The sequence below is a fragment of the Apium graveolens genome, chromosome 8, assembly GCF_009905375.1.
Source record: "Apium graveolens cultivar Ventura chromosome 8, ASM990537v1, whole genome shotgun sequence".
Lineage (NCBI taxonomy): Eukaryota > Viridiplantae > Streptophyta > Magnoliopsida > Apiales > Apiaceae > Apium > Apium graveolens.
This window is the reverse complement of record NC_133654.1, coordinates 247683703-247755311: the sequence shown is the minus strand read 5'-3', so window position 1 is coordinate 247755311 and position 71609 is coordinate 247683703. Positions and strand designations below refer to the sequence as shown.

Sequence of the window (71609 nt, the reverse complement as noted above, 5' to 3'; positions counted from 1 at the left end):
CAGATACACATTCCACATATTCACTTCTTATTGTATGCAGCAGAAGACTGGTCTCAAGTTCCTCCAAAAAAGATTTATTAAGCCCCAAAGTAACTGTTTCCATTACCGACTCTTTCCCCCACTAATGCCCACTCTTCTTACTTATATCACATATTTCACCCTTCGTACTTCCCCCATGATTGACAACATCCGTGCTAATTTTAGTAATACAGGATTTATGTCTTGAATTTGCTTCCTTCTTCTAAGAGGATGCCCTTAAATTCATGTACTTTATGTTTCTGGATTGCGCTAAAGATAATAATAACCTGCTTTCCATGAAGGTTTTCCCATTGATCTTACTTATTAGATCCAGTGCTTGTAGAGAGTTTTGTATAACAACAAATCCAGACCTTCTGTTATTTTTATCCCTTTTAACCGGCAGAATAATATCTTTAATAAAAAATATACCACTCCTTTTGAAGAAAGACCAAACCTCTTTTAATTGGACTTTAAACGAGAATCCTGCACAGAAAACAGATATGAAGCCTTTATTAGAGCCCCTACCAGCAGCATATCACTCCTCCTATGCGATCCAATCAAAGGTTTAGAGTGTAGCAGATTTTTATCCCCCCCAGCCTCCAAGGGTAGAGTTCAAATCCTCTTTATAGTTCCTACAGTGAGGATCGTGATCAACTTTTCCTGGCAGGGAGTTGATGTGGAGTTGTCTCAAGGCTTTAGCGTCATCCCTTTCTTTCAAAGCCTCTTGCAAAATGTTATCCTTCACCAACCCACTGTGTGAATTAATAAAATCCAATACGATTGAAACCCGATCCCCTTATTTATTCTGTGTGTCAAGAAGCCGTCGATCTAGAGGCTTGGAGAGAATTATAATGAATCTGGTTGAAGGCCATATTGATATCTCCATTGTCCCTTTTACTGAGATCTTTCAAAATATTTGGATGTACCCAACCACTATTATCTCGAATGAACTCTAATAACAAATCCTCTTGCAAACGAAGGCCCGAATCTTCCATCCCAAAACTTAGACCATAGTCTTTAATTTTGATCTTATTAGCTTTCTCCCACCAACCATTATTCATCAAATAAGTTTGAATCCTAAATAAACTCTCTTCATCCCCTTTAAGTCCCTCCAGAAGTAAGCCCGACTCAATTGCTTTTTCAAGAAAGCGTATTCTCGTAGAAGCCACCACTTTGAAGTCTTCGTTTCCATTTAGAATCGCCTTGAGCATTTTTTTTTCTAACAGGAACCAATAAGCTTTGTAATTCGACTCATACTTCAGTTCTTCTTGATCTTTTACCCCACCAAGAACCTTAGATCTATTACTGACTGGATCTCCTCTTCTATACCTCTTTCCAGACTTGGTATACCAAATCCCTTGTCCAAAGTCAATATACGACTGAACATCCTTACTCTTAATCAGATTTTCATGATTTTTTGCTCTAGACGGACGCCCTTCCCTACTCACAAAACCCCCCTTCCCGATTCAGATACCTTTGACTACCCTTCACTATCCACCTTTCACTGCACTCCCCCACTCTCAGAGTCTCAGATCTCAGACGTGCCCCTGTCGCTGCTTTATTCGCCTCCTGAATCGCCTCTTGAATCACCGCCGCCATATTCCACCCAATAGTGTTCAAAACTTTTTTATTTTATACGTGTGTGCAGTATCAAATACTTGTTTACAAAATACACAATATAATTATCACATCTTGTTTTACGGGAAATTCCTATATATACAATATAAAGAACATACCATGTAGTATTAAATATTTAGTGACAATTTGACAATAATATAATTGCATTTACAGCATGCACGTATCTCAAACGAAATCCATATCAACAAAGTACAATTAATTAATACGACACAAATAACATGTTGTGTAGTATTAATTTTTTCCGGGTAAATCGATAATAATATAATCACGCTGAATATAACAAAAAAATAAGTTTGTAATGTCGCAACATCTATCACCGACTTGAATTTCAAATATCTCAAATAAAAATTGAAATTTATTAAAGAATTATGTAATATTATAGAGGATGCTCGTGCCTACTTATAGAGCTAGTTATTTTTATTGAAAGTAACAACTTATTAACCTATTTAGGCCCCGTTTGGTATTGTCGTTGCAGACAGTTACATCAGCTTTTTGCTGAAAAACTGTCAGAAAGGTGTTTGGTAAATTCTAAACGTTTTTGGTCTAAAAACTGCTGTTAGCAAAAACATGTCTCTCCATGCTTGCTTTTGGAAAAAATTGTTTTCAGCTTTTGTAAGAAATAACTATTAGTTTATTCATCAAACCTTCTCAAAAACATTATTTTGATATATTATATCTCAAAATATGCATAAATTAAAAAAAAATACCAAACAGTTATCTAATTTTCCTGACAGCATTTTTTCCCACCCACACTTTTTATCACATCATATCAGTTTTCAACACAACTCCCAAACAGAACCTTACCCTTACCCGATTAAAACCTAATTTAATTATGAGGCAGCAACAACACTTGGACACCAAGGAAAATTTTACGACTTACAACCTAGATTTTAATTTCAACCTAAAAACTAAATAATGGCATACTATTATTGCAAAAGAGCCGAGGAATGTTCTAATACTAATACTAGACATCGATTATGAAATTATTCCGATGATCATGCTGGTTGTGGGTTTTTTCAGCGGGTGGATGCTCATCTCCATAATTGTGTTAAAATTTTTGATTCGTGGTTTTGTTTGAGGAGGTTAAAAAAAATGGAAGCCGAGTGCTTGATTGAATTAAGAAAATAGAAGAAAAACAATGGATGATTTGAGTTTTTTTTTTGTGCATCTGATTGGTTAGCGATATCATATGCTTTTTATAGGAATGAAGGTGTGGTGCGAGTAGTGATTCGACGAGAGCCATTCTTTTAAAAGACGGAAAGTGATGTTAGCAACTTATGAAAGTTTGTTCACTATTTTGTAAATACGTATAAAGTACAACAATCACTCATGTATTTTACTTTTAAATATATTAGTTAACAACGAAAATTTGACGGGATTTGATGGCAGCCGTTACTTTGAGAATCTGAAAAATTAGCCTATATCTTGAAAATCGGTGTAAAGTTCAGCTACCCTTTGTTATTTAATTACTCTAATTATTATAGAATAGCTTACTACAATAATCCGGCTAAGCTAGGTTTAAATATTTTATATAATTTTTAATTCTAGCTATTGGACACAATAAAGACTCTTGTATTCTGACTTGACAATGTAACTTTTAATCTTGTAAATAAATTTGCAGATCAAGTCAGCTAAGACGTTTAAGATTACAATTTTGCGATGTTTACACAGATGATTGTGTAGAACCAAAACCACCGGCTTTCCATATTACTAATAAAGGGTTGATCGAAATGTTAAGACATTTTCCATTGTTGGAAGAATTGCAGTTTCCCCACACCTCGATTCCTGTTGAATGTATTGAAGTTGCTGGTCGTCATTGCCCCAACCTGAAATCATTTACATTGAATGAGATATATGACTATCAGTTCTGGCGTCAAACAAATAATGCGCATGCTCTTGCTATTGTAAGAAATATGCCCAGATTACGCCATTTGCAACTTTTTGGGAATAGGATGACAGTTAGAGGTTTAAAGGCTATTCTTAATCATTGTCGTTGTCTTGAATATCTTGACCTTCGAGAATGTTATTTCCTTTATGCTGTACTTGATGTAGATAGTCTTTTAGGAAAACGTTGTCCGCAGAGAAGACAAGCAATGGAAAATCTTGCAAGAAAACTTCGTCAGCGGATAAAACATGTTAGGTTTCCCTTGGACTCCACTGAAGACTATGAATGTAAAGCTGAAATTCGTCATTTTAAGTATGGCTACTATTATTAATTTGATGCTAGAATATGTGAGTCTGATGAATATGTCTTTGAATCGGCAGATTACTGTGAATCTGATGGTACACGAGCATTGTAATCTCAATTTGTACATGTGACACAATATTCAATTACTCATATCCAACTTTTTTATTTTTTACAGCAAGAAATGTTCACTTATACCTTAAACATTCTTTTAATATTTTTACACATAATTTAGGCATAATCTATATACTTTTTTAGCATTAAATTTATGTGATGAAATGGAAATTTTCCTTAATATCAATTACAATTAATATGCGTTCAGGAAATTGGCAAGTTTGAGACCAAACTCGGGGCAGGAGGGGGCAGTGGTTCCGATGCCCCCATCAATTTATTTTGATTCAGTACTAATTATGTATTCAATAATGTATAAAGTCATTCACCAGGACTTCTTACATGGTTTTTCATGAAGGCATGAACATCATGTCTTGGCAGGGGACGTTCCGAAAACATTGACTAACCAAAATCAAGCTGTTAGTTTTGTGTATTTGTCAGATGTCAGTGGATCTAGGTCTCAGCTTCTTATGTTTGTGTCACGGTAAAGTATGCTGTTTGGATCAGCTGTTGTAGGCTTGGTTTGTACTTGAAGTTTCTTGCTGCATCTTCTCCTTGTCTCATGCTCCTCTGTTGGATGATGCTTTATTAACAAATGGTCAAATTTAAAAAAGTTAACAATGTTTTTTTTATTACAACTAAAGCAGCTTCAGAACCGTAGAATTTGAAACCAAGACCTTCATTTCATGTGTATCTCGAAAACCATATGCAGGACTGCATTTTCTGTAATAGAACTGGCAAGACAAATTATATCATATGAATGTGCAAGCAAGGCCGAATCAGTTAGGGGCGGAGAATATTTGAAGCTTTTCTTCTCTTTTTCTGGACCCTTTTGCTGCTATTTTTTTATACCAGGCAAAATGTAATGAGCAGATAAATTTTCTTCATGTTTAAAATCTGTTGTGCCTTCGACTGCTTCATTTTCAAGATTCATGTATTTATTTTAGCTTCACACCATATTTCCATGTTTTTTTTTTAAATTCATCTTTTTGTTATCTGCTTAATCACTGGTAGCTGCTCTACTAGCATTTGTTTTCTTGCTTATTTATTCTCTTTGCTGGCTCCACCTTTCCTTACTCTACGTGTCCTGTTGCGTTCTTCCTTTTTTTTCGAGGGACCTTCCAAATTCCGATTATTGGTTAGACTTTCTGAACTCTATGACTGCTTGTTATGTCATACTAGCTGCTTAGTTGATTTATTTGTACTGAGATTGATTTTGCAACTTTGTTTACTGCTACATCGGATCACTTGTGGTTTTTTCAGTACAATTTGCTAGTATGCCCAATTGTTCTCTAGTATATGCTGCTAATTTCAATTGGTATGGTATGCCTCTGCATCGGAAATTTTCAGGCCACATGTCACTCACTGCATCTGCACTTTCTTCCTTCATTGTGTTCCGCTTTCATTTTTCCTGTTTGTCGACCTCTGTGGTCTTTTAGATATCAACACACTTTTAATTTGGCCAACAAAAGTTAGGATACTGGATTTCCAGCAGCTCTCTTTTTATTTAACTGTTAATACGTGCAACACCCTTCTCATTTTTCCTCAATTTGCTCTCTGTTGTTTCTGTAAATACTTTGCATATTGATTCAATTTCTAGTAAATCGACCAGTGATGGCCATCATGATGGCTTGATTTGCACTTTCAATATCTTTAATAATTCCGAATAGCTTAGTAGGAGAATTTTGATGCCTCATTGGATTTTTACAATTGCTTTTTATTAGAACTCTTTGTTTGAGTTCATAGGTGTGCAGATTATAATTTCCAGAAAATTAGTCATCACGCCTATTGTCTTCTTTTTTCGCGTAATTATGGAAACAGTAACAGCCATGTGGTTTCTTTTTTTTTTTTTTTGCAAATCCCTTAATTTACTTTTGTAATTGTTCATTCAGGTGTGTTTCGTTTTCCTAACTTAAAAATCATTCTGATCCACTAATATTTCAGGGAGCAGTTCAGATTTCAGAGCAATCTGTTTTAGATTACATAGAGCACTTTAGAGCAGGGCTGTATAGTTGTGCAATGTGTCAAACAAGGAGCATTCTTCCATTGAAGAAGCGCCCTTGACGCAATGTCAGGCCTGATAGTCTGCTTGTTTCGGTAGTTCTGTGCAACTGGTGATGAGATTTGATATTGGGACCTTGTTCCAAGTGGCTGTTAATTTCAGCACTATACACAAATTTTGACAAACGCTGAGCTGCGCCTACATTCTTCTGTCCTCATTAATTTATTAATTATGCATTTGCATAGCATTGACACTTCATCTGAATATGTAGATGCTACTTTTTGTTGAATTTAGAGTCCTCGCTGGTTTCTGCTGCTGCTTCTTTTGATTTTTTTACTACATTTTTCTTTCGTATATCTCCTTTCGAAATAGGAGCTGGCAGCTTCTTTTTTTAGCTTCCTTGTCTTCTGGTTATTGAATTATTAAGTATAGAAGCAGAGTGCTTGTTTTTTGAAATCAATGATCGTGAAAATTGAATTAATACGAAGATTGTGTGGAGATAGGTGAACTAGGGTTACCCAGTAAAGTTGTTATCTTGTGTTCTTTTCAATATGTATGCATAAATCTAAATCTAAATTTAAAATAATCAAACATAACGCAATTCCTTGGGTTCACTTTGTGAAGATTAAATATGATCATACATATCCATACTATTATATTAAAGATGAAATATTGGTTACTTAATTGAGAACCGTTAAATCAAATTAATGAGAACCGTTAGATATAATTTTAAAAATTATTATACAAGAAATATAAGATTCGAATCCTACCAACAATATATTAAAATTATAATTTACAATATATAATGATAAAAATAACCGTGATGTATTATAAAATTATATAAGATTCCAATCCCAATGACAAGATATTAAAATTATATTTTAAATTTTATAATATGTAATGATAAAAAAAATCAGACTTATATACTAGAATTCTTTAGGAGCAAGTCATACTTTTCAGTTTTCCCATTGTCAGGTTTCTATTCCTACCATGTTGAGAATTTAGGACCAAAATCGGGCGTATTTAATATGAGCCCAGGATCGGATCTATATCTTGTATCAACAAAACCTAGCTCGTAAGCTGTTTAATTTTGAGGCAACAACAAAACTTGCAATCCAAGGAAACTGTTGCATAATCATCACAGGTTGTAGCCATGGATTTCAAAGGTGCACTGCTGAGAGGCATGAAAGAAATCACACAGTCCCGACCTAAAATTGAAACTCAGCAATTGTCTTCTATGTCCTCTTCCTCAAATTTACGAGACTCACGGACAGAATTAAATCCTAAACAAACCGGACCTGAAGTTGAAATTCAACCGTTATCGTCTTCTTCAATTTTTTACATTCATTTTATGTCTTTACGAAAATAATTATGCTAATAGCTAGTTACTACAGTTGTCCGGCTAAGCTAGCTAGGTTCACATATTTTATGTAGTTTGTCATTCTAATTTCTAGCTATATGTAAAATTTCAAGGCTCTAATATTCTGACTTGACAATCTAATTTTTAATCTTGTAAATTATTTGCAGATCAAGTCAGCTAAGACGTTTACAATTACAATTTTGCGATGTTTACACTGGTGATTGCGTAGGATTAGAACCACCTGATTTCCATATTACTGATAAAGGGTTGATCGAAATGTTAAGACATCTTCCATTGTTGGAAGAATTGCACTTTCCCCACACCTCAATATCTGTTAAATGTATTAAAGTTGCGGGTCGTTGTTGCCCTCACCTGAAATCATTTACATTCAGTGAGAAATTTTGCCACACCTACAAGCTTGGAAGGAGTGATGCAGATGCTTTTGCTATTGTAAGAAATATGCCCAGATTACGCCATTTGCAACTTTTTGGGAATAGGATGACGGAAACAGGTTTGAGGGCTATTCTTAATCAGTGTCATTTTCTTGAATATCTTGATCTTCGATACTTTTATTTCCTTGAAGAAGTACTTGAAGTAGCTAGACTTTCATATGAACTTCCTCGGCATATAAAACTTGCAAGAAAACTTCGTAAGCGGATAAAACATGTTAGGTTTCCCCGGGACTCGATTAAAGACTATGAATTTATAGATGATTTTTGTGATTTATATGATGACTGCCACTGCTAATGAATTTTTGATGCTAAGAATATGGGAGTCTGATGAATATTTCTTTGAATCGGCAGATTACAGTGAATCTGATGGTACACGAGCATTGTCATCTCAGTTTATATACCTGTAATACAATATTCAGTTACTCGGATATATCTTTTTTTTGTTTTTACAGCAAGATATGTTCATTTAGACCTGAAACAATCTTTTTAATAATTGTTGCATATAATGTAGGCATAATCTATATACTTTTTATATCATAAAATTTATGTGAAAAAGTGGAAATTTCCCTTATTGTGTTCATAATTACAATTAATATGTAGTAAAATATGTTACCTTCAGGAAATTGACAAGCTTGAGACCAAGCTTAGGGCAGCAGTGGGCAGTCGTTCCCATGCTCTTGCCCCCATCAATCTATTTTAACTCAGAAATTATCTATTTAATAATTTAGAAAAACATTTATGAAGACTTCTTGCATTGTTTTTCATGAAGGCATGAACGTTCCAAAAATATTGACCAACCCAAATCAAGCTGTTAGGTTTGTGTGTGTCAGTGGATCTAGGCCTCAGCTTCTTATGTTGTTTGGATCAGCTGTTGTAGGCTGTTAGGTTTGTACCTTAAGTTTCTTTACTGCATCTTCTCCTGCTCCTCTGTTAGATAATGCTTTATTAACGGACTTGGTTTAATTTTAAAAAAATTAACTATGATTTTTTTATTCCTACTAAAGCAGTTGCAGAACCATAGACTTTGAGACCAACACCGTCATTTCATGTGCATCTCAAGAAACATTTGCAGTACTGCATTTGTTGTAATAGAACTGGCGAGACAAATTATATCATATGAGTGTGCAAGCAAGGCTGAATCAGTTAGGCGCAGAGAATATTTGAAGCTTTTCTTCTCTTCTTCTGGACCCTTTGCTGCTATTTATTTATCTTCTTGCTTCCATATATCCAGGCAAAATGTAATGAGCAGATCAATTTTCTTCATATATAAAATCTGTTGTGCCTTTGACTGCTTCACTTTCAAGATGCGTGTATTTATTTTAGCTTCAGACCACCTTTCCCGTTTCTTTTTTTAAAATTCAACCTTCTGTTCACTACCAAGTCACTGGTAGCTGCTCTACTAGCATTTGTTTTCTTGCTCTTTTATTGTCTCTGCTGGCTCCACATTTCCTTACTCTAGGCATCCTGTTGTGTTCTTCCTTTTTTTTTCTAGGCACCTTCAAAATTCCGATTATTGCTTTAGTCTCTCTAAACTTTTTAATGCTTGTTATGTCATACTAGCTGCTTAGTTGATTTATTTGTACTGAAGTTGACGTTGCAACTTTGTTTACTGCTGCATCGGGCCACTTGTAGTTTTTCGGGTAACAAATTTTCTTGTTTGCCCAATTGTCGTCTAGACTGTCTAGTATATGCTGCTAATTTTCCTCAGTTTCTATGGTATACCTCTGCATCGGCAATTTTCAGGCCACATGTCACTCACCGCATCTGCACTTTCTTTCTTCATTTGTGTTCTGCCTTCATCTTTGCTGTTACTTTGTCGACTTCTGTGCTCTTTTAGATATCAAAATACTTGTAATTTGGTCAACAAAAGTTAGGATAATGGATTTTCAGCAGCTCTCTTATTTCATTAAATTTTACTAAGTGCAACACCCTTCTTATTTTTCCTCAATTTGCTCTCTGTTGTTTGTGTAAATACTTCGCTATCTTTAACAATTCTGAATAGCTTGGTATGAGATTTTTGTTGCCTCGTTGGATTTTTACAATTTCTTTTAATTAGAACTCTTTGTTTGTTCATCAGTGTGCAGATTAAAATTTGCTGAAAATTAGTCATCATGCATGTTGTCTTCTTTTTTCACGTAATCATGGCAACAGTAACAACCGAGCAGTTTTTTTTTCTTGAAAATCCCTTAATTTACTTTTGTTAGATCTCTTCTCAGTCCACCATCATTCATTCAACTGTCATTTTTCCCAACTTGAAAAACATTCTGATCCCCTGGTATTTTACAGAGCAACTCAGATTTCAGAGCAGTTTGTTTCAGATTACATAGAGCACTTTAGAGCAGGGCAGTATAGTTGTGCAATATGACATTAAGGAGCATTCTTCCACTGATTTATTACGGAAATCTATTGAAGAAGCTCCCTTCACGCAATGTCAGCCCTGACAGTCTGCTTGATTTCCGTAGTTCTCTGCAACTGGTGATGAGATTTTTTTTTTTGAAATGTTGTGATTAGATTTGATATGAGAGATAATATCCTCTCTTTCTCTACATACACCAATTATCTTCCTTGTCTGGCTGTGTTTTTTCAAGATTTGGCCACTTTTCATAACAAGCAGCTATTTGGTTTTGTATTCTCTAGCTATTTTTCCCCAAACAAATCTGTTGCCTTCTTCTTTTCTTAGCAAGAATCTTATTGGGACCTTGCTCCAAGTAGCTGTTAATTTCAGAACTATACACAATATAGTATAGTGTATAGGGATTAAGCCAAGTTAACCTGCATTGATCACACCTGACAACACAACCATGTACTGTCAGAAACTATGATTCTGATTCATAATCTCTACGAATCGATATAGAGGGAGTTCCATATCGTGTCCAGCATTGACAGTTCATCTGAATGTGTAGATACTACTTTTTGGTGAAAGGTACTGTTGCGCCTTTTGTTTACTTCATGTGCCTTCGTTTTTAGACCTCTGTAGCTAAATTTTTTAAAATCATTGCTGGTTTTTGCCCGTAATGATGTTCAAACAGTATGCACCTCTATCAGAAAGATTAAGTAGACGCTGATAATTGGTGCTTCTAGATCCACTACTCCGACGAAAAAGATCCGCTACGATGAGAGACGCTGATAATTGCATAAATATCACAGGCGTCCACACCTGACACTGACAGCCATGGATTTCAAAGGTGCCCTGCTAAAAGGCATGGAAGGCAAGAAAGAAATCTTGTCCTCTTCACTCAAATTAGATCCTACACAAGCCTGAACTTAAAATTGAAATTCCACCGTTATCGTATTTCTCAATTTTACGAGATTCGAATAAAATCCTAGGCAATCCACACCTGAAATTAAAGTTCATAACATATCATCTCAACTTGTACCTAAAATAAATATTCAACCGTTATCGTTTGTATACATCTCAAATTATATTCAACACAAATGAGTATATGTTTTAAAAAATCTATATAATTGTGGATGCATAAACTAAATTCTGAAGCGTATATATAGTCATATTATATTATTAGAGATGCATACAAACGATTAATTTACGTTTTCTAGGATATATTTAATCCTACATGCATTATTTAATTTTCTTGTTAACAATTTTTCAGGTCAAGTCAGTTGAGACGTTTACGACTAGAATATTGTCGTATTTATCCTCATGATTACAAGGAACCGCATGATTTCAGACTTTCAGTATATCTGAAGAAGGATTGACTCAATTGTTGAGAAACCTTCTATTGTTGGAGGATTTACAATTTTTATACACGTCCACGATCCCGATCAAATGTATTAAAGTTGCTGGTCGTTGTTGCCCTCGCCTCAAATCATTCACATTGAATGCCAGAACTTACGATTACCCTCGGTATCTTTCTCGAGAGAGTGATGCACATGCTCTTGCTATTGTAAGACATGTCCAGAATACGCCATTTGCAACTGTTGGGAAATAGGATGACACTCAGAGGTTTAGTAGCTACTCTCAATCATTTTCATTGTCTTGAATATATTGACCTTCGACAATGTAATAACGTCTCGAAAGCACTTGAAGAAGAAGGTACCCTTGAAAGAAGACTTGGTCGACAAATAAAACATGTGCGGTTTCCAGGGGACTCGACTGAGGACTGTGAGTTTGATGCTACCATTTATGAATCTTATGAATCTGATGAGACATTATGGGAGTGAATTATAAGTTGACTTGCCTCAACTATTATATTTTTGGCGTTCGCTAGATAGCTACATTTCAATATTTTGTAGTTTCAGAGTCAAGAATCAAGACACAAAACTCAATTGCAATAACGCAGATAATCAAACTGAAATTTTATCAATCCATTGTTTTGAATTTTCCACCTTTTACTTTCTCATTAATTTTTGAAGTCGGGGATCTTAAAGTAAACAGCTCCAATTTTTACATTTTTCTCTTCATCAATTTCAATCTTTGTTTCTGCAACTTGGAAAATCTAGTGTGATGGTATCCTCGAAGATTTATTGAACCATGCCCTCCACCTTCCATATCCCTTCCCAGAAAACTGCACAGCTGTGATTGGTTTCTCATTTTCAATTGGCTTCTCCATCTCAGGCTTTTTGCACAGAACAAAATTTCGAACCCCATTCGATCCAATTGTCTCCCATGGACTCATAGCTACAGTCAACCGAACCAATTCAATTAGCACCCCTTTAAGATTTTATTAAGAAACTGCGTTTATGTTGGATTAAATTGCACAGTGGTTATTGTTTGATTTATCAATTTGGTAATTGCAATTTGAGCGCTAAACATCACTTTCGTCTTCTAAACAAGTAAAACACCAATATACTGTGAGACATTACTTCCGACTTTTAAAAAAAGGGGTCCTAGTCTCTCACAACCGCGTATCTGACATCGTTTATGTAACCCACCTACAATACTTGAAGTACAGATTCAATGGTTATGGAGCAACGTGTTTGATAACCAAAACCCTTAAAAAAGTGGCATTACTACTTTGTGATTTACACTAAACACATTTTTATTACCTTCAGCTCCGGAAGCAGGGCAAAAGAGATGAAAACTATTGAGATTGGTGCCTAAAATCGGAAAGCGGCCAATGCGAGCATAAGACTTGAGAACTGCATCAATAACAGCAGCCACAAGCTCCTCCTGATTCACAACCAGACGGATTGGACCGGGACTTCCAGTTCCAATTACCGTGACGCTTATCCGCTCCGAGATAACGCTAATCCAAATCGGTTTGCTCGCCAACTTTTCGATGCGGAGATAGCTCGAGGCCTTGGATCCATCCTCCGATCCTAGCCAAAGGTTGCAATAGAATAACCTTATCGGTGGCGAGATCGTGCATATCATGAGCTCCTTGATTGAAGATATCGTTCAAAAGACGGAAGCTCGTGTTGCGGAGGTATAATTTTTGACCTTCTTATTTATTTATTTGTTTCATTCACATGTAAATTTTGTTTCTTCTTTTTAACTAATTTAATTAAACTTGTGTATCTAGGAAAATAATCGGCGTGCTATGAAAGTTGATAAGGATTACACGTCCAAGGATGAGACCTCCGATGACGAGGACTTTGATGATGGCGGCGGTGATGGCGGTGGATCGTCCGATGTAGATTTGTCAGATTAGTTTACATTGATCGGTTTTAAGACTTAATTTGATGGTTATGGGATGGTTTTTAAGACTTAATTTGTCGGATGTAATATAATAGGTTGTGATGGTTTGATACTTTGTCGGTTATTTAGGATTGATTATAATGATGTAATGATACGGTTTAATACTCCGGTTATCGGAGTTTGTGAATGTTTGCGTTGGATTTAATTACTATGGTTTAATTGTGAAATTTACTAGTTTTTGCGAATGATTGTGAGTAGTATAGTTTAATGATTGTCATTGTTGTTTGGTTGTGATTGGATTGGATTTGTGATTGGTTTGTGTATTGATTTGGTTTGGTATACAAGGACCGTAGAAAAACCTGCAATTTTTTTTAAAATCAGACCTTAAAACCGACCGAAAACAGGCATAACCGACCACTTTTGACAAGTACAAAACCCAGAAAACCGACTATCAAGGGACATAACCGACCACCTTTTTCATAAAACCGACCGTCTCCTTTAGAAAATGGTCGGTTTTAGGACGGTCGGTTATGACATTTAAGTTAGCTTTTGAAATAAAACCGACCGATGTGCACACTTTGACCACGTTCGGTTATGAGTTCCAGTCAACTTTTTAAAATAGACATAACTGACCACCTACCGACCACCTACGATCGGTTATGACCCCTTTTACCCATTACAGATCCCAGAAAACCGACCGTCAAGGGACATAACCGACCACCTTCTTCATGAAACCGACCGTCTCCTTTAGAGGGTGGTCGGTTTTAGTACGGTCGGTTATGACATTTGAATTAGCTTCTGAAATAAAATCGACCGATGTGCATACTTTGACCACGGTCGGTTATGAGTTCCAGTCAACTTTTTAAAAATAGACATAACAACCACCTTCGGTTGGTTATGACTCAGTGACGTGGCAACACGTATGCACACGTGTTGCCACGTGTACACAGTGACCCCACATCTGAATAAAATGTCCAGACACTTAACCGACCACTATGTTGGTCGGTTATGAGGGTTAAACCTGATCAAAAATCATAACCGACCAGGTTAAAACCGACCATGTCCCGTGGTCGATTATGACTATTTTAACCGACCGTTTTGTCTCATAAATGCTTCAATTTATGAATCTAATGAATCTCGAGCCGACATTGTGCATATTTGGGTACGCTTCATTTGAACTTATATAGGGTCCAATGGTCATTCTCCTTTAGATGGATGGTTTGGCAAAATAAGTAGAATTAGTTTTTAAATCAATTTTAGTTCACAAGTTAGAATGTCAGGTGTTGTTAACATTCGTCATTCCATGTTTTCATTTCTCCCCTTGTGCACTGCTGTTTTTGTCCTCTTTTGTTCTGAAGCATTTTTTTTCAATTTATTTTCATATATCAAAATTATTTTATATTATATAAAATATTATGCCTTACTTTTTAAAGCGAAAAATAATCTTTATTTCTTCCGGCTACTCATGTAATATTGTTATTAAATGATATTTTAGTGGTGTATATAAAAAACCATAACCTTTTCTTGATAAGAGTTTTGCTTATATTCAATGTATAAATTGGTAATCGGAAGAATTCGATCAAGATACCGACTTAGAATTAATCATATTTTATTTTATTTAAATATCATTATTTTATTTGTATTTTATAAGTAGTATAAATTTATCATATTATATAATTTTTAGTTATTTAAATTTAATTGAAATTCTATTTAAATATAATTTTATTTATGTCAAGATGAATAGTGTATATTATATAATATTATCTCGAGATCTGTATCCTTATTTTTAAATTATCACTTTTATATTTCATATTCATCTATTAAAATTATTAATTCATGTTATTTGCAATTTCAATTTTGTTTTAAAAGAATTATAACTTATAAATTATTATTTAACAAATACAATATCAGCTTATAAGTAACTTATAAGTAAAATTATCCAAGCACCTAAATGTTAAGATATTCATATCACTTATGTGATATTTTTTAACTTTAAGTTATAAGTTACTCCCTCCGTCACGTTGATTTCCATACATTTACTATTTACACGCATTTCGAGGCTTCTATAAAATATAGTTTCGTAATATTTTTTTTTGAATAAAAGTTTAAACATAAAATTTTTATACTAAATTTTTAAAAAAATATATATAAAGGAGTTATACTTTAAAAAATATCAAAAAGCATGTCAAAAAAGTGATATAAAAAATTTGATGAGTGTACATTTTTTAAGATAGTCCAAACGAAAATACAGTGAATTATAATTTGATCGGCCTAAACTATAATACTTTAGTTGTTTCGTGCTATAGCTGCATTTCAAAGTTGTGATTTATTATTGCTTTATTCTTCACAGCATTAGCACGGTTGATCTTAACGTAAACAGCTCTAATATTTCCGTTATTACATTTTCCTCTTCATCAATTTCGATAATTGTTTCTGCAACTTGGAAAATCTAGTGCGAAGGTATCTTCGAAGATTTATTGAACCATGTCCTCCACCTGCCATTTCCCTTCCCAGAAAACTGCACAGCTGTGATTGGTTTCTCATTTTCAATTGGCTTCTCCATCTCAGCCTTCTTGCACAGAACAAAATTTCGAACCCCATTCGATCCGATTGTCTCCCATGGACTCAAAGCTACAGTGAACAGAACCAATACAATTAGCACCCCTTTAAAATTTTATTAAGAAACTGTGTTTATATTGGATTAAATTGCACAGTGGTTATTGTTTGATTTATCAATTTGGTAATTGTAATTTGATGCCTAAACATCAATTTCGTCTTCTAAACTGCTAAAACACCAATATACTGTGAGACATTACTTTTGCCTTTAAAAAAAAGGGTCATGATCCCTGACAAGCGCCTGTCAGACACCGTTTATTTAACACACTGGTCTATAATCCTTAAAATATATATATCCAATGGTTCTGGAGCAACGTGTTAGATAAGAACTCCCTGACACCTGCATGTTAGGTACCAAAACTCATAAAAAAGTGGCATTACAACTTTGTAATTTACGCTAAACGTATTATTATTACCTTGAGCTCCGGAAGCAGGGCAATATAGATGGAAACTATTGAGATTGGTGCCTAAAATCGGAAACCGACCAATGCGAGCATAAGACTTGAGAACTGCATCAATAACAGCAGCCACAAGCTCCTCCTGATTCACAACCAAACGGATTGGACCGGGACTTCCAATCACCGTGACGCTTATCAATATGCGAGTTTCCTTGCTCGAGGCAGCCTGTTTCTTCGTCTTCTTAGTGAGCAACATCCTTATAGAATCAGTTTCTTTGTAATCTAGCAAACTGAAAGTGATAAGAAATGGAACAGGGGATAAACATCAGGGTTTGTAGTACCAGAGTGCAGAGCAGAGACGTTCTGACAATAAACTCTTTCACTCTGTTATGCAGTGCAGTTGTAACAGAGCGTTGATCATGCTCATGCATTTTGCATTATGCACAGCAGATTTATTTATACTGCACTTTCATCAACTTGGGCAGCCGTGCTGGATGAGTGTGTGTAATTTTTTTTGTTTTTTTGACAATATCTATCATGTGCGGAAAATTTTAAATTGAGTAAAAGAATTATAATATTAAATATTAATTTAGGTTGTAATTATAAATTCAAGTTTAAATAAACTAATATTATTATTAGTATTATATTTTTGACAAAATAGTTCAACAAACAAAAATCTAACATCTAAAGATTTTCGAGAAAATATCAAATAATGGTAACTAACAAACGAAATGCGTGTTAAAAAAAGAGAGAACAAACAAAATGAAAACTAGGCCACACCACATTTATTTTACATGCAGCGTCATGAACCATCCCACATTGATTTTTTAAGATCAAATATACTCCCTCCGTCCCGGCCAATTCTTTACGTTTGATTTGAGCATGTACATTAAAAAATATGTATAATATAGTGAAAAAGAAAAAGAAGAAAGGGTGAAGTGGTGGCTCACATTGATTTTTAATATATAAAAGAGAGATAGTAGAGTAACAATAGTGTGAAAAGAGAGAAAAAGTGGGAAAATTGTGGGACCCATTTACTAATTTTGATAAATTTTGAAATATAAAGAATTAGATTCGACATCCCTAAAAAGAAAGTGTAAAGAAATATTGGGACGGGGAATATTAAAACAGGGGTGTAATGAGCACCGATATATAAATAAAAAAAACTAGTCTTATTCAAATTGATTTTTTCTGCTATTAAGCCCAATTTTGGTCGGTTGGTTATGGTTGGCTACTAGCTACTAGCTCTATGATGTAAATTTGTGATAAAAAAAAATTGAAACAATTTTCTACGTGAAATATGAAATTTATTTTGAAGTTGAATTTGGAGCCTAACATCTCCTTGTTTTTTTTAATAAATATGACTTATAATTTTATAAATGAATTATATTACATTACACGAAAATCCTTAGATTCCAACTATTTTTTTACATTTTCTTTTTTGGACGTCCCATCCAATTGTTTATATTTCAAAATTTACCAAAAATAGTTAATGGTCCAATCACTTTCCCACTTTTTTTTCCTTTTCACACTACTTTTACTCCACTATCTCCCTTTTATACATTAAAAATTAACGGGTTCCACCACTTCACCCACTTTTCTTTTTCTTTTTTACTATTTTATATATATATATTTTTTAACCGTCGTGCCCAAATCAAACGTAAAAAATTAGCCGGGACGGAGGAACTAAACTCTTAACAATTTGAGTTATAACATCTTCTTATTTTAAAAAAACAAGCAGTAGTGATCACAAATCAACAAAGATCACTCCTAAACTCTTCCAATATCAAATCTGGATTTCGAAATTTGTTTTAAAAATTAAGCACTGGTACGACGGTGGAAGGGAGATTGACAAAGATCACTCCTACTCTTGTCTTGGCATAATGTTCGAGAAGAAAGGAAGGTTGTAGAATCTCTTATTGAAAGCTCAGTCAAGTTCAAGTTTGAGGATTTAGGAGGAGAATATTCGGAATACATGCTAATTGGATTCCTTTATTAATTCTCTACAATTGTATTGCCTGTTTTACCAAGATATAAAAACTCATTAACCAATAGTAGCTTGGCACCTATTTGTCATTCCATTTATGTAAATTGAGGGTTTCTATTTTCATGCAAGCATTTTGAATTGACAAGTAATCACAAGTTTTTTTTATGTACAATCAGGATATTTTATACTTTTTTAATTACAATAATTTTTTTGATAGTTAAACTCATGTTGAACTTGGAAAAAAAATGGACAGCTAACACGGTATATTATTTAATCAGGGATTAATTAAAGTGGATGCTATTTTATTATTCTTGATATTTCGTATTACTACATGGTAGAGGTGTACGCGATTCGGATCAGATCAGTTTTGGAGTAAAAGTCGAATCAAACCTCGAAGAGCGGGTTTAGAAAATTGTCATCCGCAAGCGCTTGAAATTGTCATCCGCAACCGCACAAGCGCTTGCGGTTAACCGCGTCAATTGCGGTTGCGAATTTTAAAATAATTAATAATTTACAAAAAAATAAATTCAGAATATTAATAAATTCAAGTTTAAGTTACGTGATAAATTTACATTCAAAAATTAAATACAAACTAATGCTCCATGTGGAGTAAGGATATTTAAAATATACAAAAATATGGAGGCGAGAGAAAATAAAAAAGAAAGTATAAAAAAATTACATGTTGATTACATTTTACATTTGTTTGGTTATATATCTTATAATGGTTCCTAACATTAACCTAAGATTAGTTAATAAATGTGTATACTTATTAATTTATTTGATATCGACTACAGTTTTGGAAATATATTTTATTATAAATATATGTTGCGAGTTGCGGTTGCGATTTTACAATTTTGCGATTTTCGATTTTGAAGAATTTAAAACCGCATCCAAACTGCGAATGAGCGGTTTTTAAAATTTAAATCCACAACCAACCCGCGTTTCACGATTATCCGCAAAATACGGTTCGATTGCGAGCGGTTGAGTAGTTGGATGCGGTTGAGCGGTTCGTCTATACACCCCTACTACCAGAGCCGTGCCTAGGATTTTAAGTGCCATGTTCAAAATCTAAAAAAATGTCCTACTAATTTTTTTTTTTTAAAATTACATGAAATAATAAAATCTGAAGTTTATAAACAAAATATAATAATTAAAATACAAAAAGTAATTTTATTATATAATCAAAATTAAATAAAAAACAGTTATACAAAATTTTAATATGTTATACTATATTTTAGAGATTAAATATTTATGTTTAATAGATAAGTTATACATATGATTTATGATATATTATTTTATAAAAAAGTAAGATATAATATTAATAAACAAAAAATATTCAAATAAAAATTAATTTATACATAAACTTATAATTTAGATCTTTTCAACCCATTATTTAATTTTTTTTATATTAAATTGACTTGTTTCATAAAATATATACATTAAAGTTGGATATTTTAAGATGAATAATATATCTAAAATTTGAATCATTATTTGAATGTATAATAATATATATATTGATACCAATAAAAAATAACTATATATAAATATATTAGTTAACTATAAACTTTTTTCATTAAAAGTAGTATCTTTTCTAGTCAAACTAGAGCATTAATAATGATTTATAATGCGACTTTCGTTTTAAAAAAAATTTTATATAAGTATTTTTAGAATTAATATGACTGATCAAAGATAATAATTTAATATTATTTAAATGTATAATATTTTTTTAATTATTTTTTATTTACAAATTTTTAACATTAAAAAAATTATATTTTTTCACTAAATATTCTTTTTCCTATTTTAGTAAACATATATATACATATGTATATAGAAAAAATGTGTCCCTCGTAACACTTGCACACCTTCAGGCACGCCTCCGCCTACTACATGAAATTTTGTGTATGGTTATGTAAAAATGTAAATTGCACTTTTCTTAACTTAACATATCTTCACAGTCCATGGAGGCATGGATATATATGTATCTTTTTTCAATTTAAAACAAAGAAGTTTGACGACCTAAACACCTACAAATACAAAGTGAGCAAAACATTAACCTGATAATAATGCGTAATCTTTTTTCTTAATGGCTGTGCCACCAAGAAAAAAAATGTGTTACGATAAGATAGTTTTTTGGTTCTTTGATTCTAGGATCACTTTTAGGATTTCAGAGGAGTGCACTTTTTCAATTGAATCACCTACATTTTGGACATACCTTTAGCTGGCAGCCAAGCCACAACAATTAACAAAGGCGAAAATTCACGAAAAGCGGAGCAATCACATTGTCTCCACAACTTGGATAATCTAGTGTGAAGTTATCTCCGGAGATTTAGATCTACTGAACCATGTGTTAATTTACACGTTTCTGATGATGAAACATTTTGACAACAATCCGAGATAATGTAGGTTTTTAAAGATCATGTGTTAATCTTATTTAAGAGGCTGTTTAATGATACTTATCATTCTGATTTTTTCATTTTCAGACAAGCCTGCATAACTAATTCTATGTGTTTAAGTTTGAAAATCCTCCGACCGTTAATCAAGTGTTGAATACACTTTTCAAATTTTTAGATTGAAAGTAATGCTTATATAACTTTCTATCTTATATCTGAAAAGCATTTTCTTTCCATGTCCTCCAATTTTCATGTCCCTGCTTCATGGATATGCTGTGCACCTTCCCAAGCAAGTAAGGGCATAACACCGGTGACTGATTTTTCATTGCCAATGAATTTCTCCACCACCTGATTTTCTCACAACAAAAAATTTCAAACCCGGTGTGAACTAACTGTCTCCGATGGACACAAAGCTGTGATCAGTAATCCAACAAATTAGCAACCAGGTCGTCGGGGAATGTTATTTTCAGAGCAAAAACTTTTTCCCGTACGGACATGAAGCAGACAATTTTAATGCATATTTCTTTGAATATTACATTTCCCATCTGTCACAAAAATAATATATGCGCGCACACACATGTCATCTACAAATTTATGCAAAAAAGTTGTTTACATATTTGAAATTGAGAATCAGATTACCAAACTTTCCACAATTTTTTTGAAGTTGTGTACTGTGCTTCACTGTGTGCCACAAGCTCCTCTGTATTCACAACCAAATGTATCGGACCAGCACTTCCGATAACTTTTGCTTAGAAAGCAACATTTTTCAAGTTACTTTAAAATCAAGAAAATCGAAAAAGAAACAAAAAATAGTGCCATTTCAATGTATTGGGGAGATTTGATGCCACGGATTGATGCCAATGCAGCGGAAATACCAGTCCTTTTCGGTTCCAAATTCGAAAAAGGAAGACATAAAATTCTCTGGGAACGAATACTGAATAATTGCTTAGTGTTTCTACCATTCGCAAATTATTATTTATATTGTTTGAAGAATGGAAAAGAAGCTAGGACAATGCAAGTCGGTTTTAATATTGACGACAATGTTCTTGATAGTTATTATTCTCTCCCTCTGTAATCATTTGGAAATAAGAATTGGTATTAGGTTGCATATACGGAAAATCTGTATGATATTAATGGCATCTCTAATCTCTAACTAACAATCTGATGTTAAGAGTTCGAAACTTGTCAAAACAAGCCGGATTTGTGAGGGTGGTTTATATAGCACCTAAAAATAATAATTTATATTTATATTTTTAGCGAGGGAGTGGTGAGAATAAGGTGGTCATTTTACACCAATAAAGAAAGGGGACACATTAATATATTTTCATTCATAAGATAAGAAGGTACTCAATTTTTGTGTTTACAGCTTGTACATTGTGGATATTTATAGTCATAAACTGGCATCTTTATAAAGGCCCAAATGAACTGAAGTTGGAGGGTGGACAATTATTTTCTCCTGAATTATCTCCAGTCCTTGAGAAGTCTTTCATTTTTCTATATCTTTCATTTACATGCACAATGTGTGTGTGTGTGTGTTTGACATGATCTATACAAATACAAGCATTACAAATCCTTGAAATCTCCGATTTGATAATCTTTTTAATTAAAAACGTAGAGAAAAAGTGTGATCAACCTTGGTGGTTTCAGAAAAATGGATGATTTGTTGGGTCTGCTCAAAGTAAAAGTGCGTAGAGGAATAAATTTAGCTGTTCGTGATGCAGTCACCAGCGATCCTTATGTTGTCGTCAGTATGGGCCGTCAGGTCTCTCTCTTTTCATAACTTGTACAACGATAGATGAGAACAATTTTTATCGTGAGAACTTAACTTTTAAAAAGGCGCATATCAATGTAATAATTATTATGCGCTTCTCTAAAAGTGCAGAAGAATAATATTGATCACCATTCTAATGATATAAGACCGATTCTGCGTGGAGTCCTTGGAATCTTTCAATGATCCTAGCAGTGTATATATGTTTTATTTTCCTTGCATTCCTCGTATTGTAAAGACTTAAGCACAAAACTTGACATTTCTATTCCTGACTGTGTCTATGATGAATTGTTGATAGTAACATGGAGAGAATAAATCTAGTTTATGGAATTCGTAAAATTCTATTTTGCTAAAATGCTAAATTTATTCATGGAAGGCTTTTGTTTTTTGATTTCTTATTGCACTTCTGATGGTTGTAGTTTTACAATTAAAAAGAGAGTTTGAGCATATAAACCTTACTTTATGTTGCTACTAACAGTTCATATCTGCACTTGTAGAAACTTAAAACTCATGTGGTCAATGACAACTGCAATCCTGAGTGGAACGATGAAATCACTCTCTCCGTTAAGGATTTGAGCCTTCCGGTTAAACTTGTAAGTAATATTTTCATATTCGGTTGAATTCACTCTATCTTCAGAATACAAATTAAGAATACAAATGATTGGTTTTGAACTCTCAGTATATATCCGTTTGCATTGTGATTTTGTTCCAAACATATGTACATGACATGGTAGCTTGGTGCTAAATTTTCCAATTAGTACCGTGCTGATGAGATTTTTATTTGTATTTAGACCGTCTACGATAAGGACATGTTCAGCATAGACGACAAAATGGGAGAGGCTGTGGTTGACATCAAAGATTATGTACAATGTTTAAGAATGGGATTAGAAAACCTTCCAGATGGTACCGTTGTTCATAAAAGTCATCCAGATAGACAAAATTGCTTATCTGAGGAAAGCGCTATTGTCTGGAACAAAGGAAAGATCACTCAAGATATGTTCCTTCGCCTGAGAAATGTCGAATGTGGGGAACTCGAGATTGGGATTGAATGGGTTGAAGTTCCAGGCTGCAAAGGCTTAATGTAATTACTCAATACATTGCCACGTATGTTGTCTCTTGCGTAGCGTAATTTGCTTTTAAAAACTTCTATTCAGTAGAACGTCAAGTTCATCAAGTTACAGAGAAGTCTAGATATGTTGTTTTCATCAGAGTGTTGAGTCTTATTTGAGACTGTTGTTCCATAGGTTTTTACATGTATTGTAGTAACTAATTTAATTTTGTATGAAATGTCCTGTAATAAGAACAGCATGCCTTCCTGTAAAGATTTTGGTCCCTTGGTAATTGATTTTATAATTGTGTATTCTTGAATCAATTTTGAACCTGCAATTTACCATACATTTATATTGATCCCTTGCCAAAGTACACGTCTGTCTGATGCCTTGCTGTCCCCTCTTCAAAATTTTCCATTTCACAGAGTATTTTTTTTGACAGAATTTCACAGAGAGTATTTAGCAAGCCAGCATCATTCAAAAATTTAGTAACTATATGTTTTTTGACGATCATTCTTTAAAAAATAAAAAAGACTCTGTAGGATAATATTAAACTTAAAAAAGTCAAGTTTAAATATAATAATCTTTTACCAATATACATTTAACATTAATAACTAATAATTAAAAAAAGTTTACATTTAATATTTAACTAACGAATTTTCTAATGTGGTGTTTATGGGCAAGTGCAATGAATTTTATGGCGTGTGTCCAAAGAGCATCTCCAACTCATTAGACTATTTTAGTGTAATTTTTACATCAAATGGTATAAAAACACCATTATTTTTAAATTCAACTCAAACCCACCAACACTAAAAGTACAAAAATAAAGTTAAAAGGTAATAAAGTAGTGGGATACAAATGAAACAAATTTGTTTTATATGAGTACAAGAGCAACATAAGAATATACAAAAACTCTAAAAATTTAGTGTGACACCAAATTTGGTGTAACTTTTGGTATGATACCAAAATAGTGTAACTTTAGAGTTGAGTTGTAGAGGAGTTTTATACCAAAATATTATAAAAACTAGATTAGTTCACGGACCGATATCCGGTTATATTATAGTTATTTTTTAAAAAGTTATTTTGAAATAGTTTAATTTGAATAATATATATTAATACAATATTTTTATTACATATTAATGAGAATAGAATAAAATATAAACATAAAAACTTAAAAAATGACATTTCCCAAGGTACAAATATTGATTATCAACTTTTTATTAAATACAAAAAGATATAATAATTAATATTTGTGTAACTAAAATTAATTTTGAGTAAGATAAAATTAGTCAAGAAAATGAAACTATTAAAAGTTAATAATTTAAAAATATAAAAATGAGAAAAAAAAGAATGAGAAATGGGTAAGAAAGATTTGAGAAATGGATAAGAGAGATAATAAATGAAGATAATAAATGAAAGAGAGGGAGATTGAAGGTAAATTAAATGAGTGAATTGTTAGTGGAAGATGATATAGCAAATTAATAAGAGTTTAACACATAAGATTGATGATATCTATACTATATATATACTATAATACCGGAATAGAGATAATTTGGTTCAAGAGTTTGGTTCAACAATAATAACTAATTTTGATTATTACAAAAATAGATAAATAATATTATATATATAATAAATTACTAAATTATTAAACTACTACTAAATATAATATACTTATCCTACTAAACTACGAATACAACTAAATAATAGTGTTATATATCTGCCAAACTACTAAATTGTTAAACTACTAGAAATAATCTATTTATTCTACTAAATTACGACCACATGTTATTTTATTATTTTTATTATAAATTTATAATCATTATATATTTATATAAATATTTTAAAAATATAATATAACTGAATAAATAAAAATTTAAAATATTAATGGGACCCGTGCATCGCACGAGATTGATGCACGGATTTATGCTACTAAACCTTAAAGGAGAGTTTGAAATATGAGTTCAATTGAGATGTCAGCCCAAAAGAAACTGTTTATTTTTATTGTTTGAAACTAAGCCCAAAGGCCCGAACCAGCCCATTTATAGAAGCTACAAGAACTGCAAATGTATATGTTATCTGTAGCGTAACCCTAAATAGACTCTTATTTATTCTACCAGCCGCACAGAAACACACAGTAGCCCCACCAATGTTTTCTTTAATCACTATTCCTTATCGTTCTCAATTATTATGTTGCTCATCATCAATTTGTATTCTTGATATTCATCCTTCATATACTGATACTCATATACAATTACACCAATTAGTACCACAGAAATTTAAATCTGGTTTCGATAATTTTGATGGTGCTATTTGCGTGTTCCGTGAATTGCATCATTAAAGGCCTTTGCAAGGCAGGTCACACTTCTAATAATCTCGTGGTTGTTCAGATCTATGGAACAGCCTGACTGAGGACCTGGTGCGAAGAATATGTGCAAGCCACGATTAGTCGATAATGCTTTAAACCTCCATTCTGAAATGATAGAGAAAGGCATTAATCTACGGTCAAGGATTGCATTCTGATCTTTCAGGTCCTTTGCAACTTCAGTCGACAGGAAGAGTTTCAGGTTTGCTTAAACAGATGATCGATGAAATTGTTTCCCGTAAAGTGGACAATTGAGATAATGAATGGTGTAGGTGAATATGCTTGATATAGTCACCTACAATACTCTCAAGCGGGCATATTGTTTAAAAGTGTAAATGGACAAAGAATTGGCTGTGCTCAATACCATTAAAAGAAGAAGTTGTCCGATCTTCACACATATAACATTCTGTTGGATGTATGTTACAAGCGGTCCGTGTCTGGGTAAATCGGAAGCACTGACTCCTATAAGATTCAAGATCAAGACCCATAAACCGGGTTGCTTGACTTGTTAGTCAATGTTAGATGGTCTTTGTAAGAACCAATATGTTGACAAAACACCGTATTCATCATGTATACTAAAAAATCATTGTAATAGTATTAATTTACACTATTATAGTGTAAAATTTAAACCAAATGAATAGCATTACACCAAATTTGGGGTCAAATATTCGTTTGGTATAACTTTTAGACTGGATAGTGTTACCTCTTTATTACAGCAGCTTCTGTTAACTGAAGTATGACATCCTACTCTCCTGCAAGGCATCAGTAGTTCTTGTATTCAGGTATGCGAAATATTTCTTTTTATATCGTTAACCCCAAATGGAATAATGTTTCATGTTGTTTCTTATTTACCTGAATTATACGTTCTAAAATTATTTCGTGGATCTCATCCGTTCTCAGGATACAAAGTTACAAACTTTAGCTATGATGGCTTTTGTTTGGCGGCAATGGTAGTTACTCACCGTCTTTTGAATCCATGTTTTGGCACCAAAGTTTTGACCTGATGAGACATTCTTTAGATTTACCTTTTCTTGTAAGGGTTCTAATTTTTGAAGACTTGTTCTCATTTACTTTACATAACTTTGCTAATTCTTAGTTTTAGTTTGATTGTCCTTTATGTTTCAAGTTAACAACAAAGATAACTGATGCACTTTTGCCCTGTCCAAGTCATGGTCAAGAACTCAAGTATTTTAGGAGTGTGTTTGCGCTTCTTGTTATTTAATATGTTGTGTTTTCTGCACTCAAAATGGTTGTCCTGTAATCACGAGGAAACTTATTGTTTAAACATTCAACATTGGTTGTTCAGCTCAGAACTTTGTTGAATCAGAATCTTTTGGTGCTTATGTAAGTTTTAGTAGTTATCTACACCCTGTACCCAAGATCAGTTGATTTGATCAGATGGTCATTAGGTTTATGTGTTAATAGAATATAGATATAAAAAAATAAGAATTGCCCTCATTAAAGTTTAACCATTCAAAGAATTAAAGTTTAAAAATATAGCACTTCCTAGATATCCCTAAACATGTTGATAAAGCCTTGCCAGTTTATGTTTCCAGGTTTCACATCCCTGTATTTTTAGGCCAGAAGAGGATCACCTCAATGAAAGTTGAGGAGGCCATGCTTGCAATGCTCAGAGTGTCTTTCGCTGATATTGTTGGAGATGTTAATGCCACTAATATTGATTGAGAAAGAGGTGTTTAACATCTAAAATGATTTGACACCCACATACTAAAGTGTTTGCAACTTCATTTTTTCAAAAAAAAAGAAGGAATCTACATTGTAATGTTGTATTATGAACCTTGGTTAATTGTATCTTTCATCAGTAAAGTTATTTTTAATGGTCAGCACATAATTTCCACTCGTCAATGATGCTGGATTTGGTAGATTGGAAGCTCCAAAAAGTTAAAACATTATGAATTTTAATGGAATAATTTTTGAGCTTAGGTTGGGTTGCTGAAACTTTGTACAGGATATGACCAGTATGAAACAGATGTCTAATTATACCAATTGCTTCTTCTGTGGAATGCTATTAATCCTCCAACATCCAATACAGATGTTCAAAACCTAGTGATATTCGATAGACATGATTGAAATTGATAGCAGAAACTTGGTCCTGCTTACTATGATAGAATCTTATGCATTGATAAATATATATGGCGGAGACTTGATCCAATTTTTAGTCTTGTGGAGAATTAAGTACCTCAAACAAAGATATAGTTTGATACTACCAGAGCATGTCTTGATAAGGTTTCACTAAGCAATCAAGCAAGAAGATTGCCATGAGCCTTCAACCACCATTAGATACCTTCAGCAAGGCTAGTGATGTTCAAGTATACTTTATAGTTACCTTTATTATATTAATAATAATTCACTATTTTTTAAATTAATCATGAAAACAAATTAAAAATCTTTAAACAAAAATTGTTTTGTTGAGACTACAGTAAATAATATAGGCCACAAGAATAATAGGTGGAGGGTGGACAATTAATATCTCCTAAATTATCTCAAGTCCTGCGGAAGTTTTTCATTTTTCTATATCCTTAATTATATGCACAAGTTTGTGTCTTTGTTTGTGTGACATGGTATATACAAATGCAAACATTACAACTCTATGAAATCTTTGAATTTAACAATCTTTAGAGTTGAAAACGATCGAGAAAAAGTATTATCAACCTTGGTGTTTCCAGAACGATGAATGCTTTGCTGGGCCTTCTGAAAATAAAAATACGTAGAGGAAGGAATTTAGCCGTCCGTGATGCAGTCTCCAGTGATCCTTATGTTGTCGTCCTTATGGGTCGCCAGGTCTTTAATATTCCCTCAGAAACTTTATCTTCTTGAAAAACATTCAATATTGATATGTTTTTCTTAAAAAACATTTGATTTTAATATGTTTGTTTTGAAATGTAGTATGTTGACAAAATGAAGTTAAATAGATGTCATCCATGTTTCATAAATTTGGGCTCTACTCTTTCTTTAATTTGTTTCTGCACTCATGATCCTTGTATTGTATTGACAATGTGCTATACTTGTGTTTTGTTAGTGGTGTAACAAAGTCCTCTGACAGCTTGTTCATGCATTGACAGAAACTTAAAACTCAAGTGATCCATGACAACTGCAATCCTGTGTGGAATGAGGAACTCACTCTATCCATTAAGGATTTAAGCCTTCCGATTAAACTAGTAAGTCATGTTTTCATTATCGGGTTTAGCTTGAAATTGCAATTATATATGAAATTTTAAACTAAAATGCAGATATGCACTTTAGAATGCAGAGCATATAGAAAGTGATAAGTACCTCCTTTTGCAATGTGATGTATACAAATGTATCTGATGACTTCATGTCATTGCATCTTTTGCATATGTTGAGTCAGAATAATGATAGTCTTGGTGCTAGTTAGTAACCCTACTGATGAAGTTTAATTTTATGTTAAGACTGTATACGACAAGGACACATTCAGCGGGGATGACAGAATGGGAGAAGCTGTGATCGACATCAATGATTATATAGAAAGTTTAAAGATGGGGTTAGAAAACCTTCCAGATGGTACCAAAGTTAACAGAGTTCAGCCCAATAGAAATAACTGCCTAGCTGATGAAAGCGCAATTGTTTGGAACAAAGGAAAGATTACTCAGGACATGATCCTTAGATTGAAAAACGTTGAAAGTGGTTTACTCGAAATTGGACTTGAATGGGTTGAAGTTCCAGGCTGCAAAGGTTTAATGTAATTATTCAAACATTGTTGATGCCTGTTATTGTCTATTGCATGATTAAGAATGGTTCCAAAATTTCTATTCCACTGCACTTTTTTTTTTGAGAAACTGTTCCTTGGAACGTTGTTCATCAAGTTACAGAGAACTTAAAATATGTTGTTTCTCATATGAGACTCTTGTTCCTTGCATTATTAGTTGTAGTATCTACTTCACGTTTATTTTTGGTTTTCTGCAATAAGAACAGCAGTCTGGGCAGTAAAGATCTTGCTTCACTGCTTATTAATTTTTACACTAACGCTTAAATTGTTAGAACTGTCTGGGTCTTTACTTCAGGGACAGCTGCTACCCAGTGTATTCTTAGGACTATTCAGGCTATACGAGTTTCTGCGTAGTACATACTCATGATCTATGACATTGTAGAGAGGCTTTGCGCTGTTCTGGGAGAAAAATTTCTATAAAAATTGACTAGCCAACAGTCTGATTTAATTTGATAGTTGTCTCTTCGAGAAAATATTGTGGCATTTCTACTGGTTTTTAAGGATTTTAATTGCGAAAAAAGGCTTTGCAACTTGCAAGCCCCTGCTGTGATGATACAAATTTCTTTTCCCTCTAATTTTTCCACAACATAGGCATGTGCCAATTCTCGAAAGAATATGCCAAAATCGATCTCTCTCGGACAGTGAAGCCGACGACAGTGAAGCTATCAGCTCCACTTCTTGTAGTTCACACGTAACTGTAGATCTAGAGACACATTCTGCACCTCAAGTTTAAACTCTGGAAAAAATCTGGACATTTGGAAGCTAGTTCATTTGCTTGTTCAAAGATAATATTTGCATGGTTATAACAATTCACATTGTGAGGTTACCCTTCACTGAACTTAATATTATCTTAACTTATTTATTTTTGTCCAATTTTTTTCCCTTATTAAGCTATATCTCCTTGTGTTTTTTTGAATTAGAATACAAAATGGCTTCTACTTCAACTCCTTCATCGTATTATTTACAAAAATCTAAACCATTTTTCCACGATAAAACGCCTTTACATTTATCATTTGTATTGCCTGCTTCAAGTAAGTCACTCGTATTCCTACGTACGAACTCCTCAAATGCTACAAAATACAATGAAGTTGTGGTGGACGATGAAATGGACAGAGTCCGGAGGCTGCAAAACGGGTCAGATGTCCGAGGAGTGGCAGTGGAAGGAGAAAAAGGCCGGACAGTGGACTTAACAACGCCTGTTGCAGAAGCAATAGCCGAGAGTTTCGGAGAATGGGTGATCAGAAAGTTGGAGGAAGAAAAAGGAAGACCGGTGGAGGATGTTAAAATTTCTTTAGGAAGGGATCCTAGAATTTCAGGGGCTTCTTTAAGCGTAGGGATTTTTGCAGGGCTGGCTCGAGCTGGTTGCATGGTGTTTGATATGGGGCTTGCAACTACACCAGCTTGTTTTATGAGTACATTGTTGCCTCCTTTTTACTATGATGCTTCCATAATGGTATATATTCATAATCCATGTTCATAGATTATAATTATAAATTAACATTAACAATAATTATAAATCAAGTCAGATGGACACTCATATTGATACTGCGGTAATGCAGATGACAGCTTCTCATTTACCTTACACTCGAAATGGATTGAAATTTTTCACAAAGAAAGGAGGGTTGACATCACCAGAAGTAGAGGAAATTTGTGACATAGCTGCTCGTAAATATGCAAACAGACAGGTGAAGGTGTCAACGCTCCTCTCTCCTCCCACAAAAGTTAATTTCATGAGTGCTTACTCCAATCATCTCCGTAACATCATCAAGGAAAGAGTCAATCACCCTGTCCATTATGATACTCCTCTTCTTGGGTTTCAGGTTCTAAATTTCTCCTCTACATTCCATCTGTTTCTTTATTCTTCTTGATTCTGTAATGTAATGTATGTACTTGTGGTAAACGCTATTATGTATTCTCAACAATCCTCAGCATCTGTGGCTCTGTGAAACTATTTCAGGAGAAGTAATTTAGATTTTAGGGTCTGTAGAATTCTACTTTTGATAGTACATTGACACTGTTGGAGTGCTTGGACAACATTTTGTAGTCCTGTTAGCCCCTCAAGTCCTCTACCGGCCTGAGCTCTGATATCATGTCGAGTAACCAATCACTCTATACCCGAATGAATCTTTTATATGTATTCTCACATTATGTTATCTAAAATTTAGAAATTGGTGTAGTAATTAGTTTTTTAAATGAATAAATGTACAGATCATAGTGAATGCTGGAAATGGATCAGGAGGCTTTTTCACTTGGGATGTGTTGGACAAATTAGGAGCAGACACTTTTGGTTCTATAAACCTGCAGCCAGATGGAATGTTTCCGAACCACATTCCAAACCCTGAGGACAAAGTTGCCATGGCTTTAACAAGAGCCGCTGTATTAGAAAATTCGGCAGATCTCGGCATTGTGTTTGACACTGATGTAGATCGTAGTGGCGTGGTGGATAAAGAAGGAAATCCAATCAATGGTGATAAGTTAATAGCCCTCATGTCTGCCATTGTTCTAAGGGAACACCCCGACTCAACCATTGTGACTGATGCTCGGACAAGTATGGCTCTTACAAAGTTCATCACTGAAAGAGGGGGTCATCATTGCTTGTATCGAGTTGGATATCGAAATGTAATTGATAAAGGAGTTGAGCTTAATAAGGATGGAATTGATGCTCATCTTATGATGGAAACCTCTGGACATGGTGCTCTGAAAGAAAATTATTTTCTTGATGATGGTTAGCTTTTTTCTAATGCGTCTGTGATTGTGTTGGTACAATTATCGTAATCCATAGACAGTAGTTTGGAATTTGGATGTCATTACCTGTGTCAGATGATATTAGCAAGAAATCTTCTCATATATTCGTGTAATTAATTTTTTAGGTGCGTACATGGTGGTAAGAATCATAATTGAAATGGTACGGATGAAGCTGGAGGGGTCAGATGAAGGAATTGGAAGTCTTATAAAAGATTTGGAAGAGCCACTAGAATCTGCAGTACTTAGAATGGACGTCCTGTCGGAGCCTAGAGATGCAAAGGCAAAAGCTGTTGAAGTTATTGAAACTTTCAAGAACTACGTCGTGGTAATTAGTCTATCATAACGCAAATATATGGTAAAATATGCTTGGAACTGAATTTTGAACTTTGATTACATTATTTGATCTCTGAACAAATTCTATCTTGAAATTGCTAGGAAGGAAAGCTAGGAGGGTGGGAATTAGACTCTTGTGGAGACTGCTGGGTAAGCGACGGTTGCCTTGTGGATGCTACCGATGCTCCAACTGTCATTGATGCACATATGTACAGGTAAACTGAAAACACATCCATGATATTAATATGAAAATGATTACTCACTAGCAAAAAAATGATTGGTACTGAAAACACATTTCATATGAATGCAGGGCTAAAGTTTCAGATGAAAGACACGGAGAATATGGCTGGGTACACATAAGGCAAAGTATTCACAACCCAAACATAGCTGTTAATATACAATCAACCGTCTCTGGAGGATGTCAATCGATGACAAGAGTTCTTAGAGATAAGTAAGTACTCTTATAGGGAACTCTCATCGACTCCTATTTACATAATCAGAATTAGCCACTTCTTATTTTAATTATTTCAAATACCGATCTGCAGGTTTCTTCTTGCAAGTGGAATGGATACTGTACTTGACATTACTGAGATTGACAAGTATGCCAGTGTTTGATGGTTAATATGAAGCTCAGCTCAGTATTTCGTGGACTTGTTAATTCGGAATAGACACATGCCCCTGTAGTTCTTAAGAGGAATTTGCAAGTAGGCATAGCCAACAAAATTTGGAAAACAGGCTGACTTGGCAGAACGAGTAGCTGCAATTTGCAGCTAGTCGCCTGGGTATTATATTTGTTGGCTATTGGTAGGAGCAGGGCACTGGTTATACATTGACGATGTACATAATCCAAGCTTGTCATACATATACAATGTTATTACAGTGGAAAATAAATAATGTATGGTTAGTCTGCTCACACACTCACATCTACCGAGTATATAAGTTTACTGCAACATAAATTGTTGCCTGAAGTTGTAACTTCATTGCCAAATCTATTGCAACAAATTGGCATGGTAATTGTCTCAATATGTATACTTTGCATCAGGTTCTGCAACAAGTATGTTCTTTACTGGATAGCAATTAAAGTCACTTGGCTTTGTTGCCCTAGTTCTGTTAATGCAACAAGTATCGAGTCCAGATCCTATATCTCTTATCAGTGTCCCCTAATACGTCTTCTCTATTTATATATTAATCACTATTTTGATCACGGGGAGTGTAAAAAACTGACCAATTGAAAAAGAGGGACAAATTAGGGGACACGGGAGGGGACAGAGAATCCGGACTCACAAGTACTGCCGCCTAAGTTGCAACAAGTATTCACATTTCTCAATATTGTGAGTTGATTTTTTTTAGTAATAAATAATTTGAGGTGAAATTTGGACAAATCATGTAATTTATACCTAAATAGCTCATGAAATAAATTTGCAGAGGACTTAATTTTCATTTGAGTGACTAACTTATCACCATTTTTACAATAAATGTATTTGATAAATAAAATTAAGATGCTGAGATAAAGTTGTTAGGATTTTTTCAACTCAAGTGATAAAGAGTTTGTCTATTGTCATTCTAATGTTGTTTTCTAACGAAATGGAAGGTACAAAAGTTTTCATTTAGAAAAGTGTTCTATTTTCATTTGAACACATAATTTACACCTCAAAACAAACTAACATGCGTCAAACTTGCACATCTTATTTCACAAATTGAGATTTTAGTTCAAACTACACAAATCAAGCCTTAAATACTTACATATATATCACAAACACACAGCATGCACGCTCACACCGAGGGCAGTTGTACTTAATTCCATAATTAAACATATAAATCGAAAATTATTTTTATTTTTTAACTTATAAATTACTTATTCGACAAAACAAATAATTCCCAACACACACATTCAATTACGGATCTACTTTGGGATCGAGATGGTAAGACTCGATATGTTTTGTGATACCTACAATAACGTCCATCAAGGTATGCGGATCCTCCACGTCCTCATGCATCTTCTCGTACTCAAAGGTCCACGTCACCAAGTGTTCTTCACCTTCCGTATCCACGTGGCAAATGAGTTTGAAGTTTTTGAATATTTCAAGAACATTGCCTTCAATGACCTTGAAGGTGATGGACTTCTTCTCCTCGTCTATGACTTCTATAATCTCTTTCCCGAACATATCTTTTCCATCTATAAGCATATGCATTGCATACATTATGATATCCGTGAACCCAAATCCGCCAGCCAAATAGGTGACGTATGTGACGACAAATTAAAACTTAATGAATTTAATTCACCCACTAAAAGAGATGATATATACCATCATAAATCAAAAATCAGATTTTAACTAGTCATTTATCGATTCACGTTACATTTATTTAACAAACAATTCTTACTTAATCAACTAGTCAAAACAACTAATTAAAATCAATACAGTTAATAACTAACGTCTAATTGTCAAACATTAACATAACCCTACAAGAAAAAAGAAAATTTCTGACCATTATTAGAAACAATAATTAGTTAGGTTGGAAGCGAAATAAGAAAATCATGAAAATGAAGAGGCTCACCGTGCACATAGTTCCGGGAAATGATGCTGCCTTCAGTTCCCCATTCACCATCGTGCAAATCAACACTCTGAACATGCGATGAAATGTTGGAGATTTGATGTGGTTGATGCCTTAACAAGTCATGGAAAACGTCTCCAGAAGACTTTATTTTTGTTTGGCTAACCAACTTACTTGCCATTCTTTCGATTCTCTACTGCAAAATGCGTGTTTGAGCAAGAAGATATTATTTTGTTAATGAGAAATATGCTTCTCCGTTCTGCTCTTTTTATAGGCTCAAAGGTGATTCTTTCAACAGCTTATAAATTGTCTGACAAGTAAATCGTGAGATAATATGTGAGCTCTTTTTTAAAAAACATTTTTTAAAAGAAACAAACAAAACATTTCAAAAGATTCATAGCAAATTTTTTTTTTTACCTTTTTTTTCAAATAAAAATTTAAGTTATATATTTTTATTTAAAATAAATTTTAAAAATTTATTATTTTGATTACTGAGGCACTTAAAAATGGGGGCTCAAAAGTCAAGCACAAGGGGGACGTGTTAGAGTATATCCAAGTTAGATAAATTGGTTAGCTAAATAATATATAATAATAATTTGCTAAAGTTTAGATAATAAAAAAGATATTTTTCTTCAATGTTATTATTTATGATGATTAGCTTTTCTTAAAAATAATAATAAAATATTAGTTTTAAGGTTTCAAGATTATATAAATGATTTTACACCATTACATCTATAAAAAAAATAATATTTTAACACTTAATTGATAATAGCTTTTTAATCAATAAATTTGAAGAATTATTTTAGTATCATCTAAAAGTTTAAGCTAACTAGTTGTGTTCTTGGAAAAGTAAAAATTAAAATAATTAGGTAAAATTTATTATCTACGGAAGATTTAATTAAAAGTCGAGCATGGGTTGAAAATGCTTTTGTATGATGAGCGCTTTGTTTGAGGAAGAGTTGTGGGCTGGGTAGGTTTTACGACTAATCCACTCAATCGCACAAATTGTTTGTATTGCACGCAATCGAACCGTTTTTTTGGATCGAATGTGAATTGAAATTACAGATACCGCAAATTCGTGGATTGATTGTGAATTTGATTTTTAAATAATCACAAAAATTAAATTGTAATCGCAAACCATTATATATATAATATATAATATATAATATATGTCATCAAACGCAAAAATAATCATATATAAGAATTAAAAGATAAAAAATTTGGGGTTTTGGGATATACTCCCTCAGTCCCTTCCAATTGTTTACATTTTTTAGAGAGTGTCTGACACGCATTTTAAGGTGCATAAAAAGTATAGTTATGTAACTTATTTTTACAATTTTCTATTTCTGAATAAAATTCGAATGTTTTAATTTTTATTCAGAAAAATATAATTGTAAAAAAAAAATTACATAACTATATTTTATATGCACCTTAAAATGCGTGTCGGACCCTCTCTAAAAAATGTAAACAATTGAAAGGGACGGAGGGAGTAATATATATCATCAAACGCAGAAATAACCATATGTAATTTGCAGTAACTACTTGTACTTTTGTAATACATTTTATTTTTACAAATTTCTAAGATTTGTAAGTATAATTTTATTGAAATATTTTTTTTTTATCATTTATAGTACAAATTAATAGTTGAACTGTAAGTCGATCCGCACCAACCGCAACCGCGCGGTTAAATAGTCGCGATTAACCGCAAGCGACTGAGTTTGGAAATTTAAGAAATGCGATTTTGAGCTCCCACCAACACCAAATCTAACGGAGTACACTCTGGGGTCACAACTCACAACACGTGTTTCAGCCTATTTAATTTTATTATTAAAATTTTATTCACAACTAAATTTATATTAATTATTAATGATAACAAGTTATCCTTTCATATTATTATTTTATTGAACACGTTTAAGCAAACGTATTTATAACAGGCATGGGTGGGTTTAAATAATTCTGCAACAAATCTTAGCAAATCTTATCCAACTTATATATTAACATCAATAATAAATAGTACTTGTTCTCTCTTGTTTTAATCGATTTTAAAATTTTTATCACTTATTTTTAGTTATAAAAAAGTTATGTACTTATATCTTACAAAAAAATTAACTTTTTACAGAAGTTTTTAATTTGAAATTAATTATATTTCATATAAATTTTATAAATAAATTTTATGTAAAAATATAAGATTTTATATCTCAAAATATACTTATTAAAAGAGGACAGAATCTTAAAGGCCAGTATTTGTAGAAATATATACTAGCTTATTCTTTTTCTTGTCAGATCTACTAGCTTATTCTACTATTGTCTATTGTACATTTATGTATTCGAGGTGCCTAACTCGAACTTCGTCATTTTTACTAGTACTAAATTTCAGACCTCGCTGCTAGGTTAAATCCTTGCTCCACTGGGTCAAACCTTAACATATTAGAGTTTCATGTGAATTGTCCGTTAGGTTCCATATTTTTGCTGAGTTGGAACTTTTTTTTTTGACTAAAAGCTAAGATTTCATTATGTGCTCAAATCCATGGAAATACATTGTTGAATCGAAGTAGGAACAGAACTCCTATCGATTATACGACCGGACAAATAATATGATTCCCGTGCTATCTGATGGGCTACCATATTAGCAGATCGTTTAACAAAAAACAAACTAACGTTGTTCAACCTACGGAGTGTCCTACGGCACTCCTCAATAACCGACCCAAAGTAGGATCGCATAGCTACTTGACTTCTGATAGCTTGCACCACACCAAGACAGTCAGTCTCCACAGTAGCGTCATGCCAATCTCGAATCTCCATCCAGCTGAGGGCCTCCTTGAACGCAATAGCCTCTGCCATAAGGGGTGTGACCATGTTCGGATAAAAAATTGCTTTAGCTTCGATAAGATCTCCACTGCAATCTCTGGCCACCATACCAAAACCCACTACCTGACGTTCCCCAAAAACAACTGCATCAACTGATACCTTGACTTTATTTGGTTGAGGCTTAACCCAAGTGCAAGCTCCATCTCCTTCAAGAACAGGCTGAAGAGGAGTGACAAACGATTTGCTTTGGGTCGCTTTCCACTGTGCAAGATACTGCCTTGCTGCTGCTACTGTTTTAAGAGCCGAAGAAGTTTTTTGATTCCATATGAGATCATTACGTGACCTCCATAGTGACCAACACAGCATAACTAACTCAACGTGCTTTGTAGAATCCACTGTACTGAACATTGTCAACAGCCTAGAATTAAAACAAGAGGCGTCGAAAAAATTGATACCTGGTAAGAGAAGCAGCCAACTTTGTTGAGCATACTGGCAGGTAACCAAACTATGAAGAATTGATTCCTCCGCCAGATGACACACAGGGCATGTAGAATTAACTGGTACTCTTTTAATCTGAAGTTGAACTAGAGTAGGGAGACACGCAGACAAAGCTCTCCACACCAAATTTAAAGCTTTAGGCGGAGCTTTAATACGCCATAACAACTGCCAGACTTCATCCCTGTTCTCATCATACCAACTACCTCTCTGAGCTTGAAGCAATTTATAAGCTGATTTTACAGAATAATTCCCTGACTCCTCCAAGTTCCAGAATAACTTGTCATCACAGCTCGAAGCTGCAATAGGAATTGCTAGCACGAGTGTCTTATCTCTCTCATTCAAAACATCACGAATCACCTCTACATCTCATTCCTTCGAGTCAAGACACATTAGATTTGTAACTGTTTTGCCCTGTAATGGTTCTGGGGAAGAGGTAATGAAAGGATTTGCATCACCTAACAACCATGGTTGGTCTAGAATCTGAATTAAAGATCCATCACCCACTCTCCATCGAATACCGTCATAAAGTAATTGCTTTGCTTCTAAGATGCTTCGCCAAACAAAGCTCGGATTATGACCCAACTGAGCATGTAACACATCTGATTTTGCATAGTACCTGGCTTTATACAGCTTCAACACTAGACTGTTAGGATTGGTAGCTAATCTCCAGAGCTGCTTTCCTAGCATTGCAATGTTAAAATCTCTAAAATGTCGAAATCCCATGCCACCAACATGTTTATGCATAGCCATTCTGTCCCAGCTCATCCAGGTAATCTTCGAGTTGCCTGACTGATGTGAATTCCACCAGAATTTCGAGAGAGATTTCTCGATATTTCTTGTAATCTCTAGGGGAAGAAGAAATACGCTCATTACGTAAGGAGGCATAGTTTGGGCCACATGTTTAACAAGAATCTCTTTCCCAGACCTCGAGATGCAATTCCCTTCCCACATCCGTATTTTATCATTCACTCTGTCTTTCAGATACCCCAATAAAGCTGATTTGTTCTTGCCAATTACATTTGGTAAGCCCAGATATGTTGAATGATCATTTGCCTCAGGCATCTGTAAAACTTGACCGATTGCCTCTCTGTTATAATTCATCACATTGGAGCTATAGAAGATCGAGGACTTCGCTTTATTCACCTGTTGACCTGAGGTTTTTTCATAGATACGAAGCAACTCTACCACGTTACCAGCCTCATTCGAATCAGCTTTACAAAATAAATAAGAGTCGTCCGCAAATAACATGTGATTGATCATTGGAGCCCTCCTACAAATTTTCACCCCATGAATACGCTTTTGAGACTCGAATTTGCCCAAGAGAGCTGATAAGCCTTCCACACAAATGATGAAAAGATAAGGGGAGAGGGGATCCCCTTGTCTTAAGCCTCGAGTCAGTTGAATTGGCCCAATCTCGTGCTCTCCATGAATAATCGAGTACATCACTGTAGTTACACATTTGAGGACCAAATGAACCCACCATTGAGAGAACCCCATCTTCAGTAAAATTGCGCGTAAAAACTCCCATTCTATACGATCATAAGCCTTACTCATGTCCAGTTTCAATGCCATATAACCATCTTTCCCAACTTTTTTACCCCTCAGATAATGCATAATTTCATATGCAACCATAATGTTATCCGAAATTAGCCGGTTAGGGATAAAGGCACTTTGGGTAGCAGATACCACCTTGTCCAACAACACCTTCATGCGATTTGCCATTACCTTCGTGATGATTTTCATAACAACATTGCATAAAGCAATAGGCCTGAGCTCACCTACTACTGTTGGGTTTTTCTTCTTTGGAATCAAAACAATGTTTGTGTCATTAAGGCCTCGAGGTATCTCCCCTGAAGTCAAGATATCCTTTGCTAGATTAAAGATATCCTCGCCCACAATATGCCAGTGCTTTTGAAAAAACGCTGGAGTCATTCCGTCTGGCCCCGGAGCTTTGTCGGGGTGCATTTGGAACAACGCGGATTTTACCTCTTCTCTTGTTAACTCCTTGTTAAGCTCCTGGTTCTGTTCCTGAGAAATATATTGAGGGACGCAATCCACAACTTCATCATACACAACCTGACCAGCAGTAAACAGATTGACATAGAAATTGCGCACCAGATCATTTAAACCAGTGTTCCAGTCCTGCCATACACCCGAATCATCCTTCAACTTTGTGATACGGTTTGTTCTTTGTCTTTTATTACAAGATGCATAAAAGTACTTTGTATTTTTGTCACCAGCATTGAGCCACAACTGCTTAGACCGTTGACGCCAGAAGATTTCCTTTTGATCAAGTATCAAAAAGAGCTGCTGCTTTGTATTTTTGTACTCCTGCATCGAGGTCACATCACGACATCTACGAAGCTCCTTAAGTTTGTGATGACATTCTTTTATCCGCTTATTGAAACAGCCTGTAATTTCCTTACCCCATTCTCCTAGATTATCAGCACAAGCTTGAATTTTCTGTTGAATATCAGAGGATGCACTCGCTTCCCAATTGTCTCGAATAATGACACTACATAAAGGTTCTGACAACCAGGCATTTTCAAATTTGAAATGCTTCCTTCGAACACCCAAACCAGTGCAATTTTGCTCAAGAAAAATATCACTATGATTTGACGGAGAGCCTTCTAAGTTATAGAGCTTAGCAAAAGGGAAGATATCAAACCAACGTGAAGTGACTAGTGCACGATCTAATCGAATTTCCAGCCAAGAATCGGTGCCTATACCTCTCTCCCAAGTGAAAGGATGACCAATCAGATCCATATCACGAAGGCTAGTATCCTCTAAAGTGTCGTTAAAACCATCAAGCAGCCATTGAGGATAGGGAGCTCCTCCCTTTTTATCAACTTGCGAGGAAATATTATTTATGTCGCCAATAACACACCAAGGAAGGTTTGAGTCACGAGCTAAATTTCTCAGTAACTCCCATGTTCTTCTTCGCTGGCTTCTATTGGGCTCACCATAAAAACCTATCAAGCGCCAAGGTTGCTCTCCTGATCTTGATACCTGAACATCAATGTGGTTACTAGACATACTAAGAAGTTGAACCTGGTCTTGATTTCTCCATAGCAGAGAAAGACCCCCACTTCGACCTTGAGCTTCCACAACTAACGTACTTGGAAACCCCGTACGAGCTCTCACCCATTCCATCTTCTCCATATTACTCAAAGTTTCACACAAAAAAACAAAATCAGGCCGTTGTTGACGTATAACGTCCTTAAGGAACTGAAGTTTCCAAGGTGGACCCATCCCTTGGCAGTTCTAACTTAGAGTACTCATGAGGACGGGCGGGACTGCAAAGCAGTTGCCGCCAAAAATAAGTTTTAATGGTTCTGTTGCTCATTCTGAATCCTATCTTCCATCTCAATTTCCTTCTCATTTGGGCCAAATGACATATTTTCCCGTGGGCTTGCAACATCATGGGCTTTCCTTCTTCTTTTTGGGTCCGAAATTGTGAACTCATTATTGTCCATATTTTCCGAGTCCACAGCTGTAGTGTTTTCAAAAGAAGATTTTGCCGCTTTTATAACCTTATCCTGGACTCCCCCCTGTGCTCCTTGATTTTCGCTGGTTGTTACCACAATCCCCTGTGATCTGTTATTCCCAGTAGGTCCGGATATTTCGTGATCAGTTGTGATTGGCACGATATTCATGGGCCGTGATTTATCACTTTCCTCTTCCTCTGCCACGTTCACCGCCGGTGCAGCACCTGATCGTAACCACTTGCTACCCATTGTGTACGATCGTCGTTTGGGATCAGCTCGCATCCAAGAGCCATAAGGCTTCTGAATTTCATCTCCTTGGACATCAAAGAGTTTTGCACATAATTTATCACTATGGCCAATTAACCCACATATGATGCAGAAGGTAGGCACCGTTTCGTACTTGAACGTAACCCAGCACCATTCCGTCGCGCTTTTCCTTAATTTCATACGCCTTTTCAGTGGAACATCCAGTGGGATTCAAACTCTTACACGAAAGTGCTCTCTCCAAACCCCCACAAAATTGTTAGCATCCGTTTCAACAAACTTACCAATATGATTGCCAATATCAGTAACCACACGCTGAGACATGAACCCTGTTCCTAAGCCATGTAACTGAACCCAGATTTCCAGATTGTTAATCGACAACGTACGTGGATCCATCCCTTCTCTGAGTCTCTCAAATACCAAGTGAAATCGACCAAATGTCCAGGGACTACCGTCACAGACTCGTTTGATATCAATTTCATGGTAAAATTGAAATAAAAAATGATTTGAATCCAGTTGTTTCACATACATTCCTTTACCCGGACGCCACAAAGACGCCATTTTGTGTTGCATGGCTTGAAAATCAATAGTGGAATCCGTTAAGAACTTCCCCACCAGGCACCAGTGTGTGTCAATCTCGTTGCATATCTCAGATTCTTCTACATAGTTAATTTCCTCCTGGTCCTCATCTTCAATGGAGAATCTCGCAAAACTCTCCTCCATTTCTCGAGGAGGATTACTCTGTCCCGCCATTGATAAATCGTAAAATTGAAGAACTTTTCTTGAAACTAAATGAGTACTAATCGTTAACCAGAGAACAATCTCACCATGTCAAAAGACAAGACTTTTGTTTTAATCTGAGGATGATTTAAGCGCCCCTTTTTCAGTATAAAAGAATTTAGGAAATAAACAAGTCAGCTGAAATAAATTTGAAGCCACCCCAGTTGGGACTTTTTTTAATAAAACTCGTAATTTTATTCACGATCCAACATAATAATATGTCACCATAAAAATAGGAATATTTCATGTTATTTATCATTTTGATATACGAGCACGAAATTATACAAATAATTGTAATGTTAGTTTTGAGCTTGGTATTACAGTACAACAAATTTGGCAACTGATGACTGCGCGTCAACTTACGACGAAAAAATTGTTTCGTCGTAATTATTTACGACGAAAAAAAATTATGTCATAAGTTTAATATTTTATTATTAAAACTATCACCAACTGAATAAAAAAGGATTGATTCCATTAAACTTATGACGGAATATTATTTCCGTCGTAAGTTAATAAGAAAAAAGAAAATAAAAAGTGCGTGTACCTTACGACAAAATATTCGTCGTAAGTAGGTAAATAAAAGTACACAAAATAAATAAATTATTAAATTAAAAATGTAAAATTATAAATAAAAAAATTATACATAAATATTATATATATATCATTTTTCCAAAAAAATTTATAAAATAGTTTCAAATTTAAGTTTGAAAGAATGCCCAAAATACACCACTTTTCACATTCAACTGCCCAAATGCCCAGATGCGCGCAAACCGCCCAAAATACCCACAAAATACGCATTTCAGGGATGCGTAGTCAACCTTTCAAATTTTAATAAAGACTACGCATGTTCGACATGCGTATTCACTTTTTGATTTAAGAAGAACACGCATGTGCAACATGCATATTCACTAAAATACAAAAAGTGAATCCGCATGTGCCACATGCGTAGTCTTTATAAAAAATTGAAATCATGGATACGCATCCCTCACATGCGTATTCAACAAGTATTTTGGGTGTCCGGCAGGTAGATAGCTGGGGTGCGTTTGGAACGGTGGTGAAAATCAAATGTGCTCACATCTCACAAAAAATATTTGTTCATAACATGAGACATCTAAACTCAGTTGTTACAACTGAGTCCTCTGAATATTGCAATATCAATCGAATTAATGTGATGGTCAATTGTAAAACTACTATTTTCGGGGGAGATGTGTCCTGAATTGCCCGAGAAATCATTACCTTCATTTTTAATTTTCAGAATATTTGTATTCAGTTTGTTAAGTAATCCGGAAATAAAACGGCTAATTATTTAATTCTATTTGTTTTTCAACCTGGTTGCATGATCAGTTGGGGTTTGTTATGATTGAATCTCTTTCAAGTCATTAATGAAATCTGCTTTAAATTTGGCAAAAAAAAAATTGTTATGTAGTTGAACAGTTTCTTAAGACTTTTCTTATGTTTTCGAAATTTCATTAAAAAGTGCAAAAATCTTAACAGGCCAAGGACATATCCTTGCTCTTTTATGCGTTACATTTAAAATTTCTTAGAATGGACTACTTTGATGTTGCAGTTGTTGGGTATTTAATATTTATTAAGAAATTAGGTGAAAGAGATCCTAATCCTCAAGATCTTGTATGCCTTGTGTATAAATATTGCAATCCTCAGCCGGAGACAATTTGTAATATTCAACTGAAGGTAATTATCGATGTTAAATTAATTGTAAAAATTTATTATTTAATTTTAACTACAAGCTTCATAAAAAGGTCAATAAATATAAGCACACTATATCTCCAATATTTTCACCTCAAAATCATATCTTTGTTTAATGATATTTTCATGTACAAACAACGTCATATCTCCCATATTTTACCTCAAAATCTGTGCACCTTAATATTAATGAGTACTATATTGGTCACAGTTTTAAAGTTTAACTTGTTTAAATAATATGGTATTTTAACAAATTTATTATTTTATCTCATTATTTTATAGGTTTTGTGTATATATATATGCACGTGTACATTTTTTTCTATTGAAGTATGTGTAATTAATGTGATGTGTAAAAATTAAATTATATTATTGTGTGAAAACTAGAAAATGAACATTATATCTTCTATTTTTTAATATATATATGTGAAATTTATAAAGTGAATTATTAAAATGGGATGGAAGGATATTATTTTAATGATATTATTATTTTATTAATTATTAATTTAGTCGAGGTTCACCCATATTAGTATGAAATATATCTTCGGTTTATCATGATAGTAATATTTATTCTCTCAAATCAGGCACCTGGAATAGATTCATAAGAAAGTCGCACCGCACCTGCTCAGAAATAAGCTTGGTTTATAGGAGAATTAAGTAGTGTTAGTTGTGCCTGTCAATTTAGATTTTTGCATGTATCTTAAGATATATGAAAAAAATGTCTAAGCTCTTAACATTCATGATAAATGTAAAAGTATTTGTGAATACAACTGTAATGAACAAGAAGATAAACATCAAGCTTACTGTATTTTGTAAATGAAAGTAATTACAGATCTAGATACAACTTGGAGAAAATGGAAGATAAGTTCTATTTTTAAGAAAGTAAAAGTTAACAAACTAGAATTACAACTCAGTCTTTTATATTCACAACTCTAACTCTAACAGAATGGAATGACAGCTCATGACAGCTCAACACCCAGCAACACAGCTGGCTTGTGCTAAAATATAGACTTGCTTACTGACGTCTGACTTCATATAAGACAATACTCCCCCTCAGATTGAATGTGGAGGTTGAACATTCAAACGGAAGAGAATATGCCAGTGAGCTTAACGAGTCAACCCCTTAGTAAAAATATCTGTTAGTTGAGAAGAACTTGGAATGTATACTGGTGCAACATGCTTAGCTTGTACCTGTTCTCGAACATAATGATAATCTATGGCGAAATGCTTTGTTTTCGGATGAAAAACCGGATCAGCAGCAATGTCAAAAGCAGCTTGATTGTCACAGTGAATGACAATGGGAGGAGTCTGTAAAATACACAATTCAGAAAGTAAAAGTTGCAACCAAGAAATCTCACAAGTAGCATCTGCAAGAGCTCTTAATTCAGCCTCTGCAGTGGACTTAGAAACAACCTTTTGTTTACGAGAAACCCAAGCCACTAATGAAGAACCAAGCATTAAACAAATGCCTGTGACACTGCGAGAAGTCTTAAGACAAGCACCCCAATCACTATCAGAATAAGCCACCAGCTGCAAAGAAGAATCTGATGGATAGAATAAACCTTGAAAATGTGTTCCTTTGAGATATCGAAGGACTCTCTGTACTGCACATAGATGAGGTACTCGAGGCTTGTGAAGAAACTGACTGAGATGATTGACAATATAAGATATGTCAGGACGTGTAGTAGTCAAATAAAGAAGTTTGCCAATAAATTTTCTGTACAAAGAAATATCAAGGAGAAGATCTCCTTCATCTTCAGACAGCTTGATATTGATATCAACAGGAAGAGAAAGAGGCTTTGCATCCTGTAAACCAGCCTCCATCAAAAGATCATGAACAAATTTATGTTGATGAATATAGAAACCACCAGCAGACTTATGAACTTCAAGTCCTAAGTAGTATTTAACCAAACCCAGATCTTTGATAGTAAATGTGGAATGCAAAACTGTCTTGATATGATCAATAAAAGAAGAATCAGTTCCTGTAAGTAGAATAACATCTACATAGACCAAGGCAACAATGAATGAGTCTGCAATATGCATTATGAAGAGAGAATAATCAGCAACAGTCTGAACAAAACCTAAACTGATAAGAACAGCTCCTAATTTTTCAAACCATTGACGTGAAGCTTGTTTAAGGCCATATATGGATTTGTTCAGTTTGCAGACCAAATCGGAATTTCCATAAACATGATGTCCTTTAGGTAACTCCATATAGACTTCTTCAGGAAGATCCCCATGGAGGAAGGTATTATTTATGTCTAGCTGATGAACATACCAGTTTTTAACAGAAGCAAGAGCCAATAGAGTTCTGACAGTAGTCATCTTTGCAACTGGTGCAAAGGTATTATGATAATCTTCTCCTTCAACTTGAGTGAAACCCTTAGCCACAAGTCTTGCTTTGAATTTATCCAATGTACCATCAGCCAAATATTTGAGCTTATAAACCCATTTGCAACCAATTATTTTCTTGCCTGGAGGTGGAGAAACCAGAGACCAAGTATCATTAGACTCAAGAGCAGTCAACTCTTTATGCATGGCCTCGACCCATCTAGGATCTGAACTAGTCTGATTATAAGTGTATGGTTCCTTTAAAAAAGAAATATCTGAAGAGATGGTGCAAGAATACACATTGGTTGAAGGACAGTAATGACTATACTTGTATTTGGAAGCATCAATAGGACAACTCAAGAAAGCTGAATTGACTTGAGGAGAATCATTAATAACAGAATGAGAAACTGAGGAAATATGATAGTCCTTCATCCAAGAAGGTTTGAGTTTAGATCTTAAGGAAATTCGTGGTGGTAAGGATACATCAGAAAAAGAAGAAGATGAAGGAGAATCAGAGATTTGGTTATCTGGTAGCTGAAAATTAGTAGCAGGAGAGGATATGGGACTATGATCTATAAAAATTGCAGGTAGTGATTCACATTGTTGTAACAAAGGATCAGAAGAAACATTGACATTTAAAGGAGTATCATCAGTATTTTCAACAGGAGGATTGAAAATAAAAGAACAATCAGGAAATTTATTTCTAAAAGGGAAAACTCCTTCATGAAAAATGACATGTCTAGAAGTGTGGGATTGCATAGTTGCTGGATCAAGAAGCTTATATCCTTTCTGTGAGTTAGGATATCCAACAAAAATAGTGGGAACTGCTCTAGGCACAAGTTTGTCTGAAGTATGAACAGTCATGTAGGCCAGACAACCAAAAACTTTAATAGTGTCATAAGAAGGGGGCTTATGATACAATTTCTCAAAAGGACTGATGAATCCTAAAACAGAACTAGGAATTCTGTTAATCAAATAAGTTGATGTTAACAGACATTCTCCCCATAAGTGAAGTGGAAAATGAGACTGAAAAAGAAGTGCTCTAGTCATTTCAAGCAAATTCCTATGCCTTCTTTCTACTTTACCATTCTGTTGTGGAGTTTGAGGGCAAGTGGTTTGATGACAAATGCCATTAGAAGTGAAGAATGAAAGTAAATCCTTATTAACAAATTCTCCTCCATTATCACTTCTAATGCATTTAATAGTAGTATGAAATTGATTAACAACATAAGCAGAAAAATCTTTAATAGACTGAATGGCATGCTGCTTAGTAGGCAGAAAAATTGTCCAGATAGCCCTTGTATTATCATCTACTATTGTCAAGAAGAACTTACAACCATTGCAAGTTGCAATTTTATATGGACCCCAAAGATTACAATGGATAAGATCAAAAGGAAGCATAGATTCAGAAACACTAGAATTAAAAGGTAAACGACATTGTTTAGCCTTTGGACAAATGTCACAATGATTCAGACAATCAGACTTAGAAATAGAAAGATCAAAAATCTTATTGAGTACAGTACAAGGAACATGTCCTAATCTCTTATGCCAAACAGAAGTAGAACAGGTTTTGGATACTGATAGCACAGTGGCCGAGATAGAAGAATGGTCTGAAACAGAATTATCAAGCTGATAGAGGCCTTCAACAAGCTTACCAAGAACCAATTCCTTCATCTGGAGTTGGTCCTGCAGAATACACTCAGTGGAAGTAAAAAAAATATTGCAATGAGTCTGAGCAGACAAGTTACTAATAGACAAGAGATTGAATTGAAAGGTGGGAACAAACAAGACATCATCAATTACCAAAGAAACAGGATATAGCAATATTGATCCTGAATGAGTAACTAAGGCTGTGTTTCCATCAGGAAACTTAATGGACAAGGGAGCAGACAAAGGTTTAATATTATGCATCAAGCTATCATCACAACACATATGGCTTGTTGCTCCAGTATCTAGAATCCACATATGGACATGAATCTTTGTAGTGGACAAAAGAGATAAAGCAGTACCTGCTATATTCTGAGTAAAGAAACTAGAGGGTTCAGAATTTTGAGAAAAATTATTCTTCTGAATGCTTTGCATTAAGGTAGTCACTTGTTGCTGAAGTATTTCCATTTGAGATGTTAACTTTCCAGAATTGATCTCTGCTGGACTGAACCTTGGCTCTGTCATACTAGAATTCACACTTTGTGTAGCTTGAGAAGATTTAATAGACTGAGAATAAGCATTCTGAAATCTTGAATTCCCAGATTTCTTCTTCCCTCTGTTGTTAGGGTGATATGGATGATCTGCAGGGTAGCCAATTAGTTTATAACATTTTTCTTTGAGATGTCCCTTTCCATGACAATAAGAGCATTCCATTGAAGAACCAAAAGAACCAAATCTCTCATTAGATTTAGTTGTTGTTGTTGTTTGAGGCTTAGGAAGATTAACCATCATAGCAATCTGAGATGGAGAAGACAAACTGTGTGTCTGCCTCTGTTTTTCTTCTTGTTTCAACAACATAAAAGCCTGATTTACACTAGGCCATGGGTTCATCATTAATAAATGACCCCTTGCAGCAGTGAAACTGGAATGCAATCCCATCAAAAACTGAATTAAACGAGTCTGCTCAAGCTGCATCTCCCAGTCCTTAGTAGCACCACACGTACACTTAACAACAGGTTGTAAAGCCTTCAATTCATCCCAATAGCCTTTCAACTTATGAAAGTAAAACTCAACAGAGTCATTCCCTTGCTCCAATTTAAACAAATCACGCTGAATCTCATACACTTTGTGACCGCTAACAGCATCAAAACGTTCACTCAATTCACTCCAAACAGTACAAGCACTATCAAGATAATTCATGCTACTACTAATATCATCAGAAACAGTATTGAGAATCCAAGTAATTACCATATCATTAACACGTTTCCAATGAACATATAATGGAGAACCTTCAGGAACAGGAGCGAATTCTCCAGTAACGATTACTAACTTGTTTTTCGCAGAAAGTGCGATTTGTAAAGAACGTTTCCAGGATGCATATTTTTCAGATCCAACTAACTTTTTAGAGATTAAGATCATTCCAGGTTGATCATTGTTATGAAGATATAAGGGATGCGCATTTGTTTCAATGGAATCAGGATAAACAGTATGCGATGTGTGACTTGTTTTGTTAGAAGTACCTGCAGTATGTTGAGTAGGAGTCGCCATTAAAGCATGAGCATACGAATGAAACAACGAACTAGAAGACATAAAACTGTAGAATGTCTCTAAAACTGACCTAGAAATGTGAAAATTGCGGAAATTGAACTTACAATCGATTATATTGATCGACGATTAACAATTGATCGACGATGTTCAAGAAACAAGACAAATGATCGAAGAAAACGATCACTTCAGCTCTAAAACGATCGATGTAGCTCTGATACCATCTTAACATTCATGATAAATGTAAAAGTATTTGTGAATACAACTGTAATGAACAAGAAGATAAACATCAAGCTTACTGTATTTTGTAAATGAAAGTAATTACAGATCTAGATACAACTTGGAGAAAATGGAAGATAAGTTCTATTTTTAAGAAAGTAAAAGTTAACAAACTAGAATTACAACTCAGTCTTTTATATCCACAACTCTAACTCTAACATAATGGAATGACAGCTCATGACAGCTCAACACCTAGCAACACAGCTGGCTTGTGCTAAAATATAGACTTGCTTACTGACGTCTTCATATAAGACAATAAAGCATTTTTGTAAAGCTTTTCTTGTTCAGTCCTACTAATTTCTAATCAACACTTTTATGGTACGTCCAATTTACTTTTTAAAATTCACAAAAAATAAATTTATTATAAAAAATTAATAGATCTTACATTTCACCCTCATCTCTTCTTCCCTTTTCTTCGCTCTCCGGCTAAAGCTTGGTGTTTTAATTCGGTGGGAATATAAAAATTAAACATATTTGTTTTGTACAACTTGTGAAAAAAGTCAATTCTATCACTTATAGTAAGAGTTAGTTTGAGATGGTCCAGCAGGTGAGGCATGCAGTAATATCATTACACATAATTGTATATTTGTATATGTAGACGTGCGCTCTTTAATAACGCAAGAACACTGAACATACAACTCACACACACACAAATATTAGCACTTGCAAACAAACATCACTTTCACTCCTCACCTGGACTGCCCCGAGCAAAGTCAACGCAACCCAGCCCGGTTTTATTTCAAGCAGTAGTTACTGCAGTTATTATTTCTTCAGAAACATGAAAATAGAATAGCATGACCTGACATCCACATATTACTGGAGATGGTGAGACTCGATATCTTTGGTGAGATGAATGAAAAACTCCATCAAGGAATTAGGATCCTCCACATCTTCATGAAGCTTCTCGTATTCCAGAGTCCATGTTACCAAGTTATCTTCACCCTTTGTGTCAACATGAATACTTATTAGGAAGCTCTTGTAAAGCTCCATTAGATCTCCTTCCAGCATCTTAAAGGTGATGAACTTGTTCTCCTCATCTATGGTTTCGATAACCTGCTTTGCAACCTTCTTCTTCCCGTCTACATAAATATAAGTAATGATCAAATCTTATCGGAGCATATTAAGTGAGAGTTAAGTTATATGGAGATTCAATTACGGACCTGTTTGACTTATCTTACAAGTAACTTATAATTACACGTTAAAAAATCTATACAATTTTCGGCTTATAAGCTGTTAATTAACAAAAAACGTCAAACATGTTATGCTTATACATATATCTATGATACTTCAAAGTACATCAATCTATATAATTGGAAATTTGCTTATAAATCTAGTTTAGAAATATCAAAGGCGGATTAGGTCAAGTAATTTACCATGAACATAGCGCCAGGAGATGATAGATCCTGCTTTTCCAAAATCACCTTCATGCAAATCACAGCCCTGTACCTTTTCTGGTGAAATATTGGGTACATGATGTGGTGTGCTTGACCATAGCTCATGAAAAACATCTCCGGCAGACACTATTTTGGTTTTGTTGACCAACTTACCCGTTATAGGTGCCATATCAGTATCACCAACTTATTGACTGTTGAGGAGCCCTACACCTTCAAGTACCAATATTGATAGGGAGGCTGAAATATTTATACTTCTAAACTGGAACCTCATTATGAGGGATAATTTTTAATTTTTTTATGCTGCTTCTTCTTTGTTTTTTAATTAGGAGGAGAATTGATTGATCTATTGTTCCAAATCCCACCTTTTAAAACTAAGTCACACACGACTTATAAGCCTGTAACAACTTATTTTTCTTATAGGTTTGAAAGTTAGCAATTACACACTTTTTTCAGCTTATTTTGATTTTTTTATTAATTTTGATTTTAAAATATAAGGTTTATACTTTCTCCGTCCTAATAAATTTTTAACATTTGAAATAGAGTGTTCGACACGCATTTTAATGCTTTTATCTATTATAGCTACATAAATAATTTTAAAAACTTTTTTTTGGAATAAATTTAAATGTTCAAGTTTTTGTTAAAAAATAAAAAAAAAATAAGTTATAGAACTATACTATATAATAATTTTAAAATTACATTTCGAATCTTAAGAAAAGACCGGAACAAGATGGTAGCTAGGTTGTCGGCAGATGTAGCTGAGGGTCTGAGGCCACGGCTAAAAATGCAAACTACGGATTAGAGGTTCCTGTATTTACCTATACTAGTTGATAACCCGTGCAAAGTACGGGCCTAATCAATTTAGTTAAATAATTATTAAAAATTATAATAATATAAGTGTCATATCAAAATTTCTAATTTTTGTTCAGAAAACCAAACCCAAACTATTGAGTACGATATTCCTGTTATGATTATAATAAAAAAATTATAATTATTATACGATTTTAAAAATTTTATTATTTTATTAAAATATACTATTGAATCATATGAGAAATAGAATTACTGAGTTGAAATAAATATAAGAATTATAATTAAAAAAGGGTTAAATAATACATATAATATTATAAATTATATAAACAAGAAATTTTGCTTTTCCCTACCAATTATAATTGTAGATAAAAGGTGTATATTGGTGGATAAAGAAGTTTACCTACAAATATGATATTGGTAGTGAGTGGTAGGTCAAATATTGTAAAGAAAGAGTATTTATCTACACATGTTTATATATGTTTATATGGGTAGGTGAAGTAGTAAATGGAGCCCATCTTGCTGAATAATCAATATGACTCACCTGTTGACATGTTGATGATGTGTCATTGTAATAAGTGACATGGCCATCCTGTAGTGATCCACGTGGCACTCTACAAACAGTCTACATGGCACCTAGTGAGTGGTCCACGTAGCAACCAAAGAATGGCCAATCTATCAGCTCTTGAATGGACCGGGTGGTACTTCTTGTACCGTTATACGTATTTCTCAAATTTCATATAATAATTTGGTACAATCTATTTTATATATAATATAGCAATTAGGGAGTTCATTTAGACAATTTAATAATTTGAAATTACTTAAGTATCCCTTATAAATATGTATTATTAAATATCAAATTTAACAACATATATTAATTACATCTAGCTCATTAATTACTAATAATTATATATTTATTACTACTCCATTAATGTATATTAAGGACTTATACTTATAATTACATATATATTTTTATAAGTATAGACTAAAATTATAATATATTATAATTTTATATATTTATTATTATCACATTTAATATATCGTATGTAATATTTCACTTATTCGAAACTCTATTTCGAACGAAAAAACAAACATCGTATTCTTATTTAGATACGTATAATACCTGGATTATAATTTGAATTATTAGTTCACAATAATACATACATATACATGCATACATACATACATACACACATACATACATACATACATACATACAGAAATACATACAAACATGCATACATACATACATACAAACATACACATACACATGCATACAAGATATAAGAAATTAAGGTAACTAGCACAAATAAACTCAATTTTTTTGTAATCGATTAACATGATATTGTCAAATAATGAATTTCCATGTTATACGGTAATAATTATGAAATTTAAAAATTTTAAACACTTTCAAGTACATCTCTTGTGAAAATACAAAATTAAAAATAAGTGCACATCACATCATACCACATTTTTTCAATTCTATAACATGTATACATTTCATTAAAATATGAGTTATGAATTTTGAAAATGATTGTATGTTATATCGATTATAAAATATAAAGGCCGAAAATACGCATCCTTACAGTAAAGACTGTACACAGATGAAAAAAACTTCTCGTAACCGAAATTATTTTTTACAAATAATAATGATGTTAGATCATGCCCGTGCCTCGCACGGGCTACAGAGCTAGTTTTAATAATAGATCAATTGGTTTTAGAAAAAAAAAATTATCCGCAAGTAACATAAAAGATATTTGATTTTTGTGTAAATTCGTATTCGGCACACACAAATAACAAAAGCAATTAGATAGGCAATGGGATTTCTATACAAAAAATCGTCACATAATTACATATTACATAAATAAAACAAAATAATATATAAATTTGAGGCCTAGATTTTAAGTAATCTAGAGTACAAAATTGGATGATATTAAGCCTGTGATTCTCAGAACTTTATTGCTTAGAATCTTCAGCTTGTGCACATGATTTGTTAAAACCATTCATCTCACGCATCATTGCGTCTCTAGCTATCCTCATATTTATGATTTCCATCATGTCATGCCGAATTTTACCTGCAATGGAAAAAAGTTGATGTTATATCTAGATGAACAAGATTGAATCAAAGTTTTACTTAAGTGAAGAGGGGCATGGTAGATCACTTATTACAGACTATTAAAAGCCTAATAATGAAGAACAATAACACACATAAATTAACAAAACCTGCAACAAAACCACTGAGTTGTGGACAGAGTCTTCTATCAATTTCCATCGTTGAGGAGAGAAAGAAAAACAACCAGAAGGCCAAGAAATTAGGAAATATCCATGAAATTAAATTACTTTGTGCAATTTTTTTAACCAATACTGTACAATTTCTGATAATCCCAGATCACCCCGGGACCTTCTCCTCGTAGGGCCCGAACTCGAACTCCTTTTAGGCTGTGACGATGGTCGTGTGCGGTGTAGCTGTAGGGTGGGAACCTACAAAACAGAACCGGAGGGGGGTAGCGTCCCCGCGGCACCTCCGGCGTGAGGATGAGAAAGGGTTTTGAGGAGAAGAAGGGCAAAGTTGGGATTATGCAGATATGTTTGTGAGGAGTACGTGTGTGCATGTAAGTATATGTGAGAGAGAGAGAGTATATATGCTTGTAACCTGTAACCTTCCTTCTGTTCTACCTTTTATAGGCCTCCTACTAGGGTTTAGGGGTTTGTCCCTTTTCATCTAGACCGTAGGTTGGCCTTTTGGACTGTAGGGCATCTGGACGCCTGGGATGCGTCAGAGTACTATCAGATCTGGACCGTAAGAACGTCCTGGATTCCGGGTGCCTGGAAGGTGGTGATGTTGCCACGTGTTCTGGGCTCCCCAAGGTCAACGCTGAATCCGTCAGAGTACTATCAGATCTGGACCGTAGGAACGTTCTGGATCCCGGGAACCTGGACGATGGTGATGCCGCCACGTGTCCTGGGGTCTTATGTTTGGGCCCTGGGCCTCTTCAATTGGGCCTGACTTATTATGGGCTATCATTTGCCCCTCACTCACTTATGCGGGTTTACCCGGATGGGGGAGTAGAGTAATTGCCCTTGTGCCGCGGCGCCTTTGTAAAATTTTGGGGGTTGTTTGATTTGCTGCCCCCAAACCCCGGGGTCAAATGGGGATGAGACTCCGGGGTTAGCTTGGTTAGTCATTTGATTTTAGTTCAAGGTGGGGTTCCTTGAAATACTTTGGAAAATTTTGGGGGTTTGATTTATTGCCCCCTAAGCCCGGGGTCACATGGGGATGAGACTCCGGGGTTGACTTGGTTAGTCATTTGACTTTAGTTCAAGGTGGGGTTCCTTGAAATACTTTGGAAAATTTTGGGGGTTTGAATTATTGCCCCCTAATCCCGGGGTCACATGGGGATGAGACTCCAGGGTTGACTTGGTTAGTCATTTGACTTTAGTTCAAGGTGGGGTTCCTTAAAATAGTTTGGAAAATTTTGGGGGTTTGATTTATTGCCCCCTAAGCCCGGGGTCACATGGGGATGAGATTCCGGGGTTGACTTGGTTAGTCATTTGACTTTAGTTCAAGGTGGGGTTCCTTGAAATACTTTGGAAAATTTTGGGGGTTTGATTTATTGCCCCCTAAGCCCGGGGTCACATGGGGATGAGACTCCAGGGTTGACTTGGTTAGTCATTTGACTTTAGTTCAAGGTGGGGTTCCTTGAAATAGTTTGGAAAATTTTGGGGGTTTGATTTATTGCCCCCTAAGCCCGGGGTCACATGGGGATGAGACTCGAGGGTTGACTAGGTTAGTCATTTGACTTTAGTTCAAGGTGGGGTTCCTTAAAATAGTTTGGAAAATTTTGGGGGTTTGATTTATTGCCCCCTAAGCCCGGGGTCACATGGGGATGAGACTCCGGGGTTGACTTGGTTAGTCATTTGACTTTAGTTCAAGGTGGGGTTCCTTGAAATACTTTGGAAAATTTTGGGGGTTTGATTTATTGCCCCCTAAGCCCGGGGTCACATGGGGATGAGACTCCGGGGTTGACTTGGTTAGTCATTTGATTTTAAGTTCGAATTTTGGGCACGGTTTGGTGGGCAAGTACACTCCTGACATTTGATTTAACTGGACTCTGAAAAGCTGTCGCTGCAAACCCAGGATGCCAGGCGGCTGTTGGGATTCCAGCCGGGGTCAGAGATATACACCTGTTATGCGTATCTTTTGAGTGTACAGTTTTTTGTTTCCCCCCCTTTTTTGCCTAAAAAGACGCGCCGTGACATGATTGCAGTAGTGGTAATAACTGCTGCGGTTATTAATTTGTCGCCAATCAATTGGTGCCACGTGGCCCCGACGGTTTCTTTAACCCAAAAACCGCTTACATCTTCTTTCTTCCTTCTATAAATACCACCCTCTCCTTTTCTTTTTTCATTTACGCAAACACTTCTGCATAGAGAGATAAGAGCATTTTACAGAGATTTTTGGAGCATTCGCTGTTGAAGCCGCATTTCCTTCTCCTGCTACTTTGTAAGCATCTTGATTTCTCACCTCTCTCCTTTACTTCTTTTCCATTCGTTATCGCCATGCATGTAACCATTTTATGAGAGTTTTGCTTCGCTCTTTCGTATTCCTTGTTCGAATTTCATGACTGTCTTGTTCATTCGACCTTTAATCTCTGTAGTTTGTAGATTTTGCATGGCCTTTGCAATGGTTTTGTGCTTGATTTGCGTATTTAACACGGATTTTGGTAGTATTGTATGCGAATAAGTGGGTTTTTGTAGTGTAAATAGTTGTAGAGCCCGGGGCGTGTTCTTGGTATATGCTTTCTGTTGTATATGTATGTATATGCTGCAGATCTTGTTTTTGGGGTAAGATACGTACATGATTTGTTTCTAAACTTGTTTTGTTTTTTTGTCTTGTTTTGTTGTTGGGTTCGGGTTTGGCATTGACTCCGGGGTGCGTTTATATAGACACGTGTAGTATATGCCAGGTAGTCGTTTTAAGCGTATTGCTACTCTTAGGAATCGGTATCCCGAGCGTCCTGTCGGGTTAGGTGAACTTAACTCCTTCTACCCCTCTTCCTCTTCCAGCTGCAGTTTAGTAGAAATGCCTCCCCGGGTTGACCCGCCTCAATAAGTTTTAGCTCAGACCCTAGTATTAGGTCCCGGGGGTACCTTATCGAATCCGGATGGGTCGTGGGAGGATGTAGATGAATATTTTGTCCAGTGTCGAGTGAACCCCAAGCCCATGAGCTTTTATTACAGAGATTTATCCGAGGCATATGGGGGCCCGGATGGTTTGGGAGGCCGGGAGCCTTATAATGAGGATGAGATGGATAGGAAGTTCTTCACCACCCCGGGTACTAGGTATGAGTGTGGGGCAGTTCATAGAGAGGTTCAGGAGAAATACACAGACGCCGAGGTAGATGGTGCCCTTAGGCTTGCCTTTAACCTTGATGACACATACCAGTGGAGATGGCCTGAGGAGCATGAAAGGGTATACCACTGACCGGAGGGGGGATGGGTTGGAATTCCACTTGAGCATCTCCGGGGCATGCGCCTCGGATTATATCAGTTCACCAAATCCCTATGTCGGGATGTTTATGGTATCCCTTTTACTCAGCTAGCCCCGAACTCGGTGAAATGGATCAGCTGGTTTTTAGCTTGCTGCCATGCCAAAAATTACCTCCCCACCTTCAAACTTTTTTATCATATTTTTAAAATTAAGAGATCCACCGCTCGGCCGATTTACGAGTTCATGTTTAGGATAGAGGATTGTGGGTATCCTTCTGATAAGATGGTGCTCCCGGTTAGTATGTTGACGTCGCTTAAGGGATGGCACCGGGAGTTCATTTTTGTCCGGGGTGGGGATCTGGAGTTCATGCCACTCCATAAACTTGAGATTAAAACAGATAGGTTTCCGGTCCAGCGGCTCGGGCAAGCAGCTCTCGCGATGGTTTATGCCTTCTGTGGGGCACTTGGGACGCAGTGGACCCGGGACTATTTTACTAGCAATGAGAACATGCATGCTGCCAGATGTAAGTCTATTGCCTTTGCTTTATTTTGATACTGTATCTTTTATTGATTGCTTGTATCCGGGATTGATTTCTTGTTGTTTTCCTTTTCAGGTATTCCGAAGTTGATTCCCTACCCCCAAATATGTCTGCCCAACTTAAAGATCTGTCGGCCAAGCTGCGAAGGATTGGGGGAATGACTAGCGTGGATGTTGGGAAGAAGAAGGTTGGAGAGGGTGATGATGCGGCCCGGAAGGCGGCGCCGTCTCGCCCGGGGAGGACAACAATCGTGATTGACGAGCCCCGGTCCGAAGACGTGCAGCAGGGGGATGTGATAAGAGTTCCAGTACCTCGAAAGAGGAAGGGTGCCCCTGTGAGTTCCGGGGATAAAAGTGGCGATGTTTCTGAGGGCCCGGTTTCAAAGAAGCCTGCTATTGATCTGGCTCCGGACACTCCGGAGACTCTGAAGGCCCTGCTTGCTAGTTTTACCCCGGAGGCTCGCCGGAGGGAGTTGTTTGAGAATTATGCCAGCACGGCGGAGAGGAAGAAATACAGGAAGGAGCCCCTCGACGACTTCCTGGTCGGGCTTCAGGAGGATATCACTGTTGTAAGCCTTTTTCTTATTTGCCTTCTTCTTTGCTCTTGTATTTGTGTTGCCTAATCACGATCTATAATGTTTTCAGGCTAACTCCCGGGTTGCTGGACTAGTTTGTATAACCCGGAGCCTTCAGGCGAAGGCTGATGCTGCCGAAGTTTACCAAGTTGAATCCGAGCGGCTAACCCGGGAGATTAAGGAGTTGAAGGAGGCCAGTGCAAGGGAGGCTGCTGCTCATAAGAAGATTATAGATGAGATCCGGGAGAGGCAGGACCGGGCTGAGGCTTCTGTCCGGGAGATGAGGGCTGAAAATCAGAAGTTGAAAGATGATCTTGCCGCCCGGCCCACCCCCGAGGAGGTTCTGGCAGGGTTCCGGGGGACTCCCGCGTATTTCGAAGAGCTGAATGACAAAGCGCTGGAGAAGATCCAGATCTGCTGGAATGTTGCTTCGAAGTATCTCGGCGAGGAGCCTCAAGGTACAATAGACGTCTTCCTGGAGAAGTATATAGAAGAGGAGACCCGATTGGAGCAGGAAAAGGAAGCTGTCCGGGCAATGGAGTCTGGTGTTGGGACGTCCAGCAATGTTCCCTTCTTCTCCGGGTCGCCACTTGCTGAGCAGCCTCCCCTACCAGAGGGCAATCCGGAGCAGCCTCCTTCGCCTCCCGCCGACTCTGCCTCTGAAGCTTAAAGATTCTGCCATGTCTTGGCATGTAATTTTTATTTCCTTATTTTTAGTTTGAGCAATTTCGAACTGAGCCTTTTGGCTTTGTTAACTTGTCTGTAAGCTGAATGATTCTGATTTGCCCCCCGGGGTGTGGTTCCCCGGGGTAGTTTAATATGATTGTGCTTTTCTTTCTTTCCTTATTGATTTGTATATGTTAGGAAATTTTTGGAGTGCGCATGGGCTGTGTTTTTGCAGACCCCGGGTTGGGGTAAAAACATTTAACTTTGAGAAATTTTATAAGTACTCATGGGTTGAGTTTTTATAGGACCCCGGGCAGGGGTAAACCTCCATTTGATAGAAATTTTTAAAGTACACATGGGCTGTGTTTTTAAATCTGATTGTAAGTAAATAAGCAACGTAATGAAATTGATTCGAACTATGGAACGCTTAAAGTGGAGTTTTTCATTCATATTGAGAGCAAAAATTACATTCTGGGGTGAATGAGGACAATGCTTACATCAAAATATCATAATATAGATGTAGATGTGTTTCCAGGGTGTGCACCTTTTCCTTATTGGTAGAATTTCCTTAGGCGGGCTCCATGCCAGGTATTGGGGACCTCGGTTCCGCTGAGGTAGCTTAGCTTGTAAGTTCCCGGACGGATCACTTCTTTGACTATATAAGGGCCTTCCCAGTTTGGCTGCAGTTTTCCCTGGTTAGTTGGGTCCGAGGCTTCAGTGTCCCGGAGTACTAGATCTCCTGCCACATATTCCCGTATTCTGGCTTTCTTCGTAAAGTAAAGCTTTGTTTTTTCCTTGTAGCTTTCCATTTTTTCTACGGCCCGATCTCTTACCTCATCCAGGAATTCGAGGTTGGTCCTCAGGCCTTCTATGTTGGAGACCTCGTCAAAGTTGGTCACTCTATGAGAAGGGGATCCGGTCTCTATCGGTAACCGGGCTTCAGTACCGTAGGCGAGCTTGAATGGAGTCTCTCCGGTTCCCGTCCGGGGGGTAGTTCTGTATGACCATAAAACCTTCGGGAGTTCATCCGGCCAGTTCTTTTTAGAGTCTTCCAGTCTCTTTTCCAGGCCTCGGAGTATAGTTCTGTTTGTGACCTCAACTTGTCCATTCCCTTGTGGATGGGCGACAGATGCTTTTTTGTGTCTAATCCCGAGTTCTTTCAGATAGGTTTCAAAATCTGAACCCACGAACTGCGGACCATTGTCCGAGATTAAGACCATCGGGATCCCGAACCTCATTACAATCGTGTCCATAAACTTGATGCAGTCTTGTTGGTTAATGGTTCTCATAGCCTTGGCCTCCGCCCACTTAGTCATATAATCTATTGCTATCAGGACATAACGGAGATCCCCTTTTGCTCGAGGGAAAGGACCCATGATGTCAATTCCCCAGACAGCGAATGGGATCGGTGAGAGAACGGATCCCGGGAGGCTTGACCCCTGCTTTGGTACGTTGCTGAACTTCTGGCACTTACTGCATTTTTTGACGTAGGCGACTGAATCAGCGTGGATTGTTGGCCAGTAATAGCCTTGTCTGATGACTTTGTAGGCTAGAGCTTTAGCCGCTAGGTGATCCCCGCAGATCCCTTCATGAACTTCCCGGAGGCAGTAATCCGCTTCCTCCGGATCAACGCACTTTAGAGTTGGCGCAGAGAAAGTTCTCCGGTATAACTGATTATTTTCTAGAAAGAAGCGTGCAGCCTTATACTTGAGGTACCGGGCTTTGTTCTGATCTTCCGGCAGGGTACCGTCCTTGAGGTAGGCTATGTAGGGCGTCATCCAATTCTCCGGGTTGCTAACACATAATATTTCTTGTCGATCGGTGCTGGGGGCTCCGAGTTCCTCGAAGTAAACCGAGCTGCTTAAATATAAAGTATTCTGGACGAGCTTGGACAGCTCGTCTGCTTTCACATTTTCTTCTCTGTTTATCTGCGAGATGGTCGAGTCCGGGATGGTTTCCAGGATCGCTCTAACCATTTCCTGATATCGGGCCAATTTAGGATCTTTTGCGACATATTCACCATTGGCTTGTCTTACCACGATCTGAGAATCGCTGTAGATTGTTAAACTCCTTACTCCAAGGGATTTGGCTAGCCTGAGGCCGGAGAGTAGGGCTTCATATTCAGCCTGGTTGTTTGTTGCTTTGAAGGCGAAGATGATGGCCTGCTGAATTACGAATCCATTTGGGCTGGAGAGGATCAGACCGGCTCCGCACCTTTCGGCTGTGGCCGAGCCATCAACATGTAGCGTCCAAAGATCCCGGTTGTTAGACTCTTTTTCTCCTTTGGAACTGGTTTCAGGCGTTTCGGGGGTTTCTGGAAAAGTACATTCCATGACAAACTCGGCCAACACCTGGGCTTTTATGGTTGTCCTCGGGATGAATTTGATATTGAATTGGCTCAATTCAATTGCCCAATTGACTAATCTCCCGGAGGCGTCCGATTTGTGGATGATTTTGCGAAGTGGTTGATTGGTGATTACTCTGATTTCCCTGCCTTGGAAGTATTGTCTTAGCTTTCTGCTCGAGTGTACGAGGGCCAGTGCGAATTTTTCCAAGTTTGGGTACCGGGTTTCGGCATCTTTCAGGACTTGGCTCGCATAATATACCGGGGTCTGTGTGCCATTTTCCTCCCGGATGAGTGCGGAGGATACTGCTCTTTCCCCGGCTGCGATGTATAGGTAAAGGGGCTCCCCGGGCTTTGTTTTTGATAAAATAGGCGGGTTTATCAAATGTCGCTTTACTTCTTCGAACGTTGTTTGACAGTCCGGGGTCCACTCTATTAGCTTTTTGTTTTGGGCCCCTTTTAACAGTTCAAAGAATGGTAGGCATTTTTCTGCCAACTTTGGGATAAATCTTCGAAGTGCCGCTAGGCATCCTGAGAGCTTTTGGATGTCTTTTTGAGTTCAGGGAACTGTCATTTCCATTATAGCTTTGATCTTCTCCGGGGTGGCCTCTATTCCTCTATTTCTCCGGGTTCAGCTTCATGTTGTACTTTCTCAAGTTTTCGAAACACTCCCGAAGGTCCTGGATGTGTTCTGAGATTGTAACCGACTTGGCGATCATGTCATCAACGTAAGACTCCATGTTCCTGCCCAGTTGCTCTTTAAAGATGGTATTCATCATTTTTTGGTATGTTGCTCCGGCGTTGATTAACCCAAACGGCATCATAACAAAAGCGTAGACGGCCCGTTGTGTGATGAATGCCGTTTTTGCAATGTCTGCCGGATTCATCTTGACCTGGTTGTAACCCGAGAAGGCATCCATAAAACTTAACATGACATGGCCCGAGGTCGCGTCTATCAGCTGGTCGATATTGGGCAGGGGGTAAGAGTCTTTAGGACATGCTGAATTGAGGTTTGTATAATCCACGCACATTCGCCACTTGCCGTTGGGTTTTTTGACCAGCACAACGTTTGCTAGCCAGTCCGGATACTTAATTTCACAGATTATGTCTGCCTTTAACAACTTCTCGACTTCTTGGTCGATTGCCTGTTGCCTTTCCGGGGCGAAGTTCCTTCGCTTTTGTTTGATTGGTTTTTGCTTTGGATCTACATCCAGACTGTGCATGGCCACAGATTCATCGATCCCTGGCATGTCTTCCGGGGACCAGGCGAATACGTCAGCGTGTTCTTTTAGTAGGTCGATAAGCTCCTTTTGGAATGTGGTTTCCAAGCCTTTTCCGATTTTATTTTTTGGGTGGGGTTCCCGGGTTCCAAATCTACCTCGATTGTCTGTTGGGCTGGTTCTACCTTCGTCTTCTCCTTGCTCTCTACAAACTTTTGAATCCGGGCATCAGCGTTGGTTACGCTGTATCCGGAGTCTTCGATCATGTTCACATCCAAACGGGCCCTTTTACTAAGGTGTTCTCGATGCTTCTTTCTGCTTTGTCCCTTGGGCAGGGACATTATTCTCTTCCGGTTTTCCGGTTCCATTTCTGCCATGACGAGTGCTTGACCATAGCATTTACCAGCCATTTCCCTATCTCCTTTCAGTTCTCCAGTGCCTCCTGGGGTGGGGAACTTGAGTTTTAAGTGAATAGTTGAGGGGATCGCCCTGAGCTTGGTGATAGTGGGCCTACCAAGGATCATATTGTATGAGGAGGTTGCGCTTATCACATAGAATTTCATCATATGGGAGACCTCTCGGGGTGCGGTTCCAAATATGATGGGAAGATAGATGATACCCCGGATTGGAATCATGGTGTTCCCGAATCCGTACAAAGGGTCTTCAAGACAGGGATCCATTCTGAGGTGTCCGAGCTCCATCCTGTTAAGCGTGTGCTCGAATACGATATTAGCAGATGAACCATTATCAACTAGAATTCTTTTTACCTTGTTGTTTGCGACGTCGAGGGTCACCACTAATGCCAAGTTGTGATCCGGATCGAGGCCCTCATAATCAGAATAAGAGAAGCAAATTGGTTTATCCTCCCGAGTCTGGATCATCATCACATCATTCTCCCGATCCGGGCTCCGCGGTGGAGAGGCTGTGCCACCGAAAACAACATTCACCACATTTTTGCCTCTTCCCGGGGCTCTGTCTTTGTCATTCGAGCCCCTTTGAAGATACTGGTTCATGTTTCCTTTCTTGATTTGGTCTTCTATGAACATCTTGAGGGAGAAACAGTTTTCAGTAGTATGGCCATGATCTTCGTGATAGCCACAATGCTTGTCCCGGGCCCTGTTTTCGGGCGGCGCTAGCAAGGGTTTTGGCGGATAATAAAACGGTTTGCCCTTGACTTCACGCAAAACGTCGGCCCGGGGCCTGTTGAGGGGTGTCCACTCTGGTTCCGGCTTGGGTTCCTTCTTGGCCTTTTGTTTCCTTTCATTTTTTCTTAATTCGGGGTACGTTTCCCGGGGTGGGGTTCCCCGGGACTGCTGAATGTAGTTGGCTTGCCTGTCAAGCTTGTATCTCTTGTCTCTCCGGGACGACAAGCGTCGCTCCGGAGACTCGTCATCGTCTTGTATTCTTCTGTTCATCTTCATTGATTTGAGGAAATCACTTTCCTTTATGAACTTTGATGCCAACGCATATGCTGACGCCAGGCTTTGGGGCTCCCTGTGAATCAGGTCTTTGACATAGCCTTCACAAGATATCGGGTGCAAGTTTCTTCGAAAGATGTTTACTGCCTCCTTTTCTTCTAAGTTGGAGAGTTGGTTGATTGCTTCCTGGAATCTTTTGATGAATTCCGGAAGGGGTTCCTTGCTTCTTTGTTGGATCGTTTCTAGATGACACATCTGCAGCTCGTTCATTCGGTTGGCCCTGAATCTTTTCAAAAATATCTCACGGAAGTCTCTCCAGGAGTCCACACTCCGGTATGGTATGCGGCTGAACCATTTCTGAGGGCCCCCCTTCAGTGCTGATGCGAAGAATCGGCATCTAGTCAGGTCGCTGTAATCATAAATATTGGATATTTGCTCAAAATAGTTCAGATGCTCTTCAGGGTCAGCCAGCCCATCAAAAGAGTCAAAATTGAAGTGCTTCAGCCCTGACTCTCTAGGGGTGGCTTCCAGACTCTTTGTGAACGGGGTCGCGGCTGCCCCTACTTCCATGTCGCCCTCCACTTTCCTTTTAAGGTCTCGAAGGGCCCGGGCCATTTGTTCTTGCTTGGACTCCTTCTCCGGCTCTGAGTCTGAGGAAACGTGAATCCGGTGGGCCTTTCTCTTTAGCTTGGCCTCCTCCTCCCGGATCCTCCTTTCTATAGATTCTTGGGCTTTAGCCTCTTCTTCTTTCCGGATTCTCTCCCGGAGGGCAGCTTTTCTTATTTCATCTCTGGCGTCCTCTGGTGGCTTTTTTAAATTCTTCGCAATCCGGTCGAAGACGGATCCCCGAGATTCTCTGGACTGTTCTTTAGACCGCTCTCGCTGATCCCCTGGGCGGGTCTCCGGCTCGGCGTTCTGCTTTTCCTTCCACAAGTCCATAGCCGCCTGTATCTGTTCCGGGGTCATGCTTCCCCATGGGCTTGTGGTGATCCCTGTGTGTTTGTGGGCAGCTTTTTCAATGACTATTCTCTGATCTCCTGGTTGGAGATTTTGAGAGGGAGTCCGGGTTATGGGGAACCCTTCGTCCAGGTCTTCCATGTCTCCATCTCTGGGTTGGGGAGGAGGCGGTAGGAAAGAGGCGGAAACTGCTGCTTTGCTTTTTCTCGTAGTCATGGTTACTTGGAAATGCTATGAATTTACAATAATAAACCTTGTAGAAATGGGTCTGAGAGATGGGTATTAGCGTTCTTACTGGGAGATGGTGTTTCGTGTTTCTCGGAGGTTCGCCCCTCCTTCTAGCGCCAATGATAATCCCAGATCACCCCGGGACCTTCTCCTCGTAGGGCCCGAACTCGAACTCCTTTTAGGCCGTGACGATGGTCGTGTGCGGTGTAGCTGTAGGGTGGGAACCTACAAAACAGAACCGGAGGGGGGTAGCGTCCCCGCGGCACCTCCGGCGTGAGGATGAGAAAGGGTTTTGAGGAGAAGAAGGGCAAAGTTGGGATTATGCAGATATGTTTGTGAGGAGTACGTGTGTGCATGTAAGTATATGTGTGAGAGAGAGAGGGTATATATGCTTGTAACCTGTAACCTTCCTTCTGTTCTACCTTTTATAGGCCTCCTACTAGGGTTTAGGGGTTTGTCCCTTTTCATCTGGACCGTAGGTTGGCCTTTTGGACTGTAGGGCATCTGGACGCCTGTGATGCGTCAGAGTACTATCAGATCTGGACCGTAAGAACGTCCTGGATTCCGGGTGCCTGGAAGGTGGTGATGTTGCCACGTGTTCTGGGCTCCCCAAGGTCAACGCTGAATCCGTCAGAGTACTATCAGATCTGGACCGTAGGAACATTCTGGATCCCGGGAACCTGGACGATGGTGATGCCGCCACTTGTCCTGGGGTCTTATGTTTGGGCCCTGGGCCTCTTCAATTGGGCCTGACTTATTATGGGCTATCAATTTCTATGCGTTAAAATTTGAAAGCAAGATTAGTTTTTTGCATATTATTGATGAACTTACACAGAAGCAAGTATAGTCGTAGCAAATCAGATAAAGAAAAACATGAAAATAATATTTTTTTAATGCCACACACGCAATTTCAATTAACCATTTACTCCTGTAAATAAGTCAAATTGAGTAAGTGTTATGGTAGGGACAAAATAAGAAGATCATAAAAGAATTCCCAAAAACAGGACATGAGACATAATTTATCAAAATAGAAGGAAAAAGAACATACCATCCATTTATGTGGCATCGCTTAATCTCCCGCAAAAGCCTAAATGATGAAGTTGAGATCAAAATCTCTGTAAAAGTAAAAGTTTTAACATAAGAAATTATTTGATTAAATCAATTATATCCAAAAACACAAGACTTGAAAATCGCTTCTATAAGATATAGTTCGTCAGGTGGCATTCACATTTTTATCAACATGAGAAGAAGAGGTAGATGGGTGGGTGGATATATATTATGGAGGCCGGTCTACCACAAATGTTTGTTGTAGACCAGTATACAACAAACACTTTTGCCATTGTTGGATGGTGGATCTAACGGGTGGAAATTGAAACTGCATAGAAGGGACCGCGGAAAATTTCAGTGGTCCGGTGTAATTACAAAAATACCCTTCCACACGGACCGCGGAAAATTTCCGCAGTTGGGTCATTTTTTGTTTACCTAATCCCTATCAAACACTGCCTCTCAACGAAACACAAACACGAAACACAGCCGCAACAGTATATACAAACTGCAGCAGTAACAACACCCCTAACAGAAGCAAAACACCCTCAACAAAGCAAAACAATCAGCAAAATCATTCTCCTTTTTCGTAATTAAGGTATATAATCGATTCTTTTATGTTATTTACAATTTTATTGATATAAATTTATGCTTTTTCTTAGTGTAGATTTGATTTTACGTATGCGATTCAAATTTTTAGGATTAATTAATGTATGAATTCTTGTAATGAATTTTCAAATAAATTATAGTATGATTAAATTCAATTTTTTTAGAATTTTTAGGGTTCATAATTTGGAATTGATTTTAATCGGAAAATATTAGTGTTGATTTCAATTAGTTTAATTTAAATCGTTTTTAGGATTAATTTAATAGATTTTTAGGATAAATTAATGTTGATTTCGATTAGTTTAATTCATTTTTTAGGATATATTTAATGAAAATTTAATTTCGAATTATATTTAAGATAAATTAGTGGTTAAAATCGAATTTAATTAGTGAATTAATTTCATGTATAAATTTGGTAAAATCGAATTTGCATAATTTGGTAAAATCGAATTATTTTTGAATTAATTTAGTTAATTTCGAATTTAATGAAAAATAATGTGAAATTCGAATTTAATGAAAAAATAGTGTGAAATTCTAATTATATTAAGAATTTATAATAGAATTTATAATTTATGAAATTAGGGTTAATTTCGAATTTATAATTATATTAGTGTTAATTTCGAATTATTTAGTGTCAAAATAGAATTTATTGATAAAATTAGTGTTAAATTCTAATTATATTAAGAATTTATAATTTATGAAATTAGGGTTAATTTAGGTGATTATATATGTGGTAATTGTTTTAATTGTATACGTGGTGTTTTTATTGTGGTGATTGATGAATTCTGTTGACAATATTTTCAGGTATGGATAATTTTGGTGATTTCGGGAATATGCTGTCGGGTCCGAACGCGCATAATGTTATTTGGGATAATCGGTATCATGTTAGTGAGGATGTTTGGGATGATGAAGGGAGAGATGGGTTGTAGAGTTATTCGGGGAACAAGTTATTGCACTTGTGGAAGTTAAGGAGACCACAACGGGAATTGCTACACATGCTTGGGTTTGGGGTTTTTGTAAACCCTGCTGTTGTCTTGGCTACTGACACTCGGTTGATATCTGCTTTGGTAGAGCGTTGGAGAACTGAGACCAACACTTTCTTCACGAGGCAGGGGGAGATGACTGTTACACTAGAGGATGTAGGGTTTATTCTAGGGTTGCCAGTTCAGGGGGATGCACTGACTTGTGGGGTGATAGAGAACAAGGTTGCGTATTTTCTTAATAACTGGTTTGAGCCTTTGACCGAGGAGGAGGTGAAGGAGGCTTTGTATCGGTATAACATCAAGCTAGGGTGGTTATTTGAGAGGTATGGTGCACAAAAGCCTGAGAAGAACAACATGAGGGCCACGGTTGTACATACTAAGGCGTATCTGCTATTCTTGATGGGTTGTATCATCTTCCCTAGCATCAACCAGTCTTTTGTTCATGTACGGTATATGCACCCATTGATTAATATGCGAGAGATTCCTTATTATGCTTGGGGTGCAGCTGTGTTAGCTTATATAAACCAGGGTTTGGAGATTGCTACAAGGAAGGGCAGCAAGAGCATTGCTTGTTGTGTCTGGGTGTTACAGGTTTGGTCTTACGAGAGATTTCCTTGTATTAGCATGCCTTTACGATCTTCCGGTCAGGAGGATTATCCGATTGTTGAGGGGTGGGCCTATTATAGTGATACTCATGTCGGGGTTTCGAAGAAGCGCAAGATGTTAGGTCCTCACCATAGCTTACCATTCTATAGGGGTGAGTTTCATGGTGTTGCTGGTGATGAGGTGGTCTGGAGGCCGTATGCTAGGTTCGAGGATGTTATGGACAGTCAGATGATACAGGCACAGTTAGCTGGGTGCGGTCGAGTTCCCCTTGTATGTTATGACGTGGTCGAGTGGCAGCATCCGGACAGGGTGTCGGGACAGTTTGGTTCTAGTCCCCAGATTCCACGGGCGCCGGTGAACATGGTTGGTTACAGGGGGCTAAGGATGCCACGTTTGCAGGGGAAGATTGGCTTGTGCGGTGGTTTATTGATATTGGCAAATGAGCCAGGTTCTGTTCAGATTTGGATGGACTTGTTGATGACTCGGTAGACATAGCTTCGGAGGCTGATTACATGGCGTGGTATGCTGATATATCTCGTATGCGCATAGCGAAGCCGAATCCACAACCTCAACAGCAATACAAGACGAGGGAGTTGTATGATAGCCTCGAGGGATATGAAGTTGTAAGTGTTTTACAAATATGCATATTTAACATTACACCACACACTACAAAATTTGCATTCACACGTATTTCATCTTGATGATATGATATCCTTGTGGAATTTATGAAAAAATGTTTGCTTGTTTTTATTTGTAGATAGTTGTCGGGCTTAATATGTTGAAGCAGCTGGATGCTAGGGTTCTTCCTGAGTTTGTGGAGGAGTTTGGGAGGATTTCTGGTACATTCTCACACCATTCTCTCGGTTGATGAAGAAGATCAAAGGTCTCGCCTATAGACCTCCCACATTTCAGAACATAAAACCAGATTTCATTGCACCTTCGGCTGACGACTTTGACATTCCAGCCATTCTTTCCCAGGATGTCGTTGACATGACACAACCATCCCAACATGTGTCTCAGCCACCCCAGACTATTGCCTCAGCTAGTAGGCCCGCGAAGCTTGCATCCCGCAGAATGAAAGAGGAGAAGTGGAGTATCACTAAGAGTCTCAGCATGACAAAGAAGAATATATATATTCAGATTGAGGATGGGGCTTTGGGATGGCCCGAGGATTCCCGGTGGTCTTAGTGTTCAGGACTATCACGTCCATGCATCAGCTATGCAGAGTCTGGCTCCAGGAACATAGGTTGATGACAGGATCATATACACTTATATGGTATTGTTCGTTACTCGTTGCTAATACATTTTAGTTGTCTAATACATTTTAGTTGTTGCATTCATTTTAGTCGTTGCATTCATTTTAGTTGTTGCATTCATTTTACTTGTTGCATTTATTTTACTTGTTACATTCATATATATTTTCATGGATTGCTAAGGAGTCGGGAGGAGGAGATTCACACTGGAGGTATATGGGAGAGGAAACCCGTCTATTATTTCACGGATCCCTACTTCATGGTACTTGGGAAAGGACATGTGGAGATACATTACAGAGGGCATGGAATAAGGCATTACGTAGTTTTACTGGTTTTTCTAGTGCTACTGTTGGTCCTTTTGTTCTTGAGGTGGTCTACATATTCATCCCATGTCGTGTTGGAGATGTGCATTGGGTTTTGTTAATGTTCGGTATTAGATGATTTTTTGAAGGTCTTATCATAGATTCAATGAATGACGAGCCGGATTATCGTGAGGATATACGAGTGGTGGTATGTTCCTCTACTATTACTGTCTTCTATATAGTCCTTACCAATTGTATATTATATTCATTCTCAGATCATAATTTCATTGCAGTCATGGTTATTGTCGAGGCTATTGCATATGATACACCCAGTCGAGGGGCGTGACCCTACTTCAGCCGAGGTCCTAGCTCTACCGTCCAGGCCAAAGCAACGAAACTCTAATGATTGCGGTGTTTATGTGATGAAGTACATGGACTACTTCACATAAGGATATGACTTAGCCGAGGTACCGAATTGGTCGTAGGAGGAGGTGGATACCTTTAGGTATCGGATAGCCAGGGAGTTTCA

The 71609-nt window shown here is 36.6% G+C and overlaps 7 protein-coding genes across 7 annotated transcripts; 4 read left to right on the top strand and 3 right to left on the bottom strand.

Annotated features, from left to right (window-relative positions):
* Nucleotides 1–3386: 3386 nt before the first annotated feature.
* Nucleotides 3387–3872, top strand: LOC141680578 (putative F-box/LRR-repeat protein 23). Its single transcript, XM_074486765.1, has one exon. It carries the CDS (start codon nucleotides 3387–3389, stop codon nucleotides 3870–3872), a length of 486 nt encoding a protein of 161 aa, XP_074342866.1.
* Nucleotides 3873–15554: 11682 nt separating this feature from the next.
* On the bottom strand, nucleotides 15555–16789 carry LOC141678771 (uncharacterized protein At4g22758-like). Its single transcript, XM_074485153.1, has 2 exons — nucleotides 16395–16789; nucleotides 15555–15993 (listed from the first exon to the last, which is right to left on the bottom strand). Exons 1-2 carry the CDS (start codon nucleotides 16630–16632, stop codon nucleotides 15812–15814), a joined length of 420 nt encoding a protein of 139 aa, XP_074341254.1. The 5' UTR covers nucleotides 16633–16789; the 3' UTR covers nucleotides 15555–15811.
* A 5422-nt stretch (nucleotides 16790–22211) lies between these two features.
* LOC141678579 (protein C2-DOMAIN ABA-RELATED 4-like) lies at nucleotides 22212–23883 on the top strand. The gene is made up of 3 exons (XM_074484923.1): nucleotides 22212–22515; nucleotides 23019–23114; nucleotides 23313–23883. The coding sequence occupies exons 1-3, from the start codon at nucleotides 22405–22407 to the stop codon at nucleotides 23604–23606; spliced, it is 501 nt and encodes a 166-aa protein (XP_074341024.1). The 5' UTR covers nucleotides 22212–22404; the 3' UTR covers nucleotides 23607–23883.
* A 1761-nt stretch (nucleotides 23884–25644) lies between these two features.
* Nucleotides 25645–29906, top strand: LOC141677105 (protein C2-DOMAIN ABA-RELATED 9-like). The gene is made up of 6 exons (XM_074482859.1): nucleotides 25645–26714; nucleotides 26833–26965; nucleotides 27489–27625; nucleotides 28620–28734; nucleotides 29016–29111; nucleotides 29364–29906. The coding sequence occupies exons 4-6, from the start codon at nucleotides 28624–28626 to the stop codon at nucleotides 29655–29657; spliced, it is 501 nt and encodes a 166-aa protein (XP_074338960.1). The 5' UTR covers nucleotides 25645–26714; nucleotides 26833–26965; nucleotides 27489–27625; nucleotides 28620–28623; the 3' UTR covers nucleotides 29658–29906.
* Nucleotides 29907–30579: 673 nt separating this feature from the next.
* Nucleotides 30580–33824, top strand: LOC141677104 (uncharacterized). Its single transcript, XM_074482858.1, has 7 exons — nucleotides 30580–31133; nucleotides 31240–31500; nucleotides 31889–32405; nucleotides 32551–32750; nucleotides 32861–32973; nucleotides 33069–33209; nucleotides 33304–33824. Exons 1-7 carry the CDS (start codon nucleotides 30609–30611, stop codon nucleotides 33371–33373), a joined length of 1827 nt encoding a protein of 608 aa, XP_074338959.1. The 5' UTR covers nucleotides 30580–30608; the 3' UTR covers nucleotides 33374–33824.
* Nucleotides 33825–34453: 629 nt separating this feature from the next.
* LOC141680320 (kirola-like) lies at nucleotides 34454–35529 on the bottom strand. The gene is made up of 2 exons (XM_074486580.1): nucleotides 35315–35529; nucleotides 34454–34934 (listed from the first exon to the last, which is right to left on the bottom strand). The coding sequence occupies exons 1-2, from the start codon at nucleotides 35490–35492 to the stop codon at nucleotides 34654–34656; spliced, it is 459 nt and encodes a 152-aa protein (XP_074342681.1). The 5' UTR covers nucleotides 35493–35529; the 3' UTR covers nucleotides 34454–34653.
* A 15671-nt stretch (nucleotides 35530–51200) lies between these two features.
* LOC141676701 (kirola-like) lies at nucleotides 51201–52289 on the bottom strand. The gene is made up of 2 exons (XM_074482406.1): nucleotides 52026–52289; nucleotides 51201–51731 (listed from the first exon to the last, which is right to left on the bottom strand). The coding sequence occupies exons 1-2, from the start codon at nucleotides 52213–52215 to the stop codon at nucleotides 51466–51468; spliced, it is 456 nt and encodes a 151-aa protein (XP_074338507.1). The 5' UTR covers nucleotides 52216–52289; the 3' UTR covers nucleotides 51201–51465.
* Nucleotides 52290–71609: the final 19320 nt, after the last annotated feature.

Excerpts from the sequence above, each read along its gene's own strand:
- LOC141677104 (XM_074482858.1), top strand. The coding sequence starts at position 30,609 with ATGGCTTCTACTTCAACTCCTTCATCGTATTATTTACAAAAATCTAAA. Across the intron at positions 31,501-31,888 it reads CTCCTCTTCTTGGGTTTCAG|ATCATAGTGAATGCTGGAAA; the intron begins GTTCTAAATTTC and ends ATAAATGTACAG. Across the intron at positions 32,974-33,068 it reads ATTGATGCACATATGTACAG|GGCTAAAGTTTCAGATGAAA; the intron begins GTAAACTGAAAA and ends ATATGAATGCAG.
- LOC141680320 (XM_074486580.1), bottom strand. The coding sequence starts at position 35,492 with ATGGCAAGTAAGTTGGTTAGCCAAACAAAAATAAAGTCTTCTGGAGAC. Across the intron at positions 34,935-35,314 it reads TTCCCGGAACTATGTGCACG|ATGGAAAAGATATGTTCGGG; the intron begins GTGAGCCTCTTC and ends ATATGCTTATAG.
- LOC141680578 (XM_074486765.1), top strand. The coding sequence starts at position 3,387 with ATGTTAAGACATTTTCCATTGTTGGAAGAATTGCAGTTTCCCCACACC.
- LOC141678771 (XM_074485153.1), bottom strand. The coding sequence starts at position 16,632 with ATGTTGCTCACTAAGAAGACGAAGAAACAGGCTGCCTCGAGCAAGGAA. Across the intron at positions 15,994-16,394 it reads CCCTGCTTCCGGAGCTCAAG|CTTTGAGTCCATGGGAGACA; the intron begins GTAATAATAATA and ends TGTTCACTGTAG.
- LOC141678579 (XM_074484923.1), top strand. The coding sequence starts at position 22,405 with ATGGATGATTTGTTGGGTCTGCTCAAAGTAAAAGTGCGTAGAGGAATA. Across the intron at positions 22,516-23,018 it reads TCGTCAGTATGGGCCGTCAG|AAACTTAAAACTCATGTGGT; the intron begins GTCTCTCTCTTT and ends CTGCACTTGTAG. Across the intron at positions 23,115-23,312 it reads TGAGCCTTCCGGTTAAACTT|ACCGTCTACGATAAGGACAT; the intron begins GTAAGTAATATT and ends ATTTGTATTTAG.
- LOC141676701 (XM_074482406.1), bottom strand. The coding sequence starts at position 52,215 with ATGGCACCTATAACGGGTAAGTTGGTCAACAAAACCAAAATAGTGTCT. Across the intron at positions 51,732-52,025 it reads CTCCTGGCGCTATGTTCATG|ACGGGAAGAAGAAGGTTGCA; the intron begins GTAAATTACTTG and ends ATATTTATGTAG.
- LOC141677105 (XM_074482859.1), top strand. The coding sequence starts at position 28,624 with ATGAATGCTTTGCTGGGCCTTCTGAAAATAAAAATACGTAGAGGAAGG. Across the intron at positions 28,735-29,015 it reads TCGTCCTTATGGGTCGCCAG|AAACTTAAAACTCAAGTGAT; the intron begins GTCTTTAATATT and ends ATGCATTGACAG. Across the intron at positions 29,112-29,363 it reads TAAGCCTTCCGATTAAACTA|ACTGTATACGACAAGGACAC; the intron begins GTAAGTCATGTT and ends TTTTATGTTAAG.